The following is a 71,834-nucleotide window of genomic DNA, read 5'->3' on the forward strand; positions in this document are numbered from 1 at the left end:
CACGTATTTCTCCTCTTCCCCCACTGGAAAGCAAGCCCCACAGGATCAGCAAAGAATCTATCCTGTTCTTCCAGCCCATCGCCAAGGCCTAGCCCTGTGCCTGTGGTGGGTACTTGGGAGCTGCCCCAACCCAATCGTCCACCAAATGGACAATAATCCAGGGGAGAGTGAGTGGCTGAGTCGGGTATGTGAGTGTCCGGGTTGGCCAGTGTAGACGCATGAGTGTACACACACGCTGGAGAGGCAGGACTAGGAGTGTGGACTGCAGTGATTGAGGATGCTCCTTCCTGCGGGGCGCACAGGAGAGGGAAGCGTGCGGGGTTCCCCCCCAGCGGGGATGACAGGGGCGGGGGGCCCAGAGCAGGATAGCTGGGGGGCCCCCAGCCAGGCCCGGGGCGGTCCCTGCGCCCCTCGGTCCCGCCTCCAGGCGCGGGGGCGCAGGGCTGGCGGACGTGGCGGGCGGGGAGGAGGGACGCAGGCGGGAGGCGGGCCGGAAAGTTTGTCGGGCGGCGGCGGCGGCGAGGCGGGGACTCGGGCGGGGGTGCGGGCCGGTCCCGGTGCCCCCAGCTCGCAGGGGACTCGTGCTCGCCATGGGTAAGTCGTGAGCGGGCGCTGCGCCGGGAGCCCCTGCGGCCTCTCCGCGGGGCCCCAGCCCGCCCCCGTGGCACCCAGTCGGGTGGGGACAGCAGGCCCCGGCTGCGCGCTGGGAGGGGACGCGGGCACACTGCCTTCCCTGCTCCTTTCTGCCTCCCAAAAAGTGCTCTTTACTTGATACCAAGTGCGCACTCGGGGCAGGCCCCGTCCTGACCGCCTCAAGCCTTACAACCACCCCGGGCAAGGGAAACTGCTCCTATTCGGCAAAGAAACAGAGGCCCCGAAAGGAGCAACTGCAGGACTGTTTGCTGACCACTTCTGAGTGTGGCCAGGCCTCAGGATGCTGCCAGGAGCAACACAGACAAAACCTCCGCTTTGGAGGTATTCGATGAGGGGAGATGGATTAGAATCTGGAACTGGGAGGGGTGGGGTTGGGGGGGGGAGGAGAATAGGGAATTGCTTTGTTGCTGCAGGGAACTAGGATTTCCATTTCTCTGTGGATCCAGAGCCTCACCCTGTCTCTCAGTCATTCATCCCTCTACTATGCGGCAGGGGCTGGGGACTCAGTGGTGAGCAAAGCAGACAGCAGCCCTCTCTTCCATGGAGCTGACATTCCAGTTGAGAAGCTGGAAGGGAGTAAATGAATAAAATGATTTCCAAGAGCGATAAGATGCTGTGGAACACATAAAATGGGAAAATGTTGAGGGAAGCAGCTTTGTTAGGTAGGTAGGTAGGTAGGTAGGTAGGTAGGTAGCGAAGGCCTCCCAGGGTAGGAGGCGCTGGTGCTGAGACATCGCTCAGATGAAGTATGTGTACGAAGATCTGGAAAAAACTACAAGAGGGCAGGGATAGCATGTGCAAAGGCCCTGAGGCATGAGTGGGCTGGTGTGGTCAGACCAGTGTGGCTGAAGCACAGTGGGAAAGGGGAAAAGGGTGAGAGGGAGGTCAGAGAGTTAGACAGGGGCTAGACTGTGTAGAACTTTGTAGGCCGTGGTGAGAAGTTTGGGTTTTATTCCAAATGGCATGGGAAGCTGGAGAAGAAGTTTAAGCTGGAGTGGGACATGACCTGAATTGTGTTTTAAAAACTTGCTCTGGATTATTCTGTGGAGCAACATAATAGCCAACAGTGGCTATAAGGTAGCCACGCTACAAGGTGGATACTGCTATTATCCACACTGGTAGATGGGGAAGCTCAGAGAGGTTAAGTGAGCTGCCTGAGACCACACAGCTATGGAGTAGAAGAGCTGGGATAGAACCCCAGCATTCTGGCTTCAGTCTGCATTCCAACCACTGTACCATCCAGCCTCTCATGCACAGAGTCATGGCAGGAATGGTCACCAACTCCAGCTCTGACTCCAGAATCCATGCTCTTAATCCTCAAGGCACCCTGCCCCAGAACCTGAGGGAAAACAGAGACCCAGAGAGGTTCTCCCAACAACATTCAGCTTGACCCTGGTCCCTTGCATCTGCCCCTCCTAGCCCTTTGCTGCCTCCTACGTTAATTCACAGCTATTGATTGAGCGTCTCCCAAGGGCAGAGCTGGGCCTGGGTGGAAGTAGGGAAGGGGGGGAAGTACAAGCTACCTGGGCTAGCTCTGTCCTCCACAGAGATCCCAGGCTGCTTTCCCGGGCTCCCTGTCTCAGGGATTGGGCCCCGGGGTGTAGACCTGGATTCCAGCCCCCGTTCTCCTGCTTCTGGGGTGCATCACCTAGTCTACCTTTCTGACGCTCAGCATTCTCACCTATGAAATGACCCCCATAAGATGCTTCTCACAAGGCGGCCTTGAGAACGACATGAGCAAATGAATGAAAGGGGCTCGGCTCACCACCTACACCACCTACACGTGGTAAATGATCTGTCAATGTGAGCTTTGCTTTTTTTTTTTTTTACCCCACCCAGTGTTGGGACTCTGCTCTTGTCACTTACACACTGTCACCTCGGGCAATGTCTTCACCTCTCTGTGCCTCAGTCATTTCATCTGTAAAATGGGAATGACAGCTGAGCCTGTGGCATAGGTTTGCTGTAAGGGTTAAGTCACCTGATGCAGATACGGCTTCCAGAAGGGGAGGTGCGGCTGGCTGTGGGGAGTGCTCTGTACATATTAGCTGTGTTAGGATGTTTGGAAGCCAGCCCTCTGGGTGAGGATATTTGCATAGTTCAGTTTAGCTCTGGTTTCTCCCTGGAATTTCAGGGAAAGCCATGGCAGATCTCTGGCGGGGGAGGGACCCAGTGTGTTGTGACTTCTGGTTGAAATGCTATTCTGGTGTCACCAACAGGAGGCTCCCTGGGACTTGCAACTAGCTGGTGATACATGCATCTGAAACCTGACTTCTTTCCCCTTCCCCTGATCCTTGATTCTCTCCCTGGGAAGCTCTGACCTCCACAGTAAGGGGCTTAGGGGATTAGGGCATTTCCTCCAGTGTGAGACAGCTTCACATACAACTTTTTTTTTTTTTTTTTTTTTTTTAGAGAGAGGGAAGGAGAGAGAGTGTGTGTGTATACAGTTAAAGGGAGGGACAGAGAGAGGGGGAGAGAGAGAATCTTAAGCAGGCTCCACACTCAGCAGAGAGCCTGTTATGAGGCTCAGTCTCACGACCTATAATGACCTAAGCTGAAATCAAGAGAGGGACGTTTAGCCGACTGAGCACCCCCGGGTGCACTTAGACAGATAATTCATAGAAAGGGAGACCAGTTCCCAAACCCAGGCTGGGCCCTCCTTTGGGGGCCAGAATTTACTCTTACTTCCTGTGGAGTGTGGTCCCTTTCAGACCTTAGACCTCTCCAAAGAAACGTCTCCCTCAAGAGCCAAGACCCTTCCTCTCTGGATTCCCAAAGCCCCCAGAGTCCCTTCATTCAATCATCTGTTTATTCAACAATTATTCCTGAGCTCCAGGAACTGTCATCAGCGTCAGGGAGTGGCTAAGGACAAACGATTCCTGTTCCTTTTGGGACTGGCACTCTGAAGGATAAATATGTAAAATACATAGCTTTTTCAGATGGTGAGAAGGACTATGGAGAGCAAGCAGGGAAGAGCATGGGAAGTGATGTGATGGGGAGCTGGGTGGAGAAGGCCTCAGGAGAAGGCCGTGTTTAAGTACAGACCATTGGGCGAGAGGGGAGGGATGGAGGGAAGAGGGCTCTCCTAGCAGAGGGGACAGCTGGTAAAAAGCCTTGGGTTGAGTCAAACAGGAATGAGGAGGAACAGCAAGGAAGCTGGCATGGCCGAGCTGAGAGAGAGAGAGAGAGAGCGAGCGAGCACAGGCAGATCCAGCAGAGCATTGAAGGCCACTGTAAGGACTTCAGCTCTTGAGGGCTCTGAGCAGAATGACTTAGGCTGTCCCAGGAGGCCCCTGGCTGTCATGTAGCATCCTGTGACGTTCACATGTGCCTGAGGCAGTCCTTGCAATGCCAAGTGGTGACGCCTCCCTAGTCTCCAACTCAGTCATTGGCTTATTTGACAGAAGGAGCCCCTCTGGGGTGTCAGGTCGGGGACTGGGGCTCAGGAGGCACAGACAGTAAGTCTCCATTGCTGCCCTGCTCAGTTTAACAAGGAAGCCGCACCCACAAACCTGAGATGGTGTCAGCAAGGGACAGGGCAATGCAGAGGTGGTGGGAAGTGAAAAATGTGGCTTGAAAAAAAAATGTGGCTTGGAAAGTGGAGGAAGATGTACAGGAATTAGCCAGGGCCTCCCCTGAATTACCTTAAGAAGAAAGGAAAGGAGAGGAGAGGGGAGGGGAGGGGAGGGGAGGGGAGGGGAGGGGAGGGGAAAAGGCAGGGGAAAGGGAAGGGGAAAGGGAAGGGAAAAAGTAGGAAGAAGAGAAAAAGAAAAAAGCCATTTCTTAGTCACTAAGACATTCATGGCTTCAGGAGCTGGGGCTCAGGCAGTGTTGTCGGGGACACCCCCCTCCAAAGGGGAAGATGGCCCCCAGCTGCTCCAGACATGTACACTACCAGCTTTGCATTTTTAGTGAGTAAACACAGTGGCCCAGCCCAGGGTCAGCACGTGTTCATTGCTGCCCAGGGCCTGGGAACCTGCTGGTTGTTCAGATCTGGGTCATGGATGCCCTGGAGCCAGGCCGGGGAGGTGGGGTGAGGGGAGGGGAGTCATTTCTACCCAAACCAGGAGACTGAGAGACAAAGCACAGGGAAGGGCAGCACCCCAACAGAGAGGGGGGATGCCAAACAGCAGACACATACAACTCAAAGCCCTTTGGAGAGGTGACCACGAGCAGGGGCCTGAGAAGGATGAGTGGGGACCCAGGCGATGCAGGGAGAGCAGAGGGGCATGAAAGTGGATGGTTGTGCTGGGAACAAGTGTGCACTGGGCTTGTGGGAGGCAGGAGGGGAAGTGGGGACAGAGCTGGGGAATGGTATGACTGAGGAGTTTGGCTGGGGGCCACCAGCTAAGGAGTTAGGACTTACTAGAGCAGAGGATGGGAGCCATGGCTTAAGGAAGGGGATGTGCTTCCCTAGTCTATCCAATGGCCCTGACTCCCTGGGGGCTGTCCTTCCTAGTTCCTTGGGGCACTGTTGGTTTGCAGTGCTCTGTGACTGGGTTTTCCTGAGAGCTATCGCATCTGTCTCCCCCCACCACCCCTGACGCTGTACTGCTGCTTCTCTCACACCCCACCTACCTTTGATTGTCCTTCTTACTTGAAGTCCATTCGGCAAAGCTCTTAAGTATATGGGTTTGGGAGTCAGATGGATCAACGTTGGAGTCCTGATCCTGTTGCCTCCCAGCTGTGGGAACACTCTGAGCCTTACTTTCCCCATCTCTAAAATGGGGATAACTGTAGCTATACCATCTAGGGGTTGTTACAAAGATGGGTTGAGAGAAGGCACTGAAGTCTTTACATAGGGGAGCTACTCAATAAATGACACCTGTTATCATTACTATATTATTTCACTATTATTTTTGCTGTTCTGCTCTTAAACCACTGTAACCCAAAGCTGCCCCGATGCATTTTCCTTTTTTTTTTTAATATTTTATTTTATTTATTCATGAGAGACACAGGCAGAGGGAGAAACAGGCTCCATGCAAGGAGCCCGATGTGGGACTCGATCCCAGGAATCCAGGATCATGCCCTGAGCCAAAGGCAGATGCTCAACTGCTGAGCCACCCAGGCGTCCCCCCGATGCATTTTCCAACGAGACCTGTGGACAGTCACTGTGGACAGCCAAGTCAGCTTGGCCTCTGAGCTCCTTGGCTGGGTTCCCTTTCAGCTCCAGAGAACTGAGGAAATGGCAAACAAATTCTGTTTTCACTTGATTGCCTCACATGGCCTGGAAGTACCTTCCCTTCTGGCAGTAGGCTCCAGGAACCAAGGGAGATGGGGCAAAGGGAGGTGAAGACAGGGCAGGACCTTGGTACTGTCATCTTCCTAGGGTGCTCGTTGATGGTCATGAACAGGAGGTTCATGGACCAGCCAGGGAAAGGGAGGCGGTGATTTCCCAGAGGCAGGGTGGGAGGGAGAAGGGTGAGCAGAATTGGGAGCTGAGCTTTCCACCCGTGAAACTCCACTCCACCCCCTACCCCCCACACCTCCCACACAAGAATTGCCTAACAGAGATGCGGAAAGGTAGAGGTAGGAGAGAACAGCGCAAAATCATAACATGCCAAGGGTTTGTAATGGAGTGGTTAAGGGTGTGGATTGTGGAGTCAGACTGCCCAGCTTTGAGTCTGGGCTTAGCTACTGACTACTTTTGACCTTAGACAAGTCACTTCCCCTCTGATGGTCAGTTTGTTCATTCATAAATAATTCAAAAGCCCACCACATGAAGTTATATTAAGTCAAATGTGTTACTGCATTTAAGTGCCCAAAGCAGTGCCTACTTCAGAGAAAACACTCAGTGAATCTGACTGTATTATTATGAATATTCTTGTCAGGTCCAGGGTGGGTGTGGGTATGATACTGCTAGGTTACTCCAGATGCTTCTAGAAATATCTAAGTGTAAGTATGTGAATTAAGAGTAACCTGTAAGTGCACTGCCAGTATGGTGGCTGGCTGCTAGCCACATGTGGCTATTTTTACATTTAAATTAGTGAAAATTAAATAAAATTGAAAAACTTCAGTTCATTAGTCACTTTAGCCATATTTTAAGTGCTCAGGAACCACATGTGCTGGTAACTGCTCTCTCTTCCCAGCTCAAGCCTTCAAAGACTGCCTCCATCCACTGAGGATGAAATTCATTATTATCTTCATGACCTAAAAAGTTCCATGTGATCTGGCCCCTGCCTGCTTCTCCTGCCTGATTATCTCCTATGGCTCCAGCCACCTTGGCCTCCTTACTGAAAGCACTGTGATTAAAAGCTTGCACTCTCTAGCTGCATCCGTCACTCACTTGCTCTGTGACCATGAGAAAGTTTTTTAACCTCTCTGAGCTTGGAGGATGGTACTAATAATAATATGTTATAGGGTTGTTTTAAGAATTAAATAAGTAAATGCATATAAACTTTTTAAAACAGGGCCTAGCACTTAGTGTCATATAAGCACTAGCTATTAATTCTCAAAACTATCTTGCTTCAGGGCTTTTGTTTTGCTATTCCCTCTGTCTAGAATATTCTTCTCCCAGATTTTATATGGCTTTCACCCTCACTTAATTCAGATCTCTGCTCAAATCTTCTCTCTTTGAGAGGCCTTAACTGACTACCCTATTTAAAATTGAACTCCTCCATCATTTTCAATCCACTTGCTTTTTTAAATGACACCTATCACCTGAAGTTATATATATATTTATTTATCGTCTGCTTTTTGCTACTAGAATATCAGGTGCTTGACCACACTACTGTATTGAAAGCCCCACGAACAGTCTGGCATGTTGTAGATGCCAGATAAATAAGTTTTTGAATGATTGGATGAATGGATGCATAGACAGATGGGTAAGTGTGTGAATGGGTACATAAGGGATGGAATACAAAGATTGGTGGATGAATGGATGTATGTGTGGATAGATGTGTCAATAGATGGATGGTGAATTAAGGAGTATGTGAATGACCAAATGGATGGATGAATATGTGGTAGATGGAGCAAATGGATAGATAGAGGAGGAGATGATGAAGGGATGAATGGATAGATTGATTAATAAAAGCTGGATGAATAGATGTAGTAGATGGATGGATAGATGGATGGATGATGCATGTGTAAATGGATGGCTGGATAAATGGATGGAATGGATGGATGGATGGATGGGGGATGAAGGAGAGATGGATGAAGAATGAAGTGGATTGATGAATGGATGGATAGATGCATGAAAGCATGCATGAGTAGATGGATGAGTGAATAAATATATGGAGTGGGTGGGTAAATGGATGAACTGGATGTATGTAGGGAGGGATGAGGGAAGAAGTGGATGGATAGATGAATATATTGATGAATGGATTGATGGATGGATGAATGGATCAGTAGATGGATAGATAGGTGAATGACAGTAGATGGATGGAGGGGTGGGTAGGTGAAGGAAGGAGTGGATGGATGAAAGATGGATGGATCAATGAATGGATGGGTAGATGGACGGACAGGTGAATAGATGGAGTAGCTGGGTGGATAGATGAGGGGTTGACAGATGGATGATGCTCTGGTAAGGAACCATCCTGAACTCTGCTCCTGTCACTTTTGTTTTCCAGGCCATCCCCAACTGCTCCTGCCCCTGTGTGCCTCTGTGTCTTTGCTGGGTGGCCTGACCTTTGGTTATGAACTGGCAGTCGTATCAGGTGCCCTGCTGCCCCTGCAGCTTGACTTTGGGCTATCCTGCTTGGAGCAGGAGCTCCTGGTGGGCAGCCTGCTCTTGGGGGCTCTCCTCGCCTCCCTGGTGGGGGGCATTTTCATCGACCAGTATGGCAGGAAACAAGCCATCCTCGGCAGCAACTTGGTGCTTTTGGCAGGCAGCCTGAGCCTAGGCCTGGCTGGCTCCCTGGCCTGGCTGGTCCTGGGCCGCTTGGTGGCTGGCTTTGCCATCTCCCTCTCCTCCATGGCCTGCTGTATTTATGTGTCAGAGCTGGTGGGGCCACGGCAGCGGGGAGTGCTGGTGTCCCTCTATGAGGCCGGCATCACCCTGGGCATCCTGCTGTCCTATGCACTCAACTATGCACTGGCTGGTGCCCCCGGGGGATGGAGGCATATGTTTGGCTGGGCCGCTGCACCTGCTCTTCTGCAGTCCCTTAGCCTCTTCTGTCTCCCTGCTGGTACCACCAAAGCTGCAGCCAACAAGGACCTCATTCCTCTCCAGGGAGGAGAGGCCACCAAGCTGGGCCTGGAGAGGCCGAGATACTCCCTTCTGGACCTCTTCAGGGCACGGGATAACATGCGAGGCCGGACTGTGGTGGGGCTGGGGCTAGTGATTTTCCAGCAGCTAACGGGGCAGCCCAATGTGCTTTGCTATGCCTCCACCATCTTCCACTCGGTTGGCTTCCGTGGGGGATCTTCGGCTGTGCTGGCCTCTGTGGGACTTGGTGCGGTGAAGGTGGTGGCTACCCTGGCTGCCATGGGACTGGTGGACCGAGCAGGGCCGCAGAGCCCTATTACTGGCTGGCTGTGCCCTTATGGCCCTGTCAGTCAGTGGCATAGGCCTTGTCAGCTTTGCTGCACCCATGGACTCTGGTCCGAGTTGCCTGGCCATGCCCAACGCCACTAGGTCAGGCCTCCCTGGAGACCCTAGCCTGCCGAGGGGCATCACTCCACTTCCATTGCCAACAACCAGTGAGAACCAAGGGAAGCCAGTCTTGTCAACCTCTAAGAAAATCAAGCTTCATCCCAGAGCTGGGAACCCCACAGGCCCTCCCCTGCGAATGGCCTTAATCACTGCCTCCCCTGCACCCCATCCTGCCCCAGAGCATGCCTTGCTGCACTGGACTGCACTGGTCTGCATGATGGTCTTTGTGAGTGCCTTCTCCTTTGGATTTGGACCAGGTAGGTGGGAGTTCTCTTGCAGGTAACTCTGCAGCCTTTTACCCCACCCAGCAGAAAGGTTGGGGACCGTGTCAGTCAGGGTCTCAGATGGACACTAGAGGTGGCTTGACCACGAAGCCAATGAAGCTTACACTTTAAGGACTCCTTGCTTACTTGCAGGCTCTCCTTCCAAGGGCCTAATTTTCTGTTCCTAGAGTGGGGGCCTTTCTTATAAAGGTCCCCAAATTATTTAAGCTTTGGGCCTCATGAAACCTGATTTGCCCCTGGATAGATCTTTCAAAAGGTTTTACTAGAAAGGGGTTCTTGCAGGGGTTTTGGGGAGGCAGTGGGAGGACTGGGTGTCAGGGGCCTGACATTCTGCTTGAATCACATTGTCATGGGGCTGTCCGCTGAGCCATGGGGGCCAGGCCCCAGTTCCCACCACAGCCCATAAGTCCTCCCTGCTTTCCTGTCCTAGTGACCTGGCTTGTCCTTAGCGAGATCTATCCCATGGAGATCCGGGGCCGAGCCTTCGCCTTCTGTAACAGCTTCAACTGGGCCTGCAACCTGCTTGTCAGCCTCTCTTTCCTCGACCTCATTGGTGAGTCCTCTGGCCTAATTCCATGGTCTGATCCCTTCTAGATCCAAGAACACTTGTCTCCAGACAGCCAGGACTTCCATATCTGACTGGGTCTAAGTGACAGAAAAGCCAGGGCAAACTAGCTGATAAACAAAAGGGAGGATTTTTGTCATAAATCACAGAAAGGTGGACAGTGGCCAGCTTCAAGCACTCCTGATCACTGGGCTGCCATAAAGCTGCCGCCCGGCCCCGCTCTCTTTCTGCTCTGCCTCCCATGCTGTCAGCTTCTGTCTCAGCCAGACCTACCTCATGGTGGCAGGGGTGGCACCTGCAGATCTTGAAGTATGGCATTCAAGAAAGAGTATTTCTTTCCCCGTGCTCTTGCCCATGTCGTGGCATGGGCTCCTGTTGGCTCAGCAAGACTGCATGCCCATCTACGGCTAGAAGGCTGCAAGACTCTGATGCCCAGGCCTGGGGCATTTAGCACCCCCTGGAGTCAGGGCTGGTGGGGAATGGCTTCACCCAACCACACGGACAGAGGTACAGGGGTTGTCTCCTCAAAATAGAATCAGAGGCTAGTATCTTCAAAGGTGGGAGGAGAGGCTGACAGACAAAGAGAAGACATGACCTTCCAGGCTTCTACCTTAGATGGTTCCAGGCCCCATCAAGGAGTGGGCCAGCTTGATTGACAGCCTGGAAATTGAGGCTGAAGAAGGGGAAAAGCCTCCATCTGGAAGCCATCTGTGATTGCTGTGGTAGGGGAGAGAACAACTCCCTGGGGTGATGGGGTGGGGGGAGTCTGGAGGCCTGAGGGTGGGGCTCTGGTATTCACCCACCCCCCATCTTCTTCACTGTAGCTTATGAGGATTAAGTGGAGGCCCAGCTGGTCAGGGAAGGTCACTCAGAGGTCCTGGCCTCTAAAGGTGAGAATGGCCATGGCTCTGGAAGGTCATCGATGCTTCTGCCTCAACAAAGCCGTCCCCTCACTGTCTCCTTTCTCTGATCTGGACTGATGGCCTTCTAAGGAGCCAGAGTCACCCCGGTGGTCCAGGTTGCTGGCCCTGAAACCCTGGCTCTCACCTGAGTCTCCAGGAAGAGACAGGGGCTGGGGAACGATCTGGGAGTCAGACACAGGCCAAATGGGCTGAAACCTTATTCCCTGGATACTCAATTCATTCACCCAATAACCAGTTTATGGAATTTCTGAGGATCTTTTTTCTTTAGGGGCTGGGCTGGGCCAAGCCTGCAACTATTTTGCTGCTAAAGGAAGGGCCATTTCCCCTCCATTCCTGTTTTCAGATTATGAATTCAGTCCTCTGGGTAGTGTTTTAGGTGTGGGTGAGTGGGTTTCCCATGCAGACCAGATGTCCTCATCTGTGTTTGCACGTCTGGGCCCGGTCCTTTGCCTGCCTCTGGGATAACCAGTCCTACTTATCTGACAGCTTGTTGTCTTCATTCTGCAAATCAGACATCTGGAGAATTTGCTTTTGGGGAACTGACTTGCAGTGCCCTCTCTGGAACCAGCCGGCTAGCCAGGCTGCACCTCTGCTCACGCTCCCGCCCTCCTGTTCCCAGGTACCATTGGCTTGTCCTGGACCTTCCTACTCTACGGGCTGACCGCTGTCCTCAGCCTGGGCTTCATCTACTCGTTTGTCCCTGAAACGAAAGGTCTGTCATTTGCAGAGATAGACCAGCAGTTCCAGAGGAGACGGTAAGAGGAGAGAGGGCGAAAGACTCACATCACACCCTGAGCAGATCAGTTCAGGATTTACTTCTCGTACTTTCCCTTTGCAAGAGACTGATTTTCTCCTCCTCCTGACTGTCTTAGTGCCCGGACGCTGTCAGTTTTGTCTTGTCTTCGTGCAGGAGCTGTTTTCCTGGAGTTGTTTCTGTCTTCCTCCAGCAGAGTTTCATTTGACTGTGAGGCCCCAGCTCATGAGAATTTTAAGACCATGCGGTTATGGAATCACATAAGGTCAGAGTAGTAGAATCTTAGAGTCATAGAAGCTTAGAGAAAATAGTCTAACTGTGGCCTTTGAAAGTCACACACAAGGACCTGTGGGCTTAATCTACTGATTCATTAGGAGTTTATTAAATCCATATTATGTTCCAGGCCATGTCTGGGCCTTAGGAGACGTGGCCAAGAGTACGATGGGCAAGGTCCTTGTCCTCCTGGAGCTTCCATTCTATTGGAGAAGTGGGAACAGAAAATAAATAAGCCAACAAATGCAGCAACAAGAGCATTTTGGTTAGTGATATGTATCTGGGAGAAAATGAAACAGAGTGAAGTATGTTGAGAAGGCCTGATTGGCAGAGCAGGGGACAGAGGGACAAAGGGTTGTGGCTAAATTAGAGTGGGTAGTCAGAGAGGGGGGACCTCGGAGGAGGTGCAATTTAAATGTGTGAGAAGGAGGGACACCTGGGTGGCTCAGCAGTTGGGCATCTGCCTTTGGCTCAGGTCATGATTCTGGGGTCCCAGATTGAGCCCTGCATTGGGCTCCCCTTGAGGAGCCTGCTTCTCCCTCTTGCCTGTGTCTCTGCCTCTCTCCTGTGCGTCTCGTGAATAAATAAATAAAATATTTAAAAATAAATAAATAAATAAGTGAGAAGGAGACAGCCATGTAGAGATGAGGGGGAGGAGCATTCCAGGTAGCGGGAACAGTATGTGCAAAGGTCCTGTGGTTGGGAGTGTATCTGGCATATGCAAGGAACCACAAGGAAGCTAGTGTGGCTGGAACAGAGGGAAGGAGGGCAGGAGGGGTAGAAGATCAGCTCAGCCAAGCTGGTAGGAGCTTGATCATGTAAGGTCTTTAGGTCATAGAGAGAAGTTCAGAATCTTAGCGTCATGGAGCCTTGGGGCCATTCAAATAAGAAATGAGAGGAATAGGAGCATCAGAAGGGACCTAAAAACTCTACAATCCTAAATATCCTTGGCAAATGCCCCTGGTTACTTCTTGTAGTAAAGGGAGTCGCCAGCACCTGGCTGCCCTTTCTACTCCTGGGAGGCCCTAAATGACTAAAAAGATCAACTTCTAATATGGAGTTGGAACTTGCCTCCTGCATCTCCTGCCAAGTGCCACCCCAACCTGGCCCCTGAAGGGATGCAGCACTAGTCTAGTGCAAAAGCCTGTAACCTGCTTCCACCCCAACCCTGAGGATTCTCTGCTGGTGGAACACCCCCAATTTGTTAGATGGCCCCCCTGCAGGTCACTCAGCAGCCCAACCCTATTGGTTAGGAAATAGATCTGGCTGCTCAGAATGGTCTGGATGTAGGGGGTCCAGGGCTGGGGTGGCGGCTGTGCTCTGAGAGGTCATCCAGGGTTGCAAGTTCCTTCTCTGGTGGCTCCACCCTCCCTTTGATAATTACCTTTCCCACATGGCCTGTGACAGTGAGCCACCACGGTCCTGCAAGAGGGAAGGTGGGAGGGGACACACAACCTGAAAGATGCTCACGTCACTTCCACCTGCATCCTTTCGACAGAATCTGGCTACACCTACATGTGGGGGAGGCTGAAAAACAGAGGCTATAATCTGGGGAGCTGTGTGCCCAGCTAAAAATCAAGGTACTGTTACTAGGCTTAAAAGGGGGGAGTCCAGGTACTAGGAGCCACCTGGAATCTCTGCCATACTGGCTTTCTTGGGAGAAGATTCCAGAACCCCTTCTCTGGGATGAGGAGCTAAGGAGGCCGAAAGGCAGGTAGAAGCCAGCTTTGGGGTAAAGCAGGTTGTGATCGCAGCCAAGGGTAGTGGCAGGCTGGACCTGGGGACTCAGGGGTCACGTGGTGGAGCCTGGGCCAGCCTGTGGGGCAAGGAAGCTGAGTCTGCTGTGACCTGAGGAGGAGACTGAAAGTTAGGGGCTCTGACAGGGTCTGGCAGTCACCACTTCAGTCCCTGACATCAGAGGCCACAGAGACAGACAGAGACAGAGACACCCCACCCCACCCCACTCTCTGCTTGACAGGTTTGCTCTGAGCTTTGGCCACAGGCAGAGCTCCACCGGCATCCCGTACACCCGCATCGAGGTCTCTGCAGCCTCCTGAGGAGTCCATCTGCCTGGAACATGCTGGAACCGTGGCTGTAGCAGACTCCTCAGCTCCCTGCTTGTCTGGCCCCTGGAGCACTGTTTTAGGTGGCTCCGTAAGAGTCATCTCTGCTCCAGAAGAGGTCTTTGGGGCCCAGGTGAAAGAGGAGAAAGTTTGATAACCCGAAAGTCTTTATTTTGAACCTCAGGCTCTGAGAGGCCCTGAGGATCCACCTTCTTGCCTCAGTTTCCCCACTGTCCCCACACATCCCCACAGTACGTATAATGAAAACATCTCATGGAGTCTTTTGCTCCATGGGCTTCCTCAAAGAACCTCTAGGGTACCAGCGCCTGGAAGGAAGTCTCCTCTGGTGTCACCCCAAAATCTAGACAAGGATACTTCAGTCTCTGTTCTTTTCCCTTCTGGCTGGGACTTTCTGGTGAGGCGGAAGCCTGCTTCTATCATTCACCAACTCAGATTGGTGGATAAGATGTTGAGTTCCAGTCCTGCTTTTCTGGAGTCCTTGCCGTAGGACCATAGGCCTCAGTTTCCCCATATGTACAATGGGGGACCCTGACCAAGGAGTTCTTAAGATTGCTTTTGATGCCAATCAGCTGGAATTCTAAATGCTGCTCATAGAATGTGTATTCAGCATGGGCCCTGCCCTCAAGTGACTGGCCACCTCTTTAGGGGATGTGAGTTTTAATTAGGGGAGCAATAAATAGAATTCCAGAATGGTGTGCACTAAAACCCAAGGTGCAGGAAGCAAGCTCCAGGAGCTGTTTCTAGGATGCTGCAGGAGAGCTATGCAGAAAGGAGGTGGGTTTGGGGGGCTGCCAAGCCGGGCTTGTTGGCGTTGCCTCGGTCCCCTGGCAGCTGTTGACCTTGGGTGGCTAACGGCTCTCACTATCCTCAGTTCCCACATCTGCAGAATGGGGATGATTAGGCCCCTGGGCGTGTCCTTAACCCCTGCCTTCCTGCAGGAGGATCTTCAGTTGGTCCCATTCAGCTAGTCAGGGCCACGGGGTCAGGGAGGTTTCTGCTCACCCTCAGCTACCCAGGTCCCCACCTTTGGGACATTGTTAAGGGTCAGCTCCTGAGGGGTGAGTCAGATGGAGACTGAGCAAGATTCTCAGATCTGAGGTCAGCAGAGGAAGAGACGGGCAAGAATGAGTTCCTGGATGCCAAGGAACATGAAGAGCTGGTGTGGGACGACGCTTCGTCATCTGTGCCTGCTCCACGCCCAGTGGACTCTGGCCCCTCGACCTCTCTCCTCTTGTTCTAGATGCTTCCCTTGTACCCCGTAGTATGCTGGAGGCCCCTCATACTCGCTTGTGAGGGCCCATTATTAAGTTTTCGAGACTTTTGCCAGCTGGTTGTTAAACATAGCCATTTATAGATATTAAATTATTGAATATTTCAATAAATTATATTAAAAATAAAAGTAATAAATACTAAAAACTCATCGCTTCCTTATTTTGCTATATTTCACCATCATCTGTGCTCTTGAGACTACTTGGCGTCTAGGGTGTCTAATGAGAGACATGGGGGAGATCCTGCACATCTCCCGATTCTGTGTACAAGACGTCATGCTGGTCACTCAGAACTGCCCACGGGGAGTGAACTTGGACCACAGGGATGGGGGGGGGGCACTACAAGACAGGGCTTGACTTATTGTTTCTTTTTTTTATTGTTTAAAAATTTTTTAATTGAAGTATTGTTGCCACACAATGTTAGATTAGTTTCAATTATACAATATAGTGATTTGACCCCACACAATACTATTACAAATACCATTGACTACATTCCCTATGCTGTACGTTTCATCATTACTGTGACTTACTCGTTCCACTTTGCTTGTTCTGGATATTTCACATAAATGTAATTATACATCAGGTTGTCTTTTTGACTGAGTTCTTTCACTTAGCACAATGTGTTCAAGGTTCCATCACGTTGTAGATGTGTGAGGCCCATTCATTTTTATTGTCAAATACTATTCCATTGTATGGACATATTGTATTTCTTTTTTCTTTTTTTTTAATAAATTAATTTTTTATTGGTGTTCAATTTACCAACGTACAGAATAACACCCAGTGCTCATCCCGTCCAGTGTCCCCCTCAGTGCCTGTCACCCACTCACCCCCAGCCCCCGCCTTCCTCCCCTTCCACCACCCCTAGTTCGTTTCCCAGAGTTAGGAGTCTTTATGTGGTCTATGTATACAATGGAATATCACTCAGCCATTAGAAACGACAAATACCCACCATTTGCTTCAACGTGGATGGACCTGGAGGGTATTATGCTGAGTGAAGTAAGTCAATCGGAGAAGGACAAACAGTGTATATTCTCATTCATTTGGGGAATATAAATAATAGTGAAAGGGAATATAAGGGAAGGGAGAAGAAATGTATGGGACTTATTGTTTCCTTGATGTTCCCACCTTAAGAATGCAATGGATAAAATTTGAATAATGCAAGTTAACTTGGTGAGTGTGACTGTCGCATCCGTAGCTGAGACATTGAAGCCCTAAACATTGAAGGAATATTTTTCCACTCCCAAACACTATTACCCAATGCAACAGACAGGTTGCCCACATCACTGGTGAAGGCGTTCTGAGCAACATCATTGTTTTACTTTCGTCTTACTCATTAACATAAACAAAAATTGCAACCAGAGTTCATGTCTGCAGAGACGCGAGAGGCCCCTTTGCGGAGTCAGATTGTTGTCTGGCATTTATTCCTAGTCTGATTTTGTCAAGTCATGGCTAAACTGCAGTGATAGTTGGTTTTGGATACAAGAATTTGGCAAAAAAAAAAAAAAAAAAAAAATTCAAATCAAGTCAAATCAAAATCCTTCTATGACAATTGGCTTCATGGAATTTATAAAGAATACTTACAACAAAAATATGTATCACTTGTAAATTTGTAAATTTTGTTCAACAAACACATCCTTTAGCCCCGTAAAATCTATACACACACATACACACGTGTTTTCCTGGAGAGCAATTATTGAACATTTATGAGCGCACCACTTTTATCTGTCCCTATGGCATCTTCAGATCCCACTCTCTCTGAAAAATCCCAAGCCTCTCTCAAGTCCCCTTTCCTGTCAGCCTAGGGAATGCTTTTCTAGTCTTAGACTGGACTCCTTTTTTGGTCACTGTCATAAACTCAGTGGTCAGAAAGGGAATGTAAATCTAAAAATGTGCGGTACCTACTAGGTGCTCAGGGGTCTTTAGCACCAACCAGAAAAGACATGTGGTCTGTTCAGTGATCTGCAGGGTGGGGGGTGGGAAGTTCTCTTTCTCCCAGATAATCTCAGAATCACTTCAGGAAAGCATTTCCCAAACCCCAGTATGATACGTAGCCTTTTCATATGTGTGCCCATCACATAGTACCTTCCTGCTGTTTGCCAAATGGTGCTACACGGACTACTTACTGAACACTTTTCTTTAAAGTGATTTGCTTTTCAACTTAAATATCTTTTAAGAGGAAACGATATTAATTTATTTTATCAATCAAATGCAAACTTCCTGAACTGTACCGTGTGCCAGGCACTGTTCCAGACCCTGGGGGCATGGCAGTGAACAAGACAAGGCCATTCCAGTGGGGGAGTTAAATTAGAAATAAGAAATGATAGAGAGAAGGAAGGATGGAGAGAAGCGAGGAAGGGAGGAGGGGGGAAGGAAAAGTAGATGGATGGATGAATCGATAGGTGTATGTCAGGAAGTGAAGAGTGCTAAGAAGAGATAAGTGCTAGATGGGGATGCTTGCATACCGTTTTAGCTAGAAGAATCAGAGACAGCCTCTGAAGTGGTGGCATCTGAGCAAGAGCATGAAGGACTAGAGTGCAAGAGCATGCAAGAGCATGAAGGACTAGAGTGAGCCATGGAAAGATCTGGGCAGGGGGTGTTGGGTGGCACAGTCAGTCAAACAACTGACTCTTGGTTTCAGCTCAGGTCATGTTATCATGGATCAATGAGACGGAGCCCAGGGCCAGGGTCTGTGCTCAGCATGGAGTCTGCTTGAAAATTCTCTCCCTCTGCCCTTCCCCACACTCAGCACTCTCTCACTTACTCTCTGAAATAAATAAATACATTTATTAAAAAAAGAAAGAAAGAAAGACCTGGGGGAAGAGCATCCCCGGCAGATGGCCCAGCATGTGCAAAGGCCCAGAGGTAAGACTGAGTTTTCCCTATTAGAGGGACCTCAAGGAGGGAGCCGAGGGTAGAGCGATGGTGGAGGAAGAGGAAGAGGTCAACAGGAGTTGGATCATGGAGACCTTCCTGACCACAGAAAGCATTTCAGAACTTCCTTCCCTCCTTCCTCCCTTCTTTCTTTCCTTCTTCCTTTTGATTTTATTTTTAAGTAATCTCTCCACCTAATGTGGACTCAGACTCACAACCCCGAGATCAAGAGTTGCATGCTCTACCGACTGAGCCAGCCAGGCGCCCCCAATTTTCTAAATGCACTGGGAAGACCCTGGAAGATTTTGAACAGTGGGTTAACATGATCTGATGATACTATCAAATACTTATTGTTGGTGAAGTTGGTGACTACAGAAAATGAGTATCAATTACTGAAATAAGAAGAAATCATAAAAATACTATGAAAATGACATGGTTTCACCAAACTCTCACTAGATACTCTTATCTTCCGTGGGCACTGACTTTAAGGCCTCCTCCATGATGAAAAATGGAGCTTTGCAAGTGTGAGGGAGGCATTTTAAGACACAATAGCACCAACCTAAGATTTTGTCTTTGTTTGGCTTGAAACAACAATGATGTGATGCAGCATATTTGATGTGGGAAACAAAGGCAGAAGAGAAATTATTAAATTTCCTTACTACCTAACAGCCCATTGACACGTCCTTGAAACAGGCAGAGTGATCCTCCTCTAGGGACTCAAGTGCCTTGATGTTAATACTTGGCTAAGGGCAACAGGCAATCTTAGCCTGACCCCCTGGGATCCTGTAAGTCTACTTTAACATATAAGAATTCCTTCAGAAATTTCCTTTATCTCTAAACTCCCCAAGATACATGGCAGCAATCATCCCCCAAGCATATGGCCCACTGATATGCATCTGAAGGGTCTCAGGACTCAGGTTTTATTAGACAGTAATAAATGACATTTTCCTAATGATAGCTAGCCCCCTCAAGGTCCTGGAAACCTGGCTTCCAAAATTCCTTAGGGGGCGCCTGGGTGGTTCAGGGGTTCAGCATCTGCCTTTGGCTCAGGTTGTGATCCTGGGGTCCTGGGATCGAGCCCCACATCTGGGTCCCTGTGGGGAGCCTGCTTCTCCCTCTGCCGATGTCTCTGCCTCTCTCTCTGTGTCTCTCATGAATAAATAAATAAAATCTTAAAAAAAAAATCCTTAGAGACTTACACTCTCCCTAATCCCCTCCCAACTTGAGAGTATATATATAATGGGCCACTCCTCATGACCCTGGTGCAGCTCTCTGACCACGGGTCCTGTCCCCACGTCTTAAGAATTCCTTCTTGGCCGTAGGCTTCAAACTCTAATAACTTTTCCTACATCATATTTATATGATGTTTGTGAACCTAAAATCATTGCAAATGCCATGGGTCACATACTTCCCACACCAAAGGTTAGGAAGTCCTAAGTATTAAGAAAGAGACAGGTGGCCTTTGCTGCTCCCACATCAGAGCCTCTTGGGGAGCAGCATTCACAGTGTTACTGTGGACACCATTTGGAGCGAGGTCCCTGCTACAGGTGCCCTCCGAGGAAGGAGCACCTTAGATTCCTCCGAGGGGAAGGGGAAGGGGAAGGCTGTGTAGATGTCATTATCTTCCTGCTTCTTCTGAAGGGCTGGCGATCCAGAGGGAGAGGTGAAGGAGGAAGAGAAGAAACAAGATGTGAAACCAAACCTTTCCCACACCTGAGATCATCACATCGGGGAGGGGACATTCCATGCCTGTCTGTAGATCAGGGAACCGAGGCTTATGAGTATGCCTCTCCTCTCCAGGCTCCTGCCAGCCTCCCCAGTGACTCAACATCCGCTTGGATGACCTCTCACCAGTTTGGCCTCTCCTGGTAAGTAATCTCTGTGGCCCCATGTTGCGCTTGACCTCTTCTACCTTAAATGCATTCAACAGCAAACATACTTTAAATGTTTTATTTCAAACATCCCACTTCCTGACACCATATCCTAACATTTCTGCTAATATCCGAATGCCCCTCAAGGTAACAGTTCTCTGATCTCATTGAGACCTTTGCCCTCTACATGCCAGTGCCTGACTCTACTGCTTTTCCAGCATCCATGGAGAGGTTCATGGGCTTCATACTCCGTCTTGTCCAACCTAGATCCCAAATCCCAACCTTATAATCACCCCGCACACAGGCCCTTCTGCAGACTTAAGTCATGCTAATCCTATATTCCCTCTGTAGGCAGAGAATGCTGTAGGAGAAAAGTCATAAAACCTGACAAACAAGTTTCACTTGAAATCCATGAACTCAAACAGACTCACCCTACAAATGCTCCCTCTGTACAGCAAAGGAAACAATACATTTAAAAGGCCATTTGTAGGGCTGCCTGGGTGGCTCAGAAGTTGAGCATCTGCCTTCGGCTCAGGGCATGATCCCACGGTCTCGGGATCGAGTCCCACATCGGGCTCTCTGCATGGAGCCTGCTTCTCCCTCTGCCTATGTCTCTGCTTGCCTCTCTCTCTGTGTCTCTCATGAATAAATAAATAAAATCTTTAAAAAAATAAAAAATAAATAAAAGGCCATTTGTAGAATGGGAGGAATATTTGCAAACCATAAATCTGAAAAAGGGTTAATCTCCAACATACATAAAGAACTCATAGAAATCAATAAGCAAATAATCCAATGTAAAAATAGGCAAAGGACCTGAACACACTTTTTTCCAAAGACATGAATGGCCAATAGGTGTATGAAAAGGTGCACGAGGGCAGCCCGATGGCTCAGAGGTTTAGTGCTGCCTTTGGCCCAGGTTATGATCCTGGAGACCCAGGATTGAGTCCCAAGTCAGGCTCCCTGCGTGGAGCCTGCTTCTCCCTCTGCCTGTGTCTCTGCCTCTCTCTTTCTCTGTCTCTTGTGAATGAATAAATAAAATCTTAAAAAAAAAAAAGGTGCACAACATCCTCATGGAAATACTAATCAAAACTACAATGAGATAATACCTCACACCTGTTAGGATGACTATGGCCATCCTAAAACAATATGGTGGTTCCTCAAGATATTAAAAATAGGACTACCATGGGATCCCACAATCCTACTGCTGGGTATATATACAAAGGAAATGGAATCACTATCCTAAGGGGAAAATGTAGCGTTATTCACAACAGCTGAGATATAGAAACAGCTTAAGCATCCGTTCAGTGGATGAGTGAATAAAGAAAATGCAGCATATGTATATATATATATATATACACAATGGAATAGCACTCAGCCATGAAAAAGAAGGGAGTTCTGGTATTTGCAACAACGTGGATGAAGCTGGAGTACATTATACTAAGTGAAATAAACCAGACAGACAATGACGAATATTGTGTGGTATCACTTATATGTGGAATCTTAAAAAAAAAAATTTAAAGGCCCATTTCATGAAAACAGAAAGCAGAATAGTGGTTGCCAGGGGCTGGAGGTCAAAGGGTACAAACCTTCAGGTATAAAAAAAGTAAGTAAGAGCAAGAGGCTTTATTTACAGCCTGGTGACTAGAGCTAATGATGTGGCGTTGTGCACTTGAAAGTTGCTGAGTATAATAGACTAAGTATTCTCTCCACACACACAAAAGAATGAACTCTGAGCGATGGCTGTGTAACCATCTTGATCCTGGCGATCATTCCACAATGTGTATGTATATCAAGCTATCATGCTGTACACTTGAAATATATACGATTTGTCAAGTTTTCCTCAACAAAGTAAATGTAAAAAAAAGGACCCCTCAAAACCAAAAACACAACACAAAAAACCCATATGCTCTCAGACACATTTCCCCACTCCCTGACTCAGTGGCTTTCCTCCATCCCCCTGGTTCAAACCTCTCCCATCCCTTCTGTCTCCTCCACTGTCAGCTGCTAACCTGGCCTCATACTTCACTGCATGAGCAGAAGCTCTCAGAAGTGGGACAGACCCCCCTGTCCCCAATATCTGTTATCTCTTTCATGCATTGCACTAGAGCCTCAACATATAGCTAGAAATGCGGCTGCCCAGACCCAACTCTGCAGCCCTCAGACACCTGGCAGCCAGAGGTGGCCAAGGGACCGAGGGTGGGTCAAGGGACCGAGTGAGCAGAAGGGGTGAGTACAATATCCAGGTAAGCCGTGTGGCAGAGAAGACTCATTGTCCCCTCAAATCCACCCTCTCCTTTTTCCTTTTAGCACAGAAATCCCTTTGTTTTAACTAGATACGTGACCATTTGGCTAACGATGACATTTCCTAGCTTCCCTTGCAAGAGAAGGGGTCATACGACTAAGTTCTGGCCAACGGGCCCCTCTGTCAAGGTCTTCATGGCCACTCCACCCATGCCCTGTTCCCCAGACGGGGCCCGGAGGCAGATGGAACCAGGGCTGGAGGGAACCCGGTGGCATGGGAAGACAGAGGAACAGCATCACCCACGGAGGTCAAGGGGCCGCGGCTCCCCTGCGCTCACCCCAGGCAGGGAGCATCCCGAGCCCAGGGGAGGAAGCCACGGACATCTGTTGTGAATCTGAAAGAAATTTTTCTATCACGTAAAAAATAAAAAACAGGTTTCAAGCCACCATGCTAAGGATTTTGTTATCTTTTAATTATCTCTAGAGAAAAGGATCTTGTGAAATTGTTGTCTTAAGAAAAGAGTATGTTACCAAAAATGTAGTAAAACAAGAAGAATAGAGAAGAATTGGGCAGATCATAGCAACAATATTGATTACTCGTTGTTTTTCTTGATTTGGGGGTGTTTGTGGTATTTGCCAGCTTTTTGAACATGCCAGATTTATGGTGATTTCTTTTCTTTAAATAAATATTCATTTCCAAGTTTAATTTTGTATCCATAATTTACAAAACTACTATATATTTGTTTGTTTGTTTGTTTAAGTGAGAGGCCCTGAAATTGGGTCAGCCTGGGTCCAGAGAGGAGCTGTGAGCTCAGTGTCCTCGGGTCCCTGGAGCCACACCTTGAGAGTGCCCCTCATCCTTCCTCCCTCCCCTGGCTGCCCCTAGGATCCCCCCAAATGGCCCAAACTCTCAAGCTCAGAAGCAGCAGTCACAGGTGGCTCTGCTGGTAGTCTTTTTGGCTTACAAGGCTGGGTGGGAGATTTCCTCCCAAATACCATCACACGGATATATCAGGGTCCCTGAATCTTCCTTTCTCTGCATAGGAGAGCCCCTCACATTCCCTCCAGGACATCAGTCCTCCACTTCCTTCCCCCAGCCCTTGCTCCTGGGGCCAGGATGAGCTAGGATGAGTTGGTAAGTCTTGGATACATGTTTGTGACATGGCCTTCTCAGTTATTTGCCTTCTTTAGGAGTAGGGTTGGGGAATGGCCAGAACAACCCAGAATTTGTTTATTTCTAGGCTCATTAAAAGAGATGGTCAAAAAAAGGGAAAAAAGAAGCAGCCCAGATCCTTGGGGCTGTTTGGACCACATCCCTGTAGTAGTTGGGAAGCTCTTACACAGAAATTGAAATCGAGGGGCACCTGGGTGGCTCAGTCAGTGAAGCATCTGCCTTTGGCTCAGGTTATGATCTCAGGGTCCTGGGATCCAGCCCTGTGTGGGGCTCCCTGCTCATGGGGAGCCTGCTTCTCCTCCAGCTTGTGCTATCTCATTCTCGAATGAATGAATGAATGAATGAATGAATGAATGAATGAATGAATGAAAAAACAAACTGAACAGGCTTAAGTTACAAGGGAACTTGTGCTCGGAAATTCACAGGTAAGTCTAGCGTCAGGCTCTTCTTCCAGCAGAGCCTCTGGCTGCACCCTTCCTGGGTCACACGGTGTGGGGACCTTAGCAAATACCTCCCAGCATTTTATTAGATCTGATTGGGTTAAACGTCCACATCTGAGCCAGTCCTGATGGGCAGGGAGATGAGGACACAAGTTAGCTGAAATCAAGCAGCAGCTGGTGATGGGGTCTTACTAGGGCTGCCCTAGGACAAAGTACCACAAACCAGGGGGCTTAGAACAACAGACATCTCTGGAGGCTGGAAGTCTGAAATCAAGTGTTAGCAGGGCCACATTCTTCTCTGAAGCCTTTCAGGAAAAATCCTTCCTTGCCTCTTCCAGCTTCTGGCGGTCACCCACAGTCCTCGGCGTTCCCGGGCTTGTAGCTGCTTCCCTCCAAACTCTGCCCCCGTCTTCACGTGGTCTCCTTTCTGTGTCTTTGTTAAATTTCCCTCTTCTTAGTAGGACACGGTCACTGGATTGAGAGCCCACGCCCATGCAAGATGACCTCCTCTTGACTTGATTACATCGGCGAAGACCTTATTTCCAAATATAGTGACATTCACAGGTTCTGGGTGGATGTGAATTTTGAGGGGACCCTATTCAACCAAGTTGAGGAGCTAGTCACCCCAAACCCTGTGGCTGAGAGGGGGTAGGACGTGAACATCTCAGAAGAAAATTGGGGTACCCCCTGGCCTGGGAAGAGGGTTAGATGCTGGTTATCACTCAGCACACTTCTCCCTATAACATGCTACCCATGTGTGTGTCCAGCTCTGCTTGCATACCTCCATAGATGGGGGGATCACTACTGAATCATCAGTTTGCAGCACAGGTGGGTGATCTTCAGGGGGTGACCCTACCCTGATGTCCACCATAGGATTTATTTACTGCCTTGGTTATTATTTGACCAAGAATCATGGGCTTCCCTCTCAAAAAGCTGATCCGAGAGGAGTTTCAAAAGGGAGGAATGGAGGTACAATGGAGTACAGAAATAGGAGGTGACCTGGTCAAGAGGGAAGGCCCAGAAAGTGCACAACATGTGAGGCAGGTCTGCCTCAGCTATTTGCTAGTTCTGGGACCTTGGGCAAGTGATTTTTTGCCTCTGTGAGCCTCAGCTTCCCCATCTGTAAAATGGAGGTCGCAGAAGGCCCTACCTCAAAGATTTGCTGGGCTGGTATTTCTAAATAGAAAATTACTTTCCAAGTAAAGTGGGGATCCTCCAAAACTTTCCCCTCAGAAGTGGGCAGGGCTTCCTGCCTCACAGCCAGACTCAGTTTCCATATTTGCTCATTTTGCTCTCCAGCACAACTACTCTCTCATCAGTGGCACAGGAGGAGGATGGAATTTCGACACGAGACATACAATCTTCACAGAGCCATGCTTTGAAAGTGTTTCCAGACCCTCACATGCTGGATCACGTCCAGGATACAAATGAATTATCGTGGATGGTTTGGTACTTGGTTTAGGAGATTTTCCACCTCGTGAAATTTTGAAGTGGAAAAGCTGACATTTTCCTTTTAATTGATCTTCACAAGATGTGAAAAGTTCCCAAGTAGGTTATTATGTTGAAGCTTCATATTCTAAATAAAATTAAATAACTTTAATCAAATTTAGTTCTTAAGAATTATTTTATTTAATGTTATAAAGGGTGGCATACCAAATATTACACAAAAAGCCATATTCATATGAGTCTTTTTTTTATGATATTGGAGAGTCTTTAACAGTTTTGCACATAAGAATATAGCATATAAAATCAATACCTTCCATAATCTGTGTGTGTGTTCCCCACTGGATTTGGCACTACAAAGTGGCTAAGTTCTTCCAGATTTGGGGTGTGATGCTGGCCCAATTCTTTTGATTTGACAGACTGGATTGGTGGTTACTGAGATATGATCCCCAAAGCTCTCTCTGCCACATTGCTATTCTTGCAATAATAAATATTACATTTATTTTTAAGTTTATCAATACAATGTCAATATATCAAGCAATAAAGAGATTTTCTAAGTCACCAATTTACATGTAGAAAGTAAATAACATGCACTGTGTGCTTCATTGATTAGATGGATAGATATCTACCCAATTACAGAACCACCAATGATGCATAGTTTTAGGGACGCCAGAAATAACTCTAAAGTGGGTATTTGTCTCTTCAACTTTCCGAAAGCCAAAGCTAGACCTAATGCCAAATGCCCGTTATTGTCTGAATGCCAGTCACTGCTGTGTACACAAATTTTCTACTCTGCATGGATATTCATCACAATATGAATACTGTTTAACTTTCTTGGTAGCAAAATAAGAGGGAATTTTAATTTGGCTAATTATGCTTTTCTGTATCATCAAAAATTTCAGAAATAACCATATAAAATTTTATAATACAAATTTAAAAGAAACTCAATAAAATCTACTACAAACAATAAGATCAGAGTGAGGGGGACCTGGGTGACTCAGTGGTTGAGCGTCTGCCTTTGGCTCAGGTAGTAATACTAGGGTCCTGGGATCAAGTCCTGCATCAGGCTCCCTGCAGGGAGCCTGCTTCTCCCTCTGCCTATGTCTCTGACTCTCTTTGTGTCTCTTATGAATATATAGATAAAATCTTAAAAAAAAAATCAAAGTGAAGTTGTGGTAGATTCCATTATAGTTCAGCAAATATTCACTCCCTGTCCACTCTGGCCGTTAGATGCTTTTCAGCCTCACTGAGGGTGAGGTTGATCATGTGGCTTGCTCTGGCCAATAGGATATGGGCTGAAGCCACAGGTGCCAGTTCCCAGCCTAGAGGCATTAGATGTTTCCTCTCTCTCCTCTGGGAACTCCCACAGTGGCCTTGCTCCAGCCCATCTAGCCTGGATTGCAGAATGAGAAACCTGTTACAGACCTGAACCTGACCTGCAGTCTAAAGCAAGGCTGTACCAGCCGACTCAAGCAACCAAAAGCAAAAAAAGAAACGTTAATTTAAGATTCTGGGATTGTTTGTTATGCAGCAAGTGTTGGTTAAGACAGAGTCCAATCAGGTAGGAAGTGTTTTTACCTCACTTCCTGAGTCTACCCTTGCCATGCCCAAAAGCCTTAAAATAAAAGAATACAGTTGTGTCTTTCAAAAATTGAAAATCCTGAAAAAGATAGAGAAAAATACAAACTACCCATACACGACCACTCAAGTGTAGCTACTTAATAACAATTTGATGTACATCCATCTAGCCTCCTGTCTGTGATGACAGATGAAGCCTGTTAGATTAGGAAAATAGATAAAAGGTAACTCTGTCCTTCAAATTGTTCAGGTCGAAACCTTGGAGTCACCCCTGAGTGCTCTTTCTCCTGCTTCTCGTCTGTCAGCAAATCCTGCAGGCTCTGCAAACTTGGCCTTTCTCATTATCCCTCCATCACCATTACTGCCACCACCACCATCTCTCACCTACAGGATTGTAGTAGCCTTATAACTGTCTCCCTCCTTCCACCCTTGACCTCTCATCTAGTCTCCCTGGAGCAGCCAGAAGGATCCTTCCAAAACCTAAAATTCGGTTCATGTCATTCTTCTGATCTGAGGCCCCGTGGCTCTCCCTCTTACTCAAAGGACCATGATCTCATGGGCCCTGCATAGATGCCCCACCTTTTCCTCTCGGGCCTCAGTTTCTCTCAGTCTCCTCCTTGCTCAGTCAGTTCCAGCTTCCACTGTGCCCCCAACACATCTGACACACTCGGCCTCCCGTCCTTGGCTCCTTGGCTCTTTCTGTACCTTTTGGTGGACATGTACACAGAGCAGGTACTTGGATGGCCCACCCCCTTACTTCCTTGTCTGTGAGTCAAAAGTCATCTTGTCACACTCTCATGCACACATACACTCACATATGCACGTGCACATGTGCACACACACTGATATTTCACGTTCCCGTGTCCCTACTTTTTGTCTCACCTTGGACTTTGCCTCTTTCTGAGATACTGTATATCTGAATTCTCACTTATTTGCTAATTTATTAACTGTATCCCTTGCTAAAACATAAGTTCCATGAGGGCACATCACTTTATCTGTTCTGTTGACTGCTATATATTCTGTGTCTAGAACAGTGCCTGGCACATGAGTAGACACTCAATGAATATTTTTGTTGGATGAATGAATAGATGAGTGAATGTCAAGTGTGTAGAATGTTTCAGATACATCATAGAGGGGAACAGCACCACAGAGGTTAAAGATGTTTTCTTTCTCTTAGATTGTAGATGCTGTAAGAAGTTGATAAGACTTTTAAAATGGAATACAAATGTATAAAGTCATAAAGGCCACTGGTAGGATAAGCAATAATAGAACGAATAAAAACAGGGAGGTTAAAGGAAGAAGGAGCAGTGGAGGGAATGTATGTGAACAAAATTCCTCAACTCTTATCACTGAGCATTGTTTAGGGTGGATAATTTAAGACAGTACTTTACATTTATTTCCTTTTTTAAAAAAAGATTTTATTTATTTATTCATGAGACATACAGAGAAAAGCAGAGACATAGGCAGAGGGAGAAGCAGGCCTGCTCTCGGGGAGCCGGATTCAGGACTCTATTCCAGGACCTGGGGATCATGTCCTGAGCCAAAGGCAGTTGCTCAACCACTGAGCCACCCAGGTGCCCCCATTTATTTCTTAAGGCAGAGGCCTCAGTGCTGTAAAAACTGACTCTCAATTCTGTATTCTGTATGTCCCAGACAGTACATTTAAAATTTTCTAGTTAGTTGCCAAGTTTTGAAATTTGGAATATTATATATATAACTCTCTTTCTCTAGAAAAAGATCCGGCCACTCTGGGCCTGCATTCTGAAATCCAGCCACCAGATGACGCAGGACAGCAGCCACTCCCTTTAGATGTGGCCTGAATCTTTGCTATGGACTGTCCTAGCTTTTCATTCCTCATATAAATATTTAATGGTCAAGAATCTTACCAAAAAAACAAAACAAACAAACAAAAAAGACAGAAACAAAAAATTCTAACAGTAGTTATCTCAAATAAGTGAAGCCTAAGAGTGTTGGAAAGATGGGGAAAAAGTAGCTCATTTAGAACCTTCATTTATAAGCATTTATAAGGGTTCAGGTACATGTGCCTTGTTTATATAACGAAGGCACCAATTCGGTTAAAAAAATTCCCTTAAAATACCTTTTTCACTTTAGAAAACTCGCAAAACACTGAAAAATATACAGATCAAGAATAAAAACTGCCCATGCCCTACCAGTTACTAACAACATTTTCATGTATATTCATCTAATCTTTTGTCTGTTATGAATCAAGCTGGTTAGAAATGAAGACAGACACCTGGAGAGGTGGATACGTTCACCGCATTGAGATCACACTATGTGAAGTGCCGCGCTGCTTACCATTCTAGATTGCTGAGTATTTCACATGAGGCCGAATTCATGTGCATATTGCATTGCCTTTGCCAATGTCAAAGACTGTATCAGCGATTTCTCCCCGCATCTGGCTTTTTCTTTACTTCTGAGTGTGTAGAAAATTGAATTAAGTGCGCACCAAGTCAACATTCCTGGCAAAGACTGATTCTGCCAATGGAAACAGAGTGTTTTCATTTTCCTTCTCTCTCCCCGTCGTCCCAGGCTTTTCTGGTTTCTCTGTGTGCATATTTTCCCTCCGGATTTGGCACAGTGGGGCCGCTAAGTTCTTCCAGATTTGGGGTCCAATGCCATCCTAAATCTCTGGGTTTGACAGGCCGAGTCGGTGGTTTCTGAGATACGAAGCAAAAAGCTGTCTCTGAGGCCGTCTCTCAAACCGATGACATCTCAGGAGGTGAGAGAATTTGGTGGCCACGCTGCACGTGGCCTCCCGAGTCACCCAGGAGTGTGCACAGTGCCGGGCACAAAATAAGGCCCCGCTGGACTCTTGACGGTTGAAACCAGATTAGGTAGTTTCTGGCAGGAGATATAACAGTTTTGCTCCAAATACAGGGCCCTCCTCACCAGCATCCTCCCATCCGCACAGCATTTAAGGCTTTTTTTCTGACATCCCAGCACTAAAGGCCATACCAACTCCTCTGACTTCATCGTGGGTTAATTTTTGAAGACGATAGTAATGTACCCCTCCTCCCCCCAAGTCAGCCCCCTTCCAGCCTTCGGGGCCTGATCTAAAGCCTCATTCCAGACAATGTGGGCAGGGCCCACCATCACTGCATCTTTGAGCTTGCTAGCCCGGCTTCTGTGTCCTGGGGGCACTGTCCCTCCCCCTTCCCACCCACTACACATTCCTGGTCCTGCTCCCTACAATCCGGATCCCGGATCCCGTAGCTTAGCTCTCCTGCTTACTTCTAGATAATGATAGATAACGATATGATGGGGACGCCTGGGAGGCTCAGCGGTTGAGTGTCTGCCTTTGGCTCAGGGTGTGATCCTGGAGTCCCGGGATCGAGTCCCACGGGCTCCCCGAGGGAGCCTGCTTCTCCTCCCTCTTCCTATGTCTCTGCCTCTCTCTCTGTGTCTCTCATGAATAAATAAATAAAATCTTAAAAAAAAAAAAAGCCAATGTGATGACAACAGTCACATGCCTTCCAGTCACTTCCAAGTGTAAGAAGGATCTAAACTCAGCAATTAACACCTCACATCAAAGTTCTGAATTTCACTCGTTTTACACCTCTTCCTTACCCCCCTCTTCCTTCTTATCCTCCTCATCCCCCATCAGACTCTGAGGAGGTGAGAGGGGCCTGAAGTCTTCACTTGGCTGGCGCTGTTAGTGGCATCGTGCTCGGTGGGTGTTTGTAGCTGATTCCTTCTGGGGTGTGTGTGTGTGGTTCTTGGCAACTCCACCCACTGGGAATCTCCAAATGAGCTCCCTCAGGTGCAAGGGATGTGTCTCCTCTGGGTGGCCTTTTTCCATCTGGCCCATAGCCTGACCCTTGGCCTCCTGGGGTCCAACACTTTCACTTGGATCCTTCCCATTTCCAGGTAGGCCTCTCACTGGGAATCCCAAGTGACCCCAGCCCAGCTGTTTCTAAGGGATTCAGAACCAGTTCCTTCGACCCTTCTAGAGCTACTTCCTACTGCAGCTGGGAGTAATCCACCAATCTGCAGAGGCTGAGGAGCCACAGCCACAGTCTCGGACTCCTAGACTTTTCTAGGCCTGGACTGTTCAGGAGACTGAGGGTGCACAGCGTGGTCCAAAGCAGTGTTTCCCCAAATCAGCCCTTTCTTCAGCTTCTCTAGCCTCCTCAAGGTAGGCACTGAGCTAGGGGTCCCAAAGCCAATTCTGACCATCCCCTTTGCAATTCCTGCACAGGTGGTGGGATGGGCACGTTGTTACCCATCCTTCACCCTTCTCTTTTCCTTAGGGGCCCACCCTGTTTCCTGCCTGGCCAATGAGGGCACTTCACCTGTACCTTCCTGGTAGGTGATGGCTCAAGCCTGGGGGCGTGGCCAAAGCCAAGCCAACCAGAGGCAGCCATCCTGCATCCTGGGAATGATTGTTGAGTCTGCAGAGACTCTCTTGTTTTACTGGATTGCTGAGGGCATAGGTGGTAGCCTGGAGAGGTGCCTGCCTTTGTGCTACCAGCAAGGAGAAGCCTGGTTGAGCATGAGGCCAAGGCCCCGGGCAGAGTGGGGATAAGGAGCATGTTAGGTATGAGTCAATAAATTTCTTTTTGTTCATGTAAGCCAGTTCACATTATTTTTTTCTTTCACTTGCAATCAGGAGACATGGTTGATACAGAAAGGAAAAAAATCACATCCCAGGAGGAAAAATGATGAAGCATTTCATCTGAAACATACCTACTCTTTTTTTTTTTTTTAAAGATTTTTACTTATTTGAGAGAGGGAGAGAGAGGGAGAGGGAGAAGCATCTTCATCCTGAGCATGTAGTCCCACACAGGGCTTGATTCCCATGACCCTGAGATCATGACTCCAGTGGAAATCCAGAGTCCCCCGCTTAACCCACTGAGCCACCCAGGCGCCCCTGAAACATGCCTCCTCTTGAATATCTCCTTCGCTTAACTCCCATCAAGAATTTCATGAATTTGAGATGCCTGGGTGGCTCAACAGTTGGATCTGCCTTTGGCCTAGGTTATGATCCTGGAGTCCTGGGATCGAGTCCCGCATTGGGCTCCCTGCAGGGAGCCTGCTTCTCTTCTCCCTCTGCCTATGCCTCTGCCTTTCTCTGTGTCTCTCATGAATAAATAAATAAAAATTAAAATAAAAGAATTTCATGAATTCATCCAGTCAGCAAATATTTTTGAAGCACTTCACGTTCCCTGACACCCCACAAGCAACTGCTATTACTCAGATTCTATAGGTAAGGAAATTCAGGTTTCTGCAAGGACACGATACCCATCCAATGTCATCCGTGGAGTGTCAGAGCTGGGGCTTGCCACCAGCTGCGTCTCACTCCAAAGTCCTCGTTTTCCCATCAGGCAGCACCAACTGCTCAGAGAGATGCTGCCATTAGCAGCCCATGTCTGGTTGGTTGTTGGATCACATCCCAGGAACGAGCTCCTGGATCAACAGGGCACAGACTGCACCATCCCCAGGGGGTTGGCAAGGCCCTTCAAGGCAGGGGTGGGCAGCAGCTTCTCTTCCTCCTAGAGAGCCTTGAAATCGTGTCTTTGTGTACCGGTGAGTCTGATTTATCCTGGAGTCTCTCGCACAACTTAACACAATGCCTCACATCCAGGAGGTGCACGGTCATAGTTTATTTATTTTTTTTTTTTTTTAAATATTTTTTATTTATTTATGGTAGTCACAGAGAGAGAGAGAGAGAGGGGCAGAGACACAGGCAGAGGGAGAAGCAGGCTCCATGCACCAGGAGCCTGACGTGGGATTCGATCCCGGGTCTCCAGGATCGCACCCTGGGCCAAAGGCAGGCGCTAAACCGCTGCGCCACCCAGGGATCCCACGGTCATAGTTTATTGAGTGAAGGAAATACTGGGGGAAATATCTGCCCTGCAATGAGCGCCAGTGCTATGACCCACGCAGTGCAGATTGTCCCCCCAGAAAGGACTGCAGACACATGCCATTCCCATTCTGTGTTGACACATTTATCCTGCAGCTACATTTGCACGTAAACCCCTATCAGGGCAGCATCACAAGGTTGGGCAGGTTATGCACTGCCCAACACTGAGAGGTTGAAAAGCAGGACGCCTGGGTGGCTCAGCGGTTGAGCGCCTGCCTTCGGCCCAGGGCATGATTTCTGGATTCTGGGGTTCGAGTCCCACATTGGGCTCCTTGCATGGAGCCTGCTTCTCCCTCTGCCTGTGTCTCTGCCTCTCTCTGTGTGTGACTCTCATGAATAAATAAGTAAAATCTTAAAAAAAAAAAAAAAAAAAGAGAGAGAGAGAGAGATTGAAAAGCACCTTACCCGGGATCCCTGGGTGGCACAGCGGTTTGGCGCCTGCCTTTGGCCAAGGGCGCGATCCCGGAGACCCGGAATCGAATCCCACGTCAGGCTCCCGGTGCATGGAGCCTGCTTCTCCCTCTGCCTGTGTCTCTGCCTCTCTCTCTCTCTCTCTGTGTGACTATCATTAAAAAAAAAAAAAAAAAAAGCACCTTACCCATCATGGGAGACAGAGTAAGAGGGAGCTAGCTTTTCACTGTCTACTTTTGTGTGCTGTGTGAATTTTTTTTCGTTTTTACTATAGTCCTATGTAACTTCGTCCAAAGAAAAACTTGTATCAAAACTGAGATGGTTTTTACATTTCCTTTTTTTTTTTTTTTAAGATTGTATTAATTTATTTGAGAGAGAGAAAGAAAGCACAAGTAGGGCGGGGGAGAGGGAGAAGCAGACTCCCCGCTGAGCCCATGCGGGGCTCAATCCCAGGACTCTGAGATTATGACCCGAGCTAAAATCAAGAGTCAGAGGTTTAGCCAACTGAGCCACTCAGGTGCTGGGAATTATTATAGCTAAAGAAAACCCCAGATGTTATTACACCACAGGGACACATGAGGGCGCGCCAGGCACCTTTTAGGGTTTCACAGCCCAGGTCCTTGGAGGCTGGAATTCTCAGAGTGCGGGTGTGGGGGAGAAAATCCTGGGGGGTCTCCTAAGACTAGGGCATCCTTGGCTCCATCTTGGTCCACTGGGCCAGCCTGGTCAGTGAAAGGCCAGGCCTCGTTTCCTGAGTGCCTCCCTGATGGGAATCACGGGGAGATCCCGTTGTCCAAGGTGGTGAGGAGGAGAGCTGGGGTGGCTGGAGCAGCCCCCAGATGCTCCCCTTACACCCCCACTCCGTGTTCTCATCTATGCCCCAGGGCTAATGGAAGGAACCCACCTTGCTGGGCTGCTGTTAGGATGGAGCAGGGACTCAGAGACGAAGAGAAGCCTGAACCAGTACTCTCCGTAGTGATAAACTGGAAGGAAAAAAGAGAGAGAATTACAGAAGGAAAGGGAAAAAGAGCCCCAAACAGAGTTACCAAAAGTGAAGTCACTTTTACAAGGTCAGATTTTAAGACTCATGCCTCTGTCTCTCTCTCTCACACACACCCTATAACCCCATAGTATTGGGTAGAGACAGAGATGCTGGGATTCACTTAAAAGTAGCAATTGACGTGGTCTGACAGTGGGCTCAAGTTTAATGATTATCTACAAACTCTTCTATCAGTTCTGGTGGCACTTCTCTGTGACTTGGGTATAACCTTATTGAAAGACGACACATGACATACTTCTCCGGGGCCTGCGGCAGACAGATTGCTTCTCTGCCCCATAGCTGCCCTCCTTTCTTCCTGGCTAAGAGAACTCCCACTTTGTTCCAGCATAGAGCAGATGGCAACGTGCTCGATGGAGAGATGATTTACCCCCAGTCCCAGGAGGTGAGCTGAAATTGGTCTGAATCATTCCCTTTTGCCTGCAGGTTGGTTTATTATTGAGCATATGCCCTGGTTAAGGCCAATGGGAGGTAAGTGGATGTCCCCTGGAGGCTTCCAGGAGAGATTTTCCTACATGATAAGACGGAGACACTTGAGAAAATTCTCTTTTACTTCTCCTATCTTTGGACATTGTCAGAATATCTGGAGCTACAGCAGCCATCGTGTGACCATGAGGAAAAGACCAAGAGAATTGCAGAGGCTGTATCCTCATCTCAGGTCTAACGTAACGGAGATGCTGACTTCACCAACCCTGGGACCATCTGATTTAGGACTTCTTGTTATATCCATGCTTTCTGGAAAACTTCACAGTTTACACTTCTGGTGGACGATGTTACTGGCAGCCAGAAGCACATTTGAGGATATAAAGCTCGTTATGAACAGAATGAGGCAATGCAAATGCCTTTTTTGGGCAGAACACAAGCATTTGCATTTCTAACAAGCTTGGAGAACCCCATTTTACACAACATTTGTCTCAGCTGTTTCTTAGTCTGGAACAGGAGCCTGCAGGTTGAGTAAAACCCAGGAGTCATGCAGATGTCTTTCAAATCTCATCTCAAACCCCTGCTGGCTGTGTGACCCCGGGCTAGTGAATCCACCTCTCTGGACTCAAGCTTCCTCATCTGTAAATTAGGGATGATGAAGGAGCCCCTATCCCCCCACCCACTGCCCCGTTTCTCCACCAGACCTCCCCATCTCTGTATGTGACAGATCCATTCTTCTAGAAGTTCAGCCCTGATTACTTGAATCATCATCATTGTGGGCGTTTGTTCACTCACACCTCACACTCGAGGTGTGAAAACCTGTTGGGTTTTTTCTGTTGGGAAAACCTGTTGTTTTTACTTTCTAGGGGCACCCAGAATCAGACCACTTCTCATCACCTCCGTTGCTATCACCCTGGTCCGAGCTAGCATCACTTCCCTCCTGGACCATGGTGGTCACCTCCTCACTGGTCCCTGCCTCCACCCTTACCCCTGACATTCTATGCTTCACACATGGCCACAGGGATCTTGGGAAAACAGAGAAGCGTCCTGTCCCTGATCTGCTCAGGAGCCCCCATGGCTCCTACCTCACCCAGAGTAAGAGCTGAAATCCTACAGTGGCCTTCAAGGCTCCTGGAGATCTGGTTCCTCAGCTCACTCTGCACTACACATACTCTGTTCCAGCCACACTGGCTCCCACCTTCTACCTGGAACAGTCTTCTCCAGATAGTCACCTCCCTCCCTCCCTCACCTCCCTCTGACTTCTGCTCAAATGTCACCTCCTCAGTGAGGCCCACCTTGATTGTTCACCTAATAACCCCCCCCAACTTCTGTCCCCTTGACATCGCCTCATGCTGCTCCATACCCTGCCCCACTGAACGTATATTTGTTGCCTAGCTGTTTACTTTCTCTCTCACTATTAAAATGTGATCTCTATGACAGCAAGGTCCATACCTGAGTGTTTTTTTGTTTTTTTGGTTTTTTTTTACATATGGTAAAATTTGCTTTTTGTGGTATGGTTCTACAAGGTTTGATAACACATGGAGTCGTGTAACCACCACTACAGTCAAGACACGGGGCAGTTCCATCACCTCCCAAGATATCTGCCCTTTTGCCAACTCCTCCTTCCACCCCATCTATTGATAATCACTGATCTGTTCTCTGCCCCCGAAGCTTTGCCTTTTCTAGAATGTCATAGAAATGAATTGTGCAGCAGATAGCCTCTTGAGACTGGCTGTCTTCACTCAACGCAATGCTTCTGAGATTCATCCGTGCTGTTGCTTCCATCAGTGGTTTATTCCATTTGTACTGTTGAATTTTGGTCTCCGGTGCTGTTTGTCTGTCCCTTCTCCAGGTGAGGGTGTCTGGGCTGTTTCCCGATTGCGGTGATTATGAATAAGCTGCTCTGAAAGTTCACGTACAGGTCTTTGCATGAACAGAGGCTTTCATTTCTTTGGGTTCAATATGCAGGAGTGGGATCGCCGGGTCATGTGGTAAGTGCGCCAGACGGTCTCCCAGCTTGGCTGTCCCACTCTCCATCCCCACCCACGTCGCAGGAGACCAGCAGCTGCTCTGCAGCCCCACACCTGGTATCTTCTCATCCTCATATCTCTCCTGCGGAGCATGGGCCTGGCACACAGTAGGTGCTCAACAAGCATGCACACAGTAGGTGCTCAGCGAGTTGTCTGCTGAATGAATAAACGGATGACTGGAAGCTATCGCACTGGATGGTTACAAAGGGTTTAGTGCAATAATGTTTGTAAAGTGCTTGGCACAGTGCCTGGTCCTTAAAGGCACGCAGGACCTGAAGGTCACTGTGAACACCAGAGGCCACCTCCCCAGGGGCAGAGTCCCCAACACCAGAGGACAAGGTGACCCCCCAGCTCAGCCACAACCTCTGTTTTGATCTCTGGCTCCCTGAGCTCCAGGCTTTGGCGACAGAAAGATCTCCTCTCCCCAGGAACTGAGGAGGTAAGAGCCTCCCCTGCCCCTAGCAGAGCCCCCATATCCGCAAGTGCTTCCTGAGCCAATGTTGTGGCTCTCTCTGCTCCAGCCAAGGAAGAACCCGGGGAGACTTGGATCCCACTGTATTTTCCTTGCCTCCGCACCGGAGGATGGAAGGTCCCCGGGCCCAAGAGTGGAAGGAGGGGAGCATGTCTGTTTTCCTAGCTGGCTCCGTCCCCTGGAGGAGCAACTCGTGCCCCCACTCTGCCGAGGTTCTTCCCAGGTTGGCCCAGCCGCTCGGGGGCCCCCCTCCTCCATCCCCATGGGGACCCGTTTGCAGAATCTTTTCACCACCTTTGCTTTTTCACGATGACCCTGACCCTTTCTGCTATTGTTTTTCTAGGTTAATTGAATACGTTCTCCTCTCCTAGCGGTGGAGGCCTGCAGACAGTGCCAAGCACAACAGGCCCAGCATGAAGGGGGCCTGGGAGGCCCGTCCCACCTCTGCAGCCCGGAGCCTGTTCAGGCAGGGCCAGGGGGACACGTGTGGGGGACCAGGAATGTGAGCTAACCTTGCAGGTGGGGCCACAGCCAGCTGGGGTGGGGACGCAGCAGGGAGGAGGGATCCAGCTCCCTTTCCATCTCTCTCTGCTCTTCTCCCCCTTCCCCACCCCATTTTCTTATCAGAGCAAATAACCCCTAGATGATTCTTCAATAATTCACGTTGGTATTTTCTGAGCACCTAACAGAAAACTGAAGGGAGGTATGGGACGTATGATAATAGAAACCAGGAGTGCATGGTTCTCAACCAGGGATGGTGATTGTGCCAGGGGCGGGGGGTGGGGTGGGACATCTGGCAATATCTGGAGACCCTTCATTGTCATGGGCTGTCATGACTAGGGGGCAGGGGGCTGCTGGCATCTAGGGTCAGAGGCCAGGGATGCTGCTAAGCTTCCTATAGTGTGCAGGGCCCAGATGGCAGGAGAGCTGAGGCTGATGGACCCTGATTTATCACCATCCCATTGCGCGGATGAGGATGCTGAGGGCCAGAACAGTTAAGTAATATGTCTAGGGACACACAGGCATGAAGGGTTCGTCCAGGCTATTGCAACCCAAAAGCCCGACCCTGCTGTCCTTCTGTGGGTGGGGGAGCTGGGAGGGAGGGGCTCATTCAGAGTGGAGGAGAAGGAGGAGGAGGATGAGGAGGAGGAGGAGGAGGAGGAGGAGGGGGGGGCATTCCAGAGACATTGAGGACAGAGGAATTTGGAAAGATTCCCAGGGGACTGGGAGTCTGTGACGATCCTCCTCCTCCTCTAAAGATTTTATTTACTTATTCGTGAAAACAGAGAGAAGTGGAGACACAGGCCAAGGGAGAAGCAGGCTTCTCACAAGGAGCATGATGCAGGACTCGATCTCAGGACCCCAGGATCACGCCTTGAGCCAAAGGCAGACGCTCAACCGCTGAGCCACCCAGGCGTCCCTGCTATCCCTCTTCTCATGCACTTGAGTGCTGGGAAAACTGGCTCCACACTTGGTTGGGACACCTTCCCCTGCCACCGCCCCCCCATCCCCCACCCCGCCCCCCGCGCCCCCACTGCGCCTCTCGGGGCCTGCAGTACCAGACACCGAGCAGCAGAGGGCGCGAGCGTTCCTTCGCAGCCTTGCCATTGCTCTCCTTTTCGTTGTAAATAGGTGTGCCCCCAAGAAAATGCGGAAAATACAAAAAAGCAGAACAAAGAAATCGACATTGTCCGTGTTCCCACCTCCAGGGACAGCTAAAAATGTCAGTAGAGAGCGTTTTCTTCCTAGCTTTTTTCCAGGCCAAGCTGTTGACGCTTCCTGTTTTCCAACACAGGTGTACTCATCCCAGACACATGATTTTGTAGCCTGGATTTGCACAGGATGTCGTATCAGAAGTCTTTTGCGTTGTCTGGCAAGCTCTTTAGATCCTCTGCAGTCGCTAAGTGATGGCTGTGGAGTGGGTGTGTTTCAGCGGCAGCAACCAGGGCAACTCGGGGGGGAAGCGGGTGTAAGATCTGGGGAGACAGACAATACCCAGGGCCACCTCAGATCTGGAGCTTGCCACGGTGGGAAACACCAGGGTGACGTGTTGGGGAGCTCCTGGGAGGTGACCTGGGAGACTCTTTCAGAGGAGGGGACATCCAACTTGAGACCTGGATGATGAGGAGTTGGCTGGAGGCCCCGTCAAGCGGGGAGAGTGAGCAGCAAGCCAGACCAGGCCAGCCTTGTGGCCAGGACTTTGGTCTTCATTTGCAAAAGCAGTGGGGGCCACTCTGGGGGCTTTAAAGACAGCAGTAATGTGCTTTACATTTTCTCTTAGGGCAAAGGAGCTGCGGAAGGAGAAAGCCAGGTGGATTATAACAGGTGACCTTTGCTTGGGCAGGTCAGGGCAGTGGCCAGAGACGTGATCAGATTTAGGATGTGTTTTGGAGAAAGATCCCTGGGGCTTGGTGAGGGATGGGAAGGGGTGCCTTCGGGTTTCTTCTCTGTACCTGTGGAGAAGGAAGATGCCCCTGCTCACCGCTCACCTCCCTGCAGGCCCGAGCTCAGCAGCCCAAGGAGGGCATTCTGTTTTTCTGCTTGCATAGTGAGAATAAAGAGCAAAGTGCTGAAAGAGGAAGATAAAGACTCAGTGCAAGGAATCCCTTGCATTTCACTTCTAAAAATTATGATGTTTGCTCTTTTAGATCGCAAAAATAATGACTAGTCATTGCGGCAACATTTGTAAAGTACAGGTGTGCACAAAGCCGGGAATGTGAGGTCTCTGTGATCCCACCGTACAGGGACCCTCAGTAAGCATTCTGAAGTATTTCTTTTTTTTAAAGATTTTATTTATTTATTCATGAGAGACAGAGAGAGAGAGAGAGAGAGAGGCAGAGACACAGGCAGAGGGAGAAGCAGGCTCCATGCAGGAAGCCTAATGTGGGACTCGATCCCAGGTCTCTAAGATCATGCCCTGGGCTGAAGGCAGACGCCCAGCTACTGAGCCACCCAGGGATGAAGTATTTCTTGACGCTGGTATCAGAATCTGTCTGTACCCATGCCTGTGTTTGTTCATTCAACAGATTTTTTTGAGCACCTACTGTGTGCAAGCCACTTTTCCTGCTGAGGATGTAGCAAGAAATACAAAGGCAGAAATGCTTGCCCTCATAAAGCAGATGTTCTAGTGGAGCAATAAGCAAAGCAACCAGTGAATTATAGAGTATATTATAAGGTGGCAGGTGCTGGGGGAAAGCTATTATCATGACTTTGAAAGTTACCTATGAGTCCAAAGTGTCACCAAAAATCCAGTGTTTAAATATTCCTGATAGTCTAAGTTAGTTTTACAGTTCATTTGTTCAAACTCATATCCCCCCAAAAAGTCTAGATTCTGCAAACGGTTGATCTGGCCCCTTAAACCTTTTTTAATCTATGGGTTCCCCTCCTTCTATTTTTGGTTTTTGGTTTCTTCCTTGTGTTGCTTTCTTGTTTGATTTTGTTTCGTTTCAGTTGTTTGTTTTTTCCTGCCGTTTATCTGTTAAGGAAACTGAGCTGTTTGTCTCCCAGTGTTTCCCCCATTCACAGCACTGGCCTCTTCCTAACATCCTAATCTATTTTACTTTTATTGTTTTTTAAAATTTGCCATCTCCCATTAGAAGGTCATCCCCAGAGGGCAGCAACTTTGGTCTGTCTTGTTCAGTGCTCAGCACCGCGCCTGCCATGGAGGTGACGCTCAAGAAAAGGATGATGAACACCTGACTACCTATCGCTATCCTTGCAACCAGGAAGAGAGGGATCTGGGGTTCTTTGAACTCAATTCTTTGAACTCAAATGTCAGGTTTAATGATCCCTTTAACCAGCATACTCCATTCTGTCTTCAGTGACTGGCCTCCCTTCTTCCCCCAAAGGTGGTGGCCATCTGTGCAAGGGCCTAGGCCCCAAGACAATTCCCCAGCGCCCCCAGCCTCCTACCTCTGGGAGGTGGAGGCCTGCTGGTGAACCAGGCTGTGCTGAGCCACCAAGGATGCTTGTCCTCCACGAGATGGTCTCAGCAGCCTCATGTGTCTCAAATTCCCCTGAATTGGCACAGAGCCCAGTGGCCTCAGGGGAAGTGGTTCCCAGGCCTGGTGGGGCATTTGGTGCTGTTCATAGTCAAGAAACAAGAGAAGGCCCAGGAAAACTGGCAGCAGCATGAGGCCTAGACTCTATCCCCTGCCCTCCATTCATTCATCTTTCAGCCCAGTGTGGCTCACGGGAAGATCCTGACGCAGCAGCTCCAGCATCAGCCGGGCCCTCGTTGGAAAGGCCAGTTCTCGGACAGTGAATGCTAAGCTCTGGATGGACCCCAGCGACCGGGCCTGTACTGCCCTCCAGCAAATCTCTTTGCAGGGAAGTCCTAGCTCTCGGTGCTCTTGGCAGGACCTCCTGTGAGTGTAGGGGCCAGAAGGACGGACTCGTTGGTTTGCTCATTAGCAGGGACCACTGTGCTCCTTCTAAAGGCGCTTAGCCACTTCTCTAGGTACAAGGAAGTAGAATTGCAGGGAGCCGAGGTGCAGGGTTTATCTGGGCTCTGAGTCATCAGCATGAGCCTCATGCTGGTGTCTGCTGAGTTCCCTGCGTGTGGACTCAGTCCAGCATGCACCTAGGCAGAGCCTGTGTGTGCCAGACCTGGGGGCGCAGCTTAGAACATCTGTCTCCAGGTCACTCTGAGAAAGCGCTGGGTTCACAGCTAGGTTGGCTCCTCTGCCTCGTGGCTGTGTGACTGAGGCAATCAAGACATCCCTCTGAGCCTCAGTTTCCTTATCCTCTGAGAAGTCTTTGATTCCTTCAAAACATTTTTATTGAGCATACACTACATGCCAGGCACATCCCTATTCTAGCATGGGGGGAGCACACATGATAAACAAATACATAGATTATGTCAGATAAGGGCAAGAAAATAAAACCAGGTAAAGGCAGACAGTGTGAGGAGGGGGCAGGCAATGTTCGGCAGTCAGGGAAGGCTTCCTGAAGGAGGTGACATTCAAGTGGGGATTTAATGGCTGAGGAGGAGCTGGCCATGGGAAGAAGTGGGTTTAACCATTTTATTTAAACCGCAGTCATCCCCCTTCCCATGCTTACTGCACTTCTCACCTTCTAACATAGTATATGATTTCTGTATTTGTTTTACCTATTGTCTCTTTTCCTTGGAATGTCAGCTCCCCGAGGGCTGTTTTGTTTGCCAGGGAACGCTAAGTGCTAAAACAGGGTCTGGACACAGTAGGGGCTTAATGAATCTTTGCTGGATGGAGGAATGCTGCACTTGGGTGCGGCCTGAGGCTTCTTGTCGGCTGTGAGTTCCCAGCCGCCCTGAGGGATCATTCAGAAGCGGCCAAGGAGATCAACCCAACTGCCACAAGGATTCAACAAGAGGGGTCTGAGGAGCTGTCGTTCAGCAGTGAGGTTCCAGCTGAAACCCAATCCACTGGCTTCTCCATCAGATGGAGTTTGCCTTAAACTCAAGTTAAACCCATTACATAAGCTGGATGCCCTTGGGCAAGTCAACTAGTCTCTCTGAGCTCATTTCTACATCTGGAAAATGGGGATGGGTAACAGGTGCCTCCCAGGGTTGTCGAGAGGGTTGACTAGATAACGTAGCCAAGAGTTCCAAAGATCACAGGTTAAATAGGGAGCAGGGGTGTTGAGTTCCATCCTTAGAAGGACTCACCTTGGGTCCAGTGTAGGCAGGATGGCAGCCTCCAGGAAACCAGGGAGCTGAGGAGGAGGAGCAGGGTCATTCCTGTCACCTTCCCTGTCCCACTGATCCCTTCCTCTGAATCCTTCTAGTGATTCAGGTCTCACGTCGATCATCAGCTCCTGGAAGAGGTCCTCCCTGGCCAGCCGGTCCCCTCCTGCCATCCTTCGCTTCCACCATCTTCTTGATCATCTTCTTGATCAGTTCCATGGCTCCCGTCACACTCGAGAGCTCTCCTTAATCTGTGTCTTGTTGAATGTTTCTCTCACCCTCACTGGCCACACCAGTGAGGCCAACCCCCCAACCAACTGTAACTCCGTGAGGATGGGATCCCCGGTTGGCCCACGGTAGGCCCTCGGTGATAGAATGAATGAGTGTTGGAGCAGGGGAGTGAATGAATTAGAGTGATGAGGAGAAGCCATGGAGCAAGAGATCGGGAGTGGAGGGTGATGGAGAGGTTGCATGCACCACCCCCCACCAGCTGGATTTCAGAGTTGCACATCTCGGAGGATGGAAGTGTAGGAACAGATCCCCAGGAAATACCACGCATCCATGCAATATTACAGGTTTCTAAACGGAGCCTTAATGTGATTTTTGCATATTGGGAGTAATAAAACGTAGGCGATGTCTGCTCAGAACACACTCGCCGATTCAATTTCCACTCTGCTCCTGAGCATGTTGTTAAATTGTCTGGTCCCCACGGCTGAGAACGCTAGCTTCACCGTGTGCTGGCGTTGGGATGCCCAGAGAGGTGATCCACTGCAGAGCTTTCCAGTCTTGACAGCAGTCCACGACAAGAATTACAATTTACATGGTGACCCGATACAGGCGTGAGCACACACACACACACACACATACACGCACATGTTACAGGAAACTTACAGTTATCCTTCATGCAACGCACTCTATTTTCTTCTATTTCACTTTTTTAATGCGGGCAAAACCCACCAGCTTGATTGCATGATCCATTTAATGGGTCACAGCTTGAAAATCAGCAGGGTTAGTGCCCTCAATTTGCAGATGCAGAAACTGAGGAAGACCCAAGGTGGGCCAATGATCTTGCTAAGCTTGCGTAGCAAGTTCATGGCAAAGCCAGGGTGAAGGAACTCCCACTTCTCTTCCAGTGTAGACCTCTGGGAGCCTGGGAGTCTGGGGACAGTACAATGGGGGAGTTCCAGCATCAAGGATAGTGATTTGCTTCAATGTCCTCTCTGCTCCATTGAACCTTCCCCTGACCCCTGCCCTATAAAGCCCCCCTCTACCACCTGATTGTCTTCACAATGCTCATCTCTCACTGACAAGACCATATTTATTTCCCTGGGTTTTTTTTTTTGTCTGCCCCACCCCCACTATGCCAAAAATATAATCTGCATGAACACAAGGACTTACTTGTATTGTGCTCTGCTGTGTTCCCAACACCTGGAAAGGTATCTAGCACACAGTAGGTGCTCAATAAATCTTTACTGAATGACTATAAGATCATACAGAGCAGCTGGCATCCAGGTTTGATGAAAGCAAGTCTCAGACCACATCCAGCTAATAAATAGACATTTATTAACAGGCAGCAGAAAAGAGCCAGAAGAGCCTGCCTGGAAGCTGAGCAGATTTCCACATCCCTGTGCTTTTTTTTTTTTTTTTTTTAAGATTTTATTTATTCATGAGTGACACAGAGAGAGAGACAGAGACATAGGCAGAGGGAGAGGCAAGCTCCCTGCGGGGAGGCTGATGTGGGACTCGATCCTAGGACCCTGGGATCATGACCTGATCCAAAGGCAGATGCTCAACCACTGAGCCCCCCAGGTGGCCCCTGGCCTTTTTGAGGCTCAGAAAATGCTTTTGCGGAAAAGGCTCACTGGGGTAAAGGCCACAGTATTCCAGAAGCAGGATTTGTTCAGCACCCATGGGGGTCAGGACAAAGGCCATTTAGGGATCAAAGCTAGAGCAAGACTCCTCAGAGTAGAACGTGCCATTCCCCAGATCAACTCCGTCCAAGAGAATTAACTCTCTGCAAGGATGGAAGGTTCTATTCTGCGTTGTCCAATACACTAGCCTCTAGCCGCACGTGGCTTAAGCCATTGAAATGTAGCAAGTGTGACTGAGGAACGAATTATCAATTTTATTGAATTTTGGTTAATTTACATTGAAATTGAAATAGCCGCCTTGTGACTTGTGGCCACTCTATCAGACAGCTAACCCTAGGGAGCTGCTCTAAGATATTTTCTCCCATCCCCTTATCTCCAATAGCACTGAAGTCACAGAGGAGAGCACATTTCTAACATCCTCTGCTCATCACCAGCCATGCCTTTCACCAATGACCACTTTAGGTCTCACGTTCATCACGCCAGTTAGCAAAGCCTCTGGCATTGACCAAACAGAAAGCTAGGGGAGACATTGAAGTCACTGCCTGTGGGGTGCGGTCTCCCTGACTCCTTGATGGGGGAATCATCCCAGGAGAAAAAGTTCCTGATGAACCACCGGCCACCGAGAAAGTAGAGATTGAAAATAGCTGATACATTTTTGTCCTTCTGTCTCTGCAGAAGCAGCGGAAACATGAAATAAATTTCCATGTAATTCCGGTTGTGAGGGGTCTGAGAGTGATAGCGGGGGAGGGTTGTGGCTAAGCCCCCGCTTCCCTAAACAACTGATTTTTGAAGCTGAAGGCCAGGGGAGAGCCATACGAGAAAACATCACAGGCAGAGGTAGTCGCAAGTGCAAAGGTCCAGGGGTGCACCTCGTCCATAAGGAGCAAATCCAAGACCAATGCAGAAAAACAGCGAGGGCCTCCAACTTTCTGTCTGTGCCGTCACAGCTGAGGCTTTTGGATTTTATTCTCACACCACATTTTCCCACTCTTTGCCTGAGATGCTGGCAGGTACCGGGTTAAGCAAAGCTCTGAAGGAGCCAGATATTTCCACTTGAAACAAAACCCTTTGTATATGCTTTCTGCTAGAAGATCCAATTTACTATTGATATTCTCTTTTTTTTTAAAAAAAATAATAATTTCCATTAGACTGAGGCCAGAATGCCCCGCGAAGCCTAGTGTGGTTTGCCAATTGATTCACAGAATGAAATCTTATCTAAAATCTTTTTATTTTATGCTATTAAGGACACAGGAGAGAGCAGCTGAGTAAAATTTCTCCCTGCCCCGTTAATGCACAGGGTCAGCTGGAAGTGGCCCCAGGGCTGTCTTAAAAAGATTGTCATTTGTGATTTCCCACTATTTTGTTTCCCGTTACCAGTAATTGAAAAATTTCTTTTCTTCCCTTCGGGTGAAGTTAATGGATTGATACCTCCTTATGAGCCCCTCGGATCTTTAGTGGCGACTCCTTCCCACGGCTGGCATCACCCCCCTTGGGAGGCATGGGGTGGGCAGTGAGGCTGTTCAGGCTTCTTTGCGCTCCTCCAGCTGGCAGGTGGGGGGTGGGCAAGGGGGTGCCCACTGTCCCCAGACCACAGGCCACGCTGCACAGAGCCCTTGGAGGGTGGCATCTCTCAGCGGACCCTGTGAGAAGCCAGGGAGAGCAGACGTGAAGGGGTCTCGTTCTTGCAGGAAGCCAGCCACTGTGCGGCTGTGGACCTGAGCAAGAATACACCTGACCAGAAAAGAGGAGACATCTTCCCTCCCTCTCTCCTTTTCTCTTCCTCTGAAGATAATAAAGGGCTTTTATTTCCATTATTCAAGGCATGTGCTCTCGCTGGAGAACACCCAGAAAGTGCAGTGAGCCTCTGCACCCTTGCTCTGTTTCAGCCTCACCGGCCTCCTTGCCGGTCACACATTTCTAGACTGCTGTCCCCCCCCCCCCCCCACACACACACATCCTGAAACTCCTTCCCCCAGACATGCTCACCGCCTCCTCTCTTTCCAAACTTTGCTCAGCTGTCACCTTCTCAATGAGGCCTTTGAGGTGTCACCCCACTTGAACTTGCAACCCCGCTCCCAAACCTGGCACTCCCTGTCCACCCCCCGCCGCACCCCCTGCCCCCGGCTTTATCTGGTTCTCGAAAGCATACGTCAATCCCCAATCTTACTTATTTGGGTGCTTATTGTCTGTCTCCACCCACTGGGGAGTTTTGCAATTTTTTATTTACTGCTTTTTCTTTAGCGCATAGAATAGCGCCTGGCACACAATAGATGCTCAATAAATATTTATCAGTGGATGAAAGAAGGGGGCAGAAAAAGTCACCCACACTTCTCCCTCATGTTCAACCACTGGTAGTATTTTGGTGCATTTGCTTCTTTTTTTTTTTTTCATGTTCGTAGGCTTTTGTTTTCACATCTATAGCTGAGTCACCCCATACACAGGGGTTAGATTATAAAGATACATGTCTCGAGAGAGAAACTGCAAAAATGCCCACAAAGCCTGCTCAATTGCTGTCAGAAGGTTTTGTCTACACCCAGGGTAGCAAGCTTGCATTTAGGAGGCATGTTGCATGGAAATTCTGTATCTTGGGGAGGCACAGTGTGATGCTAATTCAGGAAGGTGACACCCGAAGACGTTCCCCCAGACTCTCACCCCACTCCACACTCAATTAGTGGCAAGTCATCATAAATTAGAGGAACTGCCTGCATGATTTAGATAATTTATTTCTCTTTTTCCTTTTTCAATGTTTTTGATCAAGAGAATACAGGTGAATTTACATGCTTGCGATGGGCACGCATACAACCCCCTTCATACAGCTCCAACTAGATAAGATTATTTTGAATGCTGTGGGTTTTTTTCTTTTTGAAGATTGTCTTTATTTATTTGGCAGAGAAAGAGGGAGAGCACAAGCAGGGGGAGCAGCAGGCAGAGGGAGAAGTAGAAGCCCAATGCAGGGCTCGATCTTGGGATTCTGGGATCATGATCTGAGCCAAAGGCAGATGCTCAACCAGCTGAGCCACCCAGGCGCCCCCTGAATGCTGCTTTCTGCCTTAGTGATATTGTGTTCATTTCCTAAATTGTTACAAACTCTCCACAAATATCATCTCTAAAAACAACACACTCTGCCACCAGGATATGTCCTCACCCTGTGCCCTACTCAGTCCATCCTGTATTCTTGTGTGTGGAGATTGCTCCTGGTTTTCCACAATGATAAATAGCACAGAAATACACAGCTTTGTGTACAATACTTTCCCTGAATTTCATATTCTTTTTCTTGGGTCAAAATCAGGGAGATTTCTGCAACTGGGAGCCCAGGAAATTGATGTCAGTAATCTGACTCAGTGAGCCACTGCAAGGAAGATGATTTTGTCCTGGAAGTGGGGTTTGGGGTTACAGCTGGGTAGAGTCCTCTAGTTAAGAGGACATTCCAAGGAGAAAGGATGGCTGGATAAATTGGAAGGCAACTTGACCAAAGGGGAACTGGGCAGGACTATGGGCTAAGGAGAGTTGATATTATGCAACATACATATTGGAGCAGAGAAGGAGGAGAATCAGTAATAATAACTATTTAAAATAATAGCATCTAAATTTGCTGAATACCTGTGACATTCCAGGCCCTACTAAAACCATATGACCATCATCTCTAAGCCTTCTACTACCCCGTGAGGGAGGGATCAGGATCCCCCCTTATTCTTGTTAAAGAAGTGAGAATTGAAGCTCAGAGAGGCTGACTGAGTCACCTAGCATCACACAGCTGGTGAGCAGCAGAGCCAGCATGCTGTCAGACACCAAGGCTCACTTGTACTCGTATACCACCTCAAAAAAAACACACACACAATACAGGTCAAAAGAATTTAAAGTTGCAGCCAGGATGACGCAGGTTGTGTCATATCTGAAGGATGAGAATAGGCTGGCAACGCAGGAGTAAACAATGTGGAAGCACAGAGAGGTGACGTTGACACAGGCTGCTATCCACATGGACAAAGGTGGACACCTGGGGGGCTATTTCATCCTGTCCTGTCCTTGGACTCTAACAGATACAGACACCCCTCCTACCCCCCAGTTATTTACATTTACTCAATTTACTCTTTGCTCAGTTTCCTAAGCCAAGATTGCCAACGGGTGGCCCCTGTAGGTTGAATTTGGCTGCCACGTATACTGGGTTAATTGATCTGTGCAGGGCTTGAACGTTCTTTCAAATTAGTTTGCAACCTTTACCCACTGGGAGAGGTCACGTAAATAGGTGCTCACGCTGGGAGTTTAGATCTGGCTGTGTGGGGTCTTCCCTGGTGGCCACTGTCAGCCAGCATCGAGGGCTGCCTCTTCCACTGCCTTTTAGAAAGTGCACTTGGCCACCCAACCCTCCTTTCTGACTTACATTTCCTGCCTGGCTCCTTTAGGTGATGAGTTTATGACCCGGACCTGTCGAACCTTTCAGACTTTCCCTTCCTTTAGCCATGGGAGGCTGCTTGGGGAAGAATCCAGAACCCAGGCTCTGGGGAATAGCTCAGATGGCAGTCAGCATATTGCAGAAAAGGAAAGGCACCGATGGCTCATGTGCTGGGCGGCTGTGGTGGGCGCGTGGGGAAGCAGGCAGGCCTGCTATAGATCTGCCCGAGTGGGAGACACTGGGCTTTGATGGTGGGTAGAGCTAGTTAGATTTGGGAATAGCGGCCTCGGTAATTAGCGGGCGGTAAGAGCTAAGAGGGAATGTGAGAGCCTCTCATTGAAAAGTGTCTCTCTGTGATATTGAGTTCAGACAGAACCTACGAATTAGAAGGCTCTGGATAAAACAGCCACCTCTGCCTTCCTCTGGAGTCTCCAGTGGAGCTCTGGGAGCCGATAATATGGGGGAGATCAAGTCCCTTGACCTTCTAATGAGATGATGCCGGATGCTTTCCTCCCGATTTGCTTATCAAGTTTACCAGCTCATATTCACCAAGTGCAAGGTTTGGCCTGGAAAGCTCCCTTCTCTGTCAATAAGCCAAGAAGGCTATTTGGAAGGTTCTCAACATCATCTCCCCAAATCTCAGCACAAGACAGAGGTGAGAGAGAGCATGTAAAGCGTTAGGGCAAAGGATCTCAGTTTGGCCTGGGAATTGCACTGGGTGCTGGGCCCCCCAGTGCTGGGACCAGTTGCGCCCCACTATATTCTCATGTGGAGAGTTCAGGGAAAGCTTGATTTTGCAAGCCACCTGGGGGACACTGTTCAGCCTTGGGGTCTGCAGTGAGGTAGAGTGATCATTAACATCGACATTGGTTCTGGGAGCATGACCGACATCAAACCCGGCCCATCCCTTAGAGCCAGGGGCTTTTGCAATTTCATGAACCTTTCTGAGCTGGTTTTACTCATCTATAAAGGGGATACTGGTCATCGTAGCCCAGTCCTGGCTGCTCAGAGTGTGGCTGAGATCAGCACATCAGCCTCCTATGGGGAACTTAGAGAAATACAGGCTTTCAGACCTCACTCTAGACCCAGTGACCCCAAATATGTGTTTACACCAGATATTCAAGTGATTCGTGTCTGTGTTACAGTTTGAGAAGTACTGATCAGACTCCTAGGGCTTCAGGAGTCCATGCAAATCATTGATTCGATACCCATTTATTGAGCACTTACTATGTGCCAGGCGCTGTGGCAAATGCTAGGAGTATAGCAGTAAACATGATAGATAAATCCTGGCCGTGGTGGAACCTACCTTCTAATGGGGAAAGACAGGTGAATAAGCAAGACAATTATGTGAAATGTGGGATCTGCTGGTAATAGGCACAGAGAAGAGAAAGAAAGTGATGCTCTCGGGTGGAAATTGGCAGGGACAATTACAGAGTCGGATGAATGGCAACTTGGTGACATTTGAGCATCAGCCTGAAGGAGATGAAGAAAGGCTTGTTCCAGGTCATCTAGAAAGCACATATAGGGATGCCTGGGTGGTTGAGTCTGCCTTTGGCTCAGGGCGTGATCCTGGAGCCCAGGGATTGAGTCCCACATTGGGGTCTCCGCAGGGAGCCTGCTTCTCCCTCTGCCTATGTCTCTACCTCTCTCTGTGTCTTTCATGAATAAATAAATAAAATATTTTTTTAAAAAAGGCAAATTCAGAAACCTAGCAGCAGAAGCAGGACTGACGTGCTTGCAGTCTGGGCAAGGAGGCTGCTGTGGCTGGGATGGACAGAGCAAAGGGAGAGTGAGGATGAGCTAGAACAAGAGTTTAGGTCACAGGCAGATGACAGACAACTGTATAAGTCACCGAGGACCCTGGCTTCTCCTCGGGTGAGCAGGGATCCCTGGAACAGGTGACATAGGAGGTGGCCACATATGGTAAATATTCGACTAGGGTTGATGACCGTTGTGGTTGTAACTGTTGCTATTATTTAGCTGTTGTGCAAATAGGTTGGACTCACCCTTGAGGTTTCAAGCTTTGATGTTCCTTGTCCAGAATTCCTTTCTTGGCTGCCCAAGCTGGAGGGGGGAACAGCCTCCCGAGGGCCCACAGCCTTCTGAAAGCTCTTAGGTTGGGCTGAATGTGGAGAGCTGGTGGGTCCTGTTCACGGTCATATCTCGGAGCCCAGCACTGTACTTGGTACCTAATAGGTGCTCAATAAATACTCAGCAGTTGAAGGAATGAATATACACAAGGACTCGGTCTGTGAACGGGCGGGTGTGCTCAGCAATGGTGAGAATGTAGCTGGGGAGGAGTGGCAGGTATTGTTAGAAGCAAACACTTGAGCTTTGCCCATTCAAGGCACCCTCTGGAGCCTGACACCCAGGAGCAGAATGGGACCACAGCCCTGACCGTCTCTAGTCACACACAGCTGGGTGAGGTGACCCAGAGGTCACAGGAACTCTGTGTCACTAGATCCTAGTATTTTGTGCCAAACCTGGCAAGGCTCCTGCCCTCCAGACTTGTAGCCACCATATGTACCATAGACTCAGCATCCCCACAAAGCTTTCTCCAAAACAGTGACGCTTGGACACTAATGGCTGGGGGGTGGCCACAGGGAGAGCCCCCAGGCAGCACAAGGACAAAGTAACTGTGTACACACAGGGCGATCCACTCCCTGGGCCAGAGCCCAGAGCAGCAGTTCTCAACCAGGACAATCTTGCCCCACCAGGGTACACTCGGAAACGTCTGGAGACGTTTTTGAGATTGTCACAACTGGGGATGTGCTACTGACATCTTGTGGCTGGAGGCCAGGAAAGCTGCTAAACATCCTACAACGTGTGGTGTGGCCCTCACAATAAATAATTATCTCGTCCAAATATCAATAGTCATTGTCCCCTAAGGAGCCCTTAAGACAGTTTTTCACATCCTTCCCAAGTGAAATTTTAATGCTACCACAACAGTGCATATACTGCATATCTGTTCGCATGCTGTGAGTAGAGCTGTGCTTTCCACGTAAAAAAAGCCAGATTTTTAAGTGTCCATCACAGATGAGCAGATACACAAAATGTGGTTTATCCATACAAGGGGCTGCTGCTCAGTCTTAAAAAGGAAGGGGTTCCCGACCCAGGCTCTGACAGGCAGGAGCACTGAGGCCGTTACGCTGAGTGAAATAAGCCAGGCACAAAGGGACGGATACTGCCTGATTCCACTGCTGTAAGGACCTGGAGCCATCAAATCCATAGAGGCAGAAAGCAGAAGGGCAGATGCCAGGGGCTGAGGGAAGGAAAAACAGGGAGTTGCTGTTCAATGGGGACAGAGTTTCAGTTCTGCAAGATGAAAAGAGCTCTGGGCATGGATGGTGGTGATGGTTGTACAACAATGTGACCGTGCTTAATGTCACTGGACTGTACACTTAAAAATGGCTGTGATGATAAGTTTTAGGCTATGTGTATTTTATCACAATTTTTTAAAAAGTAATATTTTTCAGCCACTCCCATGAGCTAATCCTCACCCCCCTGGAGAATGCACGGTAAAGGGGCCCCGGCACAGTCATGCACGTTTGGATGTTCCCAGCAGCATGGCTGGAGGTGACGGGGCGGTGGGTGCTCCTCCCAGGAGACCCCTGTGGGGAGATGTCAGGAGAATGGTGCCCATCTGGCCGTGCGGGGCAGAGATGCTGATGGAAGGATGTTCACAGTCATCACTCAGAGACAACCTGCCACCGATGCTCCACAGCCACACTCTCCGAGATTTCAGGAAATCCATAAGCAGCCAAATCGGCTCTTTGCTTCCTCGAGTCAACAACTCAAAGCCAGTTTCAAACTGACCCCTTTGCTAGATGCCAGATAATCCATTTATCCTGCCCGCCCTCCACCCACCCCCCCAAAATCTAAGATTCACTGATGCCAGCCTGCCTGCAGTTTATTTTCTTTCCCCTCACTTACAAATTCTGGGTTTGCCTTTGTTCCTTGAAACAGTCTAGGAACGTGCATCTTTCTCATGTGAGAACTAGATGGCATGCAAATAACTAAATGTCTCCGAGTTCCTCTTTGATAGTAAGTAAAATGTGCAGACGCACACCACGCAGGATTTTGAGAAAGCTACAGACAATGCCCTGGTGTGCACAGGGCAATGTGGAAAGTAGAAAACGCAGTGTGATGTCCTTTTATAGGAGATAAAAACGAATGCATATGAAGTAATTATACATGTTTTGCAAAACACGCCTACACACAGACAGATACACTCAAACCTGCCGGGCGGGGGCGGGTGGTGGGAGTGAGGAGTGGGCATCAAGGGAACTGCAGAGATTTGTAAAACAAGATGTGGACCTTGCAAAGCCAAGGATGAGCAGGTGGTCAGCTCAGCCCTCTGCACCCGGGGTGAAAACCAAAACAAACAAACCAAAAAAAAAAAAAAAAAAAAGAGGGGAAAGTAGTCCATCACCTAGTGCCACATATGTAATTTTAGAAGTCTTACGTACATGGCCACACTTGAATATTTAAGACAATCCTGCACAATAGAAGACATACGGAAAGCACCTCTGAGCAGCTGGCAGTGATGGGAGGTGGAAGTGGAGAAGGGAACAAAGGAGACACACACGTGAACAAATCAGTCAAGGGCTGGGGCTTGTCTGGAGCAATCGTGATAACGTGTCGTTGACCGAGGAGTTTGGCTAACCCTACTCTTAGTGTCCGAGGTCCAGAAAAGCCCCAAATAGCCATACAGCGCCATGAGTGATTTCCCCCATATTAGTTAAGACTCTGTTCACTCCAACCAACTGGTACCCACTGAGTTGGCTGAAGCCCACGCAGCTGCTTCCTTATAAGGAAGCCGCGGGGTCGCCCAGACCCAAAGCCTGAGAGGCAGGTGGGCCTCATGCCAGCCCAGACACAGCACCTACTGCTGTGGCTTACCTGTTTCTCTCTGAGTTCCCTCTTCTTTCTCCTCCCTCTTCAGACCCACTTTCTTCCTGGTGTAGACTCAACCCAGACCATCAAGTCGCTGTTTCCAAGAATGGATTCAAGCTTTATTGCTTGACCTGGGGAGATTCCTATGAGATATTTTTGAAAAAGAAAAGAATAAGACGCAGGAAAGAGTATAAAATAGAACTCCATTTTTGTAAAAATATTTTGTAAAATAATCGAAAAAATATCCCTTGGCATGTATTTGTATGGATCTCATAAATGCAAACATGGATATGAATATAAGCACAAATAAAAATATGTTGGAAAGCGGCTGTGCTCACCACTATACCAATGCATAGAAAAATATTTTGAGGGGCGCATGGGTGGTTCAGTGGTTGAGCATCTGCCTTTGGCTCAGGTCGTGATCCTGGGGTCCTGGGATCGAGTCCCACATCGGGCTTCCTACGGGGAGCCTGCTTCTCCCTCTGCCTGTGTCTCTGCCTCTCTCTCTGTGTCTCTCATGAGTACATAAATAAAATCTTAAGAAAAAAAGAAAAATATTTTGAAAGGATACATTCTCGGTTACCAACATGGGCTCCCTGGTGCTAGGTTATGGGATGATGTAGTTGAAAGTAGGAATAATGGAATCAATACTGCACTAAAAAAATGCATCTCATGTATTCATTTATGTAAAATGATATCTGAGAAGGAAAACCAGCAAAAGGATTGAGAAAGAAAAAGAGCAAAAGAGAAAGACATAAAAGTATAGCCAGACTGATACTCAAATCCTTACATCACATTCCAAATTCCTAGGGATGGACTCTGATTGGCCACTTTTGGGCCAATCATCTGTGGTCAGGAAGCAGAGTCATTGGATATAAATACATCTGATCCCAGCATTTTATCTTGGTAGTTGCAGGGATGGGAAAAGAGGTCCAGAAACCCGGAGGCTGGGATAGCTAGTCACATGAGGCAAATTTTCCACTATTTTTTTTTTTCTTTCTTAATTCCTAGAAACTTCAAGAGGAAAGGTTAAGGGCCAGGGGTGGAATGATCCAAGTAAGACCTGGCGGCAGCTTAGGAATTAACCAGGTGAATGAGATGGGGACAAGAGATGCAAAGGTTCTGTGGTAGGGAAAGCATAGCAAGGAAGCATTGGGGATCTTTGGATAATTCTAGAGATTGTAGGTGGCTGCCCTGGGAGGAAAATGATGAGACAACTGAGTAGAGGTGTGAGCCGGTACCAGAGCGTGAGTGAGGAGGTCAGCAGGTCTGTGGGCTGATCCCAGAGGGCCTTGGGTGCTATTGTAAGGACTTGGCTTTTTCTGGAAGGATGAGATGGAAGGATGAGATGGAAGGATGAGATGGAAGCAACGAGTGGATGAGTGGGTTTTGAGCAGTGGTGGGACAGAGTCTGGTTTAAGTTCTGGTGTTTTTTTTTTTGTTTGTTTTTGTTTTTTTTTGGTTTAAGTTCTAACAGGAAGGAGGTGTCATTAATATGTGTGCCCCAATTCCATCTCTCCACCCCCTGCCCCAAACTCAGCCAGGCCGTGAAGCAAACAGGTTTATTGCTCTCTTATCCTGAGGGGTTTCCAAGATGAGGATTTCAGCCCCTCGCCCCAAATTACAGTGAGGCCATTAGTCCTCCGTCTTAATCAGATCTCTCCCACCCTATTAAGCAATTTGGGGCTGTTTCTAGAGAAGATTTTGTTATTCCCCTAAATCTCTGGCTGCCTCGTTTAGACCTGGTGTTTAGGCGGAATGCAATTAACACATTTCAAACCTGGTTTGGTCTGAAATCCAATCAATTGTAACTCGTTTTCAAATCACGCCGCGTTCTCTAATTGTGAGCTTCGGCCTCCACAGAATAGCCACTTAAGTCAATTATTGCATCGCCTGTATGAAAATTGCACTATTTGTGTCGGCAGCGCCCCACATTACTGATGAGCTTCCTCGAGCTAATGGAATAATGAAAACACAAAACAGATTTACGGTGCTTAATAAGGGAAAGAGATAATGAAGGCAAATTAAAATGGAAGCTCAGATCTGCATGGAGAACAGGTAATGCAGTTTCTCCTTTTAAATTAACGCTGGAATTCTCAAATGCGGATGGCAGGCAGGAGGAGGAGGAAGTGAAATTAAAATTCTGTTAGACACGAGCCTGCTTTGGGAACTTGGTTTCGGAGATTGTGGCCCTCGGTCACACTTCCTAGACTGTCAGGGGCCAACCCCACAGGTGTGACACGCCCCATCCTCACCTCCTGCCACCCCAGCCTCATTCATTGGAGTAGACTTACTTCCCACATTGAATGAGACACTTAACCCCCACCCCCACCCCACCCCAAATTCTGTAAGCTTGGCCGTGTCATTATCATCATTTTATAGAAGAGGAAATTGGAGTTAATAACCTGTCCAAGGTTCAAAGCTGCATGTGGATCTAGACCAGGGTTGCTCAATTTCTGCACTACTGTCTTTGGGGCCGGGATACTCCTTGCGGTGCGGGGCTGTCCTATATAGGACGTCCGGTAACGTTCCTGGGCTACACCTGCTAGATGCTGGTAGGGCCCCTGCCCCACAGTCATGGCAACCAGACAGCATGTCTGTCTCCAGATATTGTCAAATGTTCTTTCAGGGACAGAATCACCCTGGTAGAGATCCCCACTGGTCTAGACTCTGGGTGCTCACCTGTCACCCAGACGGCCCCTCTTGCCAGATGGGACAAGCAGCACAGGGCTTGGGAGTCAGGAGATCTGGGGCCGCATCCTGCCCCTGCCCCCTTGTGGCACCCAGGACAAATCATGGCTCCTCGCTGGGCCTGGGTTTTCTGACGGGTCAAATGGGGGTAACAACACCAGGAGCTAGAATCTGGCTTGGCTAAAGAAGTTTGGCCAAGGCCATAGAAGGTTTGGCTGAACGAGAAGCAGCAGTCAGGGGGAAGTCAGAGAGGAGGGCATTAGAGAGTCCCCAGGAGCTGGGCAAGCCAGCCGGAGGGGCCAGACTGGCAAGAGATGAGGCCAGGTGAGGCCAGCGAAGGCAGAGCCAGACTTGGGGAGGCAGGAGAGTTGGACCTGTACTCCCCTCCTCGTTCCCTCTTTCTTCCCTCCCTCCCACCTACAGCCCTCACCCCCCTCTGTAGCAGGCACTCAGTGTCTTATTCTCACTTACCCCTGAATGTTTGCTGGGCACTTTCTCATCTACTGGGGCAGGTGCTTCTGAGCACCATCCCAGGGCTAATCAGAATCATTACAGCGACCATAATAAATATCAAGATGAAAGCAACATATTTTTTTATTTTTTGAATTTTTTATTTATTTATGATAGTCACAGAGAGAGGGAGAGAAAGAGACACAGGCAGAGGGAGAAGCAGGCTCCATGCACCGGGAGCCCGATGTGGGATTCGATCCCGGGTCTCCAGGATCGCGCCCTGGGCCAAAGGCAGGCGCCAAACCGCTGCGCCACCCAGGGATCCCGATGAAAGCAACATAGATGAGGCGCATGCCAACCCCCTCCCATGCATCACATCATGAGGCTCTCCCAATGCTCCATGTTGGTGTCTTTATTAGCCCTGTTGGACAATTGGCGAGGTGTCCAAGAGGACAAGGAAAGAGAAGAGAGAGACTTTGAAGCCCAGGAGAAAGACAGAGGGGAAATTTGCCAGCAACAGCTGCCATTCAGTGAACACACACTCCGTGCCAGGCCCCATCCCAAGTATCTTAAATGATTTCACTCATTTGCTACTCCTCATCATACTTTTTATCTTAATTTCATGGATGGAGAGGCACTGAGAGGTTAAGCAGGTTGTCATATTTATAGAGCTAAGTGCAGACCTCTGGTTTGAGCCCAAGTAGTCTGGCCTCAGTCTGTGTCCTTGACGCCTGCCTCTCAGAGCTGATGGCTGCACGGCACCCCTGGGGAATTTAGGCCCTGGGTAGGGAGACCTCTGATCTCACCAAAGGCGTTGTGCCCTAAACATGGCATCAGTGATCAGGGCTTCCTTTCCTGAAGGGACACTGGACATCTCATTAAGTGAGGATGGCAAGGATGGCCCTCTGTGACTGGGGCTACCCCCAGACCACAGGATATTCGCACAGGACTTGGAGGGGAACACCCAGAACTGAGTTTGGCTTTCCTTCTATGGCGTGTGGCTTGGGGACCAAAGGAAACTGCTTACTAAAACAAAACAGAATAAAAAATTACCTGCGTCTGTGGACTATTAATAATCCAAGGACAATAGTCAGTAAGAAGAGACCCTAGCACAGAGGTTGGCACAGAGTCGGTGCTTAGTACGTGTTCAGTCCTTTCCTTGTTCCTTGCCACCCCCCAGCTTAGCACTGACCGTTCGGGCTGAGGGTCTGTTTGAAGTAGCTCCCACCCCACAATTGTCACAGACCACTGTGCCTTAGTGGCTGATCTTTCTTTTCTGAGCCCAGTGCTTAGCTGTGTGACCTTCAGCAGGTTGTTTGACATCTCTGAGTCTCCACTTCCTGGGGTTTGGGGCAGGATCTGTGGATACCCTTCCATTTCCACTCCACTCCTGCTTGCAACTCCTTCCTCTCCTCATTTCCTCCCCCCACCCTCTGTCCTCATTCCTTTTGTCTACACTCTTCTCTACCCACTTTTTGCATCCAGCTGCAAACTTCAGACTAGATGATTTCCCGGGGCCGGGGGACCAGGACAGAATACAGAAGATCCCTTCCTTTTCTGAGGGCTTAACATACCAGGGCTCTCAGCTGGCCTATTCAGGAACCTTCCAGCACAGGTAGATCTCAGCTGACGTCTGGTCGACAAGCCAAATATTTATGGAGCTCCTAGGATTTCCCGCCACATTAAGCCCGCTGCTTATCTCTCGTCTGCACACAGCCCTTGTCTGTTCACCTTCGGTCAGACGTGTCCCAGAATCCTCTGGGCTTCAGGCACCGTCTCTCAGGAGGGTGATGAAACCGTGTCCGCCTCTAATCACTTCCAGGAATAATAATAGTTCCTTACATTGTATAGGGTTTCTCAAAGCACTTTTGCACACATCATCTGACTAGCTTCTCACCATAAGGCTGTGACTTAGACTTTATTTTGAGTCCCGTCATAGGGAGCGCTAAGCCACCTGCTCCAGGCTTCAGAGTCCATAGTCCATGTGGGGCAGAGCCTCGGCGTCCCCGTGGCCTCCCCGGAGGCCCGCTCCCCCGGGGCCAGCCCATGCGTGGGCCGCAGGACACGAGCATCTGTGGAGGCCCACGTACCTCATGTCCCATACACAGAAGTCATGAACAAAGCTAAACATGGTTTTTCTCCTACCTGGGCAAATAGATCTGGAAGGCCGGCTTTGAATTTAGAGATCTTGGACTCCTCAGAGTTTTGCATTGGAATGTGCTAGAAGCCATATCGTGCATGGCCTTTTTAGTTTCATGGAGCCAATAAATCTTCTTTATGCTTATGCCGGCTCAAGTTTCTGTCACTTGTGATTGCAAGTCCTGATAATACATTGCTGTGGAAGACAGACCAGGGGACAAGAAGGTGGCTCAGCAGTCTCCCTGTGAACTGTGGAGGTCAGAGACCTGCAGTAATTTATGACCTTTTAGGGGCACCTGGCTGGCTCAGCGGTTGAGCGTCTGCCTTCAGCTCAGGGCGTGACCCCGGGGTCCCAGGATCGAGTCCCACATCGGGCTCCCCACAGGGAGCCTGCTTCTCCCTCTGCCTGTGTCTCTGCCTCTCTCTCTGTGTCTCATGAATAAATAAATAAAATCTTAAAAAAATGTATGACCTTTTAGATAAAGGAATAGTAATATAAAGTTGAATCAAAAAAGGGAATCTGGAAAATGTATAAGTGCTTGCACAACATGCAAGATGCATCACACCCGGGATCCCTGGGTGGCTCAGTGGTTTGGCGCCTGCCTTTGGCCCAGGACGTGATCCTGTGCACCTGGGATCGAGTACCACATCGGGCTCCCTGCATGGAACCTGCTTCTTTCTCTGTCTCTCTGTCTCTGTCTCTGTCTCCCTCTCTCTCTGTGTCTTTCATGAATAAATAAATCAAATCTTAAAAAAAAAAAAAGATGCACCACACCCTTTTAAGGTAAGAAAGTAATACAGAAATACCTCGAAATTCTCAGCCATAACCTACCCTCATACAGTGTCACAGCTTCTCAGGTCCAATCTCTTTACTTTGCAAATAAAGATGTGGAGGCTCAGGGAGGGGAAGCAACCTGCTCAAGGTTTCACAGCTAGTGAGAAGGAAAAATCAATCATTCATCAAATTACCAAATATTTATTGATCGCGTATCAGGTCCAACCTCTTGTGGTTAGTATTGGGGTGCGGTAGGGCAAGGTTAGGCAAACCATGGCCCACCACCTGTTTTTGTAAATAAAGTTTTATTGAAATGGAGCCTTGTCCATTTGTTTATGTATTGTCTGTGGCTGCTTTCATGCTGGGTGGCAGTATTGAACGGTCGCAATAGAGACCACGCATCATGAGAGGGGTGGGCTCAGCCTTGGGTTCTGACCATCTACAAGGCAATAGACCAAGTCCCGAAGTTTCTACCACCCTCACTGGAAGACCCAAGGACCCCTGGGTCAGAAGGGCAGGCTGCCTGGCTCATCTCTCCCCTTGGAAGGGGTCAGGGCAGCAATCTTGACTTCAGAATCTTTATTGGAAAATAAACACCATTAATGTACAAGAAATCTCATCAAGGGTCCAGTCAAAACATCCCCGTGTAGGATTGATGCCATCCTAATGGGCTCCAGATGTCCCCGGGTCTCGGTGTCCCGGTGACCTGAAGGAGGGAAGCAGGCCCTGGGGGGAGACACATGGTGGGTTTGGAACTCAAAGAGCCATCCTCACCACCCCAATTTCTCTCTGTGTGGGCAAGTGTGGGGGACCCCTTCATCTGGCCCTGCTCAGCTTCACCAGACCCCGTCCATCTCTGCCCTCAGTGGTCTCTTGAATTTATGGAGTTGACCCCAGGAAATGCCCAGTCTGGGGTGTCATGATTCCACCAGGGATTGAAGCTGAGGGTGAGTTTCTGCTAGTTGGTGGGGAGGGGGGAGGGGAGAGGAGCTGGAGGCCAGGTCTAGGCCAAAGGCAGGCGGCCTGTGGAGAAGATCACAGGACAGACTAGGGGAAGGAGGGTGGGTGGAGGGGATGGGCGAAGACTGGAGATTGGAAAGGCAGCCCCAGAAGTTGCTCTACAGATACTGTTTTTTATGAAGATGACAATTCAAAAACCCACCTTTACATTTAAAGATTTTTATTTCTTTATTTGAGAGAGAGAGCGAGCACACACAGGCAGGCGAGCACACAAGCAGGTGGGGGTGGCCAAAGGGCACAAGCTGGGGGGGGGTGCAGAAGGAGGGGGAGAAGCAGACTCCCCGCCAAGCGGGGAGCCCAGGACCCCGGGATCATGACCTGAGCTGAAGGCAGACGCTTAACCGACTGAGCCACCCAGGTGCCCCCAAAACACTCCTGAGCTGGCCCCTGGCCATCTGGCTGTCTGGGCCCCTCCCTTCCTGCCACACCTCTCTCACTGCTGGGCTCCGGCTCCCCCTGGCCTGCCTGCTGGTCCTGCCTCCAGGCCTCTGCCCTGGGGGTTCCAGCCCCTGGAGCGCCCTTGGGTGCAACATCTGCACTGCCCACCCGCTCGCTTGATCCAGGTGTCATTCCCCAGAGCTGCGTTCCCTGCCCTCCCATCCCAACCATTCTCCCTCTTTCTTCGTTTCATTGTTCTTCCCAGCACCTGTCACTACGCGCCTGGTAGGCTGTGCGTTTCGGTTTATTCATTACGATTCTGTGTCTCTCTCCCTAGACTGTATGTGCCACACGGGGGGACTCGGGCTTAGTGGGTGCTGTGTCTCCAGCACTTGGAACAGGGCCCCACTCTTACTAGGTGCTCGGTCAATGCTTACTGAATGCCTGCTGTGCTAGTAACATTCTCCGTGTAAAAATATCTAAACGATCCAGGTGGATCATTTCAATAATCGGTCAGATCAGACTTGTGCCCCTGGGAGGGCTGCGGCTCTCCCTCCCCCGGCTTCCCCACTCCCTGCCCTCCCTCACCCTACGCCCCCAGAGTCAGGAGCAGGCGGCTGGGCCCCTCCACCATACAGCTGTTCTGACGTGCCCCCCGAAGCTGCAAAGGGCCTGAGAGCTGGAAGCATGTTTCACACTCTTGGGCCTTCCTTCCTCATACCCACGGGGCTGCCAGTATGTGTGTGTGTGTGTGTGGGGGGGGGCCTATTGGAGGGAGCCCAATAATAATAAAAGCAGTCATACTGGCTGACAGACGTGGAGACCTGAGCCTCACAGCAACCCCAGTCAGAAGGCTACATATATCATCAGCCCATTAGCAGAATAGGAAACTGAGGCACAGCGAGGTTAGATACTTGCCCAGGGTCACAAAGCTGGCAAGTCGGGGAGCTGAGACTGAAGCCCAGTGGGACTAGCTGTCTTACCTACTCCCATGTTACTATCTTCCTTCAGCCTCTGGGATGCCAGCTTTACCGGGGCAGGCGATGCCGTCTCTCTGTGGCTTCCTGCAGGATAGCCGTTGCTGCCCAACATGCACTCGTTGAATAAATCAATGTTTAGGAGCATCCCATTTTTTTAAAAGATTTTATTTATTTATTCATAAGAGGCAGAGAGAGAGAGAGAGAGAGGCAGAGAGAGAGAGGCAGAGATACAGACAGAGGGAGAAGCAGGCTCCATGCAGGGAGCCCAAAGTGGGACTCGATCCTGGGTCTCCAGGATCAGGCCCTGGGCCGAAGGTGGCACTAAACCGCTAGGCCACTGGATTGCATCCCATTTTACAGGTGAGCACATTGAGGACCAGCAGAGCGAGGGACTTGCTCAGGCCCATGCAGTCAGCTGACGTCTGCCCTGGGCTGGGGCTGCGGTAACAAAGTGCCACAAGTCTGAGGACATCAAGCAGCAGAAATGTATCCTCTCACAGTTCTGGAGGCCAGAGATAAGAAATCAAGGTTTTGGCAGGGCTGTGCTCCCCTCCCCCGGAGGCTCTAGGGGAAGATGCTTCTCCCCTCCGCTAGCTGCTGTGCTCCCAGCATTCCTGGGCTTGAAACATCCCTCCGTGTCCACAAGCCTTTTCCCCATGTCCGTGTGTCCCTCTCCTTCTTGTAAGGACACCAGTCACAGGATTTAGGACCCACCCCAGCTCCAGGATGACATCATCTCGAGATCCTTAAATAACAACATCTGCAAAGACCCTGTTTCCAAATACAGTCACATTCTGCAGGTGGATATGAACTTGAAGGGATGTGATTCAACTGCTACACTGGTAGAGCTGGTGGGAACCCGGGTCTCCCCCAAGCCTGGACCCTGGAGGCTCCCCCAGGAGTTCTGCTCTGGGCGGTGGGGTGGGCAGCCTACGGCTGTGGCTGTCAGTCTCCCGTGGCCTTGTCAGGAGGGAGAGGGAGAAAATAAACTCTAGGGTTAATGAAAGCAGCGAGATGATCCCAGCTGACCTCTGTAATCCCCCGCTCTGAGCTCGGCTTTCCATCATCACTAGAAGGTTCTTTTTATCCCTTCTTCTACAGAGTATCCCCAGAGAAGCAACCCTTCCAAATTTAATAAACTCCCCCCACCCCACCCCCAGCTTTCCCTGAAATAATGGAATCGCAGGATGATTTTCAAATGTCTTTCCCGACCCCATGATTAATAAATCCCAATGAGAACGAAGTTGGGGGGGGGCGGGGAGATGGTGAGTGGATGAGGATGTGGCTGTTTGTGTGTTAGAGTCCATGCACAGACACCTTTAAGTGGAAGTGTGAGCAGCTAGCGTGTGCGTGTGTATGGGCGTGCCAGGCCGGGGATTGGGGACCGAGTGGGAGTGTTGGGGCACCTGGGTGGCTCAGTGGTTGAGCTTCTGCCTTTGGCTCAGGTCATGATCCCGGGGTCCTGGGATCGAGTCCTGCATCAGGCTCCCCACAGGGAGCCTGCCTCTCCCTCTGCCTGTCTCTGCTTCTCAATCTCTCTCTCTCATGAATAAATAAATAAAATCTTAAAAAAAACCGTCAATGAATGTTGATGCTACTCATCAATACTGAATTGTATGCTTAGGAGTTGCTAAGAGAGTAGAGCTTCAATGTTCACACCGGAACAACAAGGAAGGAGTAATTATGTAGGGTGAAAAATGTGTTAGCTAACCTTATCGTGGTGAGCACTTCACAATATATACGTGATCAAGTTATCACATCATACACCTTAAACACACACAATATTATATGTAAATCATAACAAAACTGGAAAAAATTCCGTGGGACCAAAAAAGAATGTATGCAACTGTGAACGTCATGCTGATATTCATAGTAATACCCAGTTCCCTACACAGTCTCCCCATTTCCTCTCAGACCTCATCTTGTACCACTGTACCCCCTCCTTCTCTCTCCTCCAGCCACACCAGGCTCCTTGAACACAGCAGGATTGTGCCTGCCGCAGGACCTTTGCACTTGCTGTTCTCAATGATTGAACGTTCTTCCTCCAGAAACCCACATGGCTCCCCCTTCCTCTTTCCCTGGCTGTGCTCAACTGTCACCTTATCCGAATCTCCTGCTGTGATTACCATGGTCATGCTCCAGCACTTCCAATCCATCGGCCTTGGGGTGGGATGGGGTGGTGGGGGAATTGGGGGATAACAGAAGAACACACCAGAGAAAGGGAGTGGAGAGGTGGCCAAAGGTGGACAGGGAGTCGATAACTATAGAAAAATTTCACTGGCTTGACAAGACATCCCACATCACGTAAAATTCTTTGTTGTCAATTTTTGGAAGGGAAATCTTTTAGAATGTTTGGCTGGAGGGGAGTTTAGAAATCATCCAGCTTCATGCTTCTTAAGTGATTTGTGGTCATGAACTAGCATTAATCCTCTTTGGATAACAAGTGACAAAAATATAAAACCTCAAACTGGCTTATGCCAGAAAGCAAATGTGTTGGCTTATGTAACTGTAATATCCAGAAGTAGAACGGCTTTGAGCTTGGCTGGACCCAGGGGCTTCCCCGTGTTATCGGGACCGTCCCTCTCCGTCCCTCAGGGCTGTTCTCTTTTGTGTTGGCTTCAGACCCAGCAGGCCCTCTTTGCATGGTGGCCTCGACTGGCTTGGGCTTTCCATCAGTTAGCTCAGCAACCCGAGTCATATCACTGCAGCAAGAATTCTGGGCTGGCTTGACTCAGCTGCTCCCACCAGAAGGACGGCTCAAGGCATAGGCTGCAGCCAGCGTGTTATTTTTGCCTTTCACCGAATAACACCAAATGCTTTCTCCAAATCACATAACCCTGACTTTCCTCTGGGAAGCCACCTTCTCCCCGACTCACAGTCCACAAGCCAACGGGGCAATCAGCGCTCCCAGCCACCATGACGGGTTCAGGGGAATCACGCGTGTCTTGGTTTTCTTGGGCTACGATAACCATTGACTGAGCGACTTAAAGAATGCACGTTTAAAAAAAAAAATTAAAAAAAAAAAAGAATGCATGTTTATCTCTCACGGTTCTGGAAGTTGGGAAGGCCAAGATCAAAGCGCAGGCAGGTCCAGCATCTGGTGAAAGCCTGCTTCCTGGCCACAGACAGGGCAGGGGAAGCAAGCTCTCTCCTGTCTCTTCCTAGAAGGACTCTGATCCCATTCATGAGAGCACCACCGTCATGACCTAACCACCTCCCAAAGGCTCCACCTCCTATCAGCACCACATAGGGGACTGGGGCTTTCACATCTGAATCAGGGTGGACACAAATATTTAGTCCACAAAAACATGGTTTTGGCCAAGCCAGGTAGGCCAGGTCAAGTGAATCCCATGGCTTTTGCTTGAACAGCTGCCAAGTGAGTTGGTTGCTCTCTCCCTCCAGATATGGCATCAAGGGGGTGTCAGGCTGGAGCTCCACCAGCCACCTTGACATCCCAGTGGGAAATCCCATCCCAGAATCAACCCAGGGGAGACAGCATCCAGAGGTGAAATTGTCTGAGCACTTGCAGCAACCTGTGGCTGAAGCCAGCTCACCCTCCTTGACTTCTTAGCTACAAAACCCAACAGATTTGGGCGGGGGGGGGGGGGGGGGGGGGGATGGGGAGTTGAATGGGTACAGAGTCTCCATTTGGGGTGATGACAATGTTCTGGAAATGGGTGGTGGTGATGGTTGCTCAATACTGTGACAGGAACTCAATGCCACTAAATTGTACACTTAGACATAGTTATATGGTGAATTTTATGTGATCTGCATTTTACTGCAATAAACATACCAATAAATTCCCATTTTGTTTAAATCCATTTGAATCACATTTTTACCTCTGGCAACCATGAGGCCACAGTGGCACTAGTTATGTGCCCTCGGCATGGGAATGTATCTGTCCAGCGTCCCATCCCCTCATGGGTTCCACTGACACAGCACTTGGATGAAGGTTTTGGCAGGTGCCATGTGCTTGTCTCTCCTGGTGTCACAGGTGTGTATTTACAGGGACTCTGGCAGGAGAGCTCAAGTCCGAAGGTGTGACTCAGTGGTTGACGGCGTTAGGGCAAGCAACATGAGAGGGAGGCTGCTTCCTCACAAATCCCAATAGGGTCGTTCCACAAACAGCATGTCCTGAGACCCACACCCCTTTCCACTCACTGGCCCTGGGAGCGGTGAGGCCCTCAGCATACTGGGCTGGAGGGACCCCTAAGGATTTCCCATCCCAAGGGAGCCGTCTCCCCTCTCCTATGAGAAAGCAGACCAAGAAGGCCAGACAGTACTTGGCCCTAAGTGCCTTCCCAGCCAGACTGTGACCCCCTGGGGGAATTACATACCATCTCCTGATGACAGAGCTGTCAGATTTCTGGGCGCTGGTGGGGCGGGCAGTTGGGGGCTTCCCTCCCTCCCTCCTCACCTTGTCTGGCTCCCCTCCTCAGCCTCCCGACCTCTGAATCCTTATTAAAAAAGCAGCATTTCTGGTCCAGCTGCCACATTTCCAATGGATTACTGCTGCCATTCTAGACAGAGGACTCACTCTCTCGGTTCAGTGGCTAGGAAGGATCTGCCCCAGATGGCCTCCTCTCCAATCTCTATAGCTCCAGGCCACCTGCTCATTCATTCATTCATTCAGTCAGTCATTCACTCAGGACACTGCAGCCTATCTGCCCTCATATCCTCCCTTTTTTGTTTTGATCTCGGGGGTCCCATCACGTTCACCCCCTTCTGCTTCTCTAATATGCTCACCCCCTCCCAGGCCGACCCCCGGCCTTTGCACTGGCTGTGCTCTCTGCCTGGCATGCCCTTCCTTCAGAGCCTCCCATGGCTGACTTCTCCTCGGCCTCCGAGTCCACATCAGATACCACCTTGGAGGAACCTTGGGTGACCCCCTGGCTAATGTAGCCTGCAGCCCACTCCCATTTTCTGTCTATTCCAGTGTGGCAGCAGCATTATCGGATGACTTCCTTATTGATTAACTGGAGTCCTTGCTTATGATCTGTCCATCCCAACCAGAGGAAATGGGGTCATGGAGGACATGGTCACTTGGTTTCTGGAGACCAGAGCCAGCTCTGGCCCCTAGTTGGTGTTTTGCACCTTTGAGTGGCTTCCACAGGGTCTCCCCAGAAGCAGACATAAGGATTTAAGCACAAAGAGTGTATTTGGGGAGTATGGGCAACAGCATCCGGGCCAGGGGGAGGTGACACGAGAAGGAAGGCAGCCCTCCCCACCCCGACAGTGTAGCATTGAACGAGTTTCCATGCTGGGCAAGGGGAGCTAAATCCCTGTAGAACACGCTCCTCAGAGTTACCCTCCCCCGGGGAGTGGGCAAGGGGAGTACCTTTTCCCAAAGTCCAATCAGTCATTAGTTGAGGGTTGCTCCCAGGAGGGGAGAGGGCTTGGTACCTCCTACCTGCTGTGTGCAGGGCAGAACTGGGTGCAGAGGCCTGAGAAAGCCCTCAGGCAAAGAAACACAGGTGTGTGGGTGCCTGGGTGGCTCAGTTGGTGAAGTGTCTGTCTTTGGCTCAGGTCATGATCCTGGGGTCCTGGGAACAAGCTCAGCAGGGAGCCTTGCTTCTCCCTCTCCCTCTGCCTCTGCCCCTGCTTGGGCTCTCTCTCTAGCTCTAGCTCTCTCAAAAAAACAAAACAAAACAAAACATAATATATTTTTTAAAAAAAGTGTGGGTAGCTCATGGTCAAGTAAATACCAAGTGTACACAATGGGGTGGTGGGAAAGCAGTGTCTACTAGGTGAATAAATAGACAACCAGACAAATGCAGTCAATCCTCAGTTCCATAAGCCTGAATGCCTACAGTACGTACAGCGTTGGCGATGGAGTGACAATTCAAACAGACAGAGTTCTTGGCCTTATGGAAAAGGACAAGCAAGGGAACGGATCATATCAAACTCCATTACTTAAAAAACAAAAACAAAAACAAAAAAAAAAACTCCATTACTTAATTTCAATTGTGCACAACCTCCAAGGAGGTCAGGGGCTCTCAGGGTTTGTAAAGTGAAGACCTGGGGCTGGGGTTGGGGCAGGATGGAGGGATCTCCCTGAGAAAGCTGTGTTGAACTCGAGCCCTGTTTAATGACTCGGAGGAACAGCATTCCAGACAGAGGGAACAGCATTCCGAAGGCTCAGGGAGAAGAAAGTGGTTTATTAGAGAATCACTTCAGTAGAGTGCGTGTTCCCGTCTTCATCTCTAGCCACCTACCCCACGTCTCCTCAGAGTATCTAATAAACTGCTCAGATTAACATTGTCCGAAAAAACTTCTTGGGTTTCTACTCCCAACTCGCTCCTCTATCTCGGTCAATGGTACTACTTGCCCCAATTATTGAAATGTCACCTTATCGGAGAAGGTCCCTCTGACCACCAACGGGAACGTGAAGCACCAACCCCTCCATGGCCACCTTCTACCTCTCGACCCTACTTTGTTTCTCCCTCACTGGTATCACCAGCTGACCAACCGTGCGTGCTTAGTTTACCATCTGCCTCACCAAAGGGCCAGACTCTTGAGGGGACAAGCATTGCTATGTTCTCCATGATACCCCCAGCCCCGGAATAGAGTGCGGGGCATAGTGAGTGCTCAGTGGATATCCATTTGAATAATGAACACATGAACCCAAACATGATTTCTAGAGCAGTCATTCTCAACCAGGGGTGATTTTGCCCACCGGGAGACATTTGACAATGTCTGTGGAGATAAATGTATATACTTTTTTTTATTGTGTCATGACTGGGATGTGGGTAATACTAGCATCTATTAGGTGGAGACCAGGGATGCTGTGACACGTTCTACAGTGCACAGGACAGCTCCCCACAGCAAAGGATTGCCTGATCCAAAATGCCAATAATGCTGAGGTTGAGAAATCCTGGTTCCACCATTCTGCAATGTCAGGACTCTGAGTCTGTCTGTCTGTCTGTCTGTCTCTATCTCTCAGAGGAAAATTTTTCCTTATATGGCCAGCAACACGCACTGGGTCACATGTTTACCTCTAGTCTAATCGCTGCCTAAGGAAGCCTGAGTTGCCATGATTGGCTTGGACCAACTGACTCACCTCATGGGACTGGACTCAGGACCTTGGAACAAAATCAAGGTTTCAAGAGTGACAAAGTAGGGGGAATAGTTGTTGGGTGTCAACTCAACCAATAGTATCTGTTACTGAAAATTATTTCATTTTTCACTTCTTATTGCTCCTATCACCAAAACCAAAACCAGCCAAGCAAGTAAAAAAGGCTTTGCTCTTTCTCCCAGTTACTTCTCACCCAGAGCTCCTTGTTTACTGACCCAGCCCTATTTCCTTAGCTTGCTGGAGAGAGGAAGGCAACTCTTTCCACCATCAGTCCACATTGTATATGAGTTTGCCTTCGAAGGCTGCTCAACCAGGCACCCCTTCCAGGATCTGTCCGACAAAGCCAGGCCCCCACTTCCCACCAGAAGACCTTGCTGGCTAGGCAGATTGACGCTGCTGGTAGCATCAGGCTCAAACATCCAAGTTCACCAAAGAGGCCTCGGACCCCAGAAAGGCAGGTGGGGGTTAAGCAGCCTGAGCCCGTCCACAAATGCCAGACAGCTGTGCACATCTTTGGAGCAGAGATGAAAAACAGATACTTAATGTATCTGGTTAGAAATGAGGATTTTCTGGTTTGGTTATGCCTGTCATTTTGAATGTGTCTTTTCTATTATTTACAGCATTTGTGCACCTGACCTTGTCAGTTTTGCCCCAAGAAGCGACTCGGTGAGCCACCCTCCAAGGCTGGCCCAGAGGCTCAGGGGAACTGCCCAGCCTCCCCTTGCGAAGACCAAGTCTGCATGAGGACGCTCAATCAGGAAAAGGTCCAGGAGGCTGCAGATAACACTTCTCAACTCAGGGCAGAGCCGAGCAAACTAATTCCTCGATTCCATCCTCCTCTGCCTGCACTGCCAAACCTGCTGATGGCCCGGCATCCAACCAATACCCAGTCCCACCATCTCAAGGTTATCCTTGGTTCCTTTCCTTCTCTCAGACGGCACATCCTTTCCATCAGGAAGTCCTGTCGGCTCCTAATAAAACATATCCCCCAAGCCTGGCCCCTTCTCAGCGCCTCCACAGCCATCAGCCTGGTCGGAGCCACGGACATCTCTAATGTTCCACACTGCTCTCCTGGTTCGATTCTTGCCCACTTCACAAGCCTGTCTCCAGCTGGCAGCCAGAGGGATCTTTTAAAAAAGAAGCCAGAGGGATCCCTGGGTGGCGCAGCGGTTTGGCGCCTGCCTTTGGCCCAGGGCGGGATCCTGGAGACCCAGGATCGAATCCCACGTCAGGCTCCCGGTGCATGGAGCCTGCTTCTCCCTCTGCCTATGTCTCTGCCTCTCTCTCTCTCTCTCTCTCTCTCTGTGACTATCATAAATAAATAAAAATAAAAAAAAATTAAAAAAAAAAAAGAAGCCAGAGCAGGTGCCTCCCCTGCTTAAAATCCGCTGATGACCAAGTCCTTGATTTAGAATAAAATCTGGATTCCTCAGAGCCCTCCAGGGTTGGTCCCCCGGGAGCCTCCACTCCAGCCACAGCTCCTGTCTGCTCCCTAATTGCTGCAGACTTTGTCGCATCTCACAGCACAGAGCCTGCTGCTCCCCCTGCCCAGCAACTCTCTGCCCTTGGACTTGCCCTGCCTTTTCCTTCATGCAGCTTACTCTTTATCCTTCACAGCTTTGCTCAAATAAATGAGTATTGCCTTTTCTCTAGATAGATAGGTGATGAATGGATGGATGGATGGATGGATGGATGGATGGGTAGATAGACAGATAGACATGATGGAGGGATGGAGATACAGGTATAGGTATACATACACAATTGACAACCTCAAATATATATATAAATATTTATATAAATTTATTTTTATAAATATTTATAAAATACATTTATATTTATATATAAAACCACATATATAAAAATACATAAATATTTTTATAAATATTTATAATTTTTTAAATATTTATATTTATATATATATAAAACCATAAGGTGTTAATTGTGGTACTCAACACCACCCTCCCCACATCCTTAATTACATCTGGAACTTTTGAGCTTCATCTCGGGGAGGTCTGGAGGGCAGAGCTCGCAGCTCACCTGCAACACAGGAACTCAGGAACTCTGATGCCACGCCGCCTAGGTTCAGGTCCTGACTTCCCATTTTCTGGCCATGTGCCCTTATGGAAGATGTTTCATTACCTCTTTGCCTCAATTCCCTCATCTTTCGGAATGGGGGACAACCATGAGGCTCATCCTAAAAGCTGTTGTGAGACG

The 71,834-nt window shown here is 49.1% G+C and overlaps 1 protein-coding gene across 1 annotated transcript; it reads left to right on the forward strand.

Moving 5' to 3' along the window:
• The first annotated feature begins 481 nt into the window (after positions 1-481).
• On the forward strand, positions 482-15,543 carry SLC2A10 (solute carrier family 2 member 10). The gene is given in 6 exon segments (XM_038572508.1): positions 482-594; positions 8,220-9,097; positions 9,099-9,501; positions 9,959-10,081; positions 11,636-11,771; positions 14,022-15,543. Coding segments are annotated over 6 exon segments (1,623 nt in total). The 5' UTR covers positions 482-590; the 3' UTR covers positions 14,101-15,543.
• The last annotated feature ends 56,291 nt before the right edge of the window (positions 15,544-71,834 follow it).

Source organism: Canis lupus, chromosome 24 (genome assembly GCF_011100685.1).
Source record: "Canis lupus familiaris isolate Mischka breed German Shepherd chromosome 24, alternate assembly UU_Cfam_GSD_1.0, whole genome shotgun sequence".
NCBI classification, from domain to species: Eukaryota; Metazoa; Chordata; class Mammalia; order Carnivora; family Canidae; genus Canis; species Canis lupus.